The 71119-nt window shown below is 48.4% G+C and overlaps 1 protein-coding gene and 1 pseudogene across 1 annotated transcript; one reads left to right on the top strand and one right to left on the bottom strand.

Annotated features, from left to right (window-relative positions):
• Nucleotides 1–7460: 7460 nt before the first annotated feature.
• Nucleotides 7461–32438, bottom strand: Gpr157 (G protein-coupled receptor 157). The gene is made up of 4 exons (XM_004657389.2): nucleotides 32056–32438; nucleotides 13026–13239; nucleotides 8952–9152; nucleotides 7461–8522 (listed from the first exon to the last, which is right to left on the bottom strand). The coding sequence occupies exons 1-4, from the start codon at nucleotides 32436–32438 to the stop codon at nucleotides 8316–8318; spliced, it is 1005 nt and encodes a 334-aa protein (XP_004657446.1). The 3' UTR covers nucleotides 7461–8315.
• Nucleotides 29108–29340, top strand: LOC123460775 (annotated as a pseudogene).
• Nucleotides 32439–71119: the final 38681 nt, after the last annotated feature.

Genomic DNA, 71119 nt, shown 5'->3' on the forward strand with positions numbered 1-71119 from the left:
TATGTCAGTTCCAGAGACATGGCCAGTTTGCTGTTTTTTTTCTTCTTACCAACAGCAGAGTTTGACCTCGCCTATCAAAGAGTACAGTGAGCAAGAACAGAGTGTTCTTAGGAATCAGACTGGAAGCATGAGAATCGGGTGTCACCAGCTGGTTGGGGATTTCCCTGAAGTCTATTGATTACACATTATTCTGGGCAGACACCTCTTTGTTTTAAAACTTCATTGCTGTCTTGCCGGGTGTGGTGGCGCACGCCTTTGCCCCTAGCACTTGGGAGGCAGAGGTAGGAGGATCACCCTGAGTTTGAGGCCAGACTGAAACTACATAGTGAATTCCAGGTGAGCCTGGGCTAGAGTGAAACCCTACCTCGAAAAACAAACAAACAAACAAAAACAAAACTTCATTACTCTCTTGCTAGATGTGGTGGCTCATGCCTCTAATCCTAGCACTTAAGAGGTTGTGGTAGGAAGATCACAGTGAGTTCAAGACCAGCCTGAGGCTAACTCCAGTTCAGCCTGGGCTAGAGTAATAGGTTGAGACCCTACCTTGAAAAACCAAAAAAAAAAAAACAAATAATAAATAAAAATTCATTACTCCTTAAGCCATGGTTTTAAAATGGAAGACCTAGATCATCTTAACTTTTTTGCTGTTATTGGGAATTGAACCTGGGGACTTGGGCATGCCAGACAAGTGCTCTACTACTAGACTAACACCCCCACACCTACACCTTTCTGAGACAGTATCTCATTATACAGCCCAGGCTGGCCCACAATTCCCAAGACTCTGCTTTAGCCGCCTGAGTACTGGGATTGCAGGTGCATGCCTTTAATCCCAGACGTCAGGAGGCAGACGTAGGAGGATCACTGTCAGTTCAAGGCCACCCTGAGACTACATAGTGGTCAGCCTGGACTAAAGTGAAATGCTACCTAAAAAAATTTGTTTTGTTTATTTTTATTTATTTATTTGAGAGCAACACACAGAGAGAGAAAGAGGCAGAGAGAGAGAGAGAGAGAGGAGAGAGAGGGTACGCTAGGGCCTCTAGCCATTGCAAATGAACTCTCAACACATGAGCCACCTTGTGCATCTGGCTTACATGGGTTCTGGGGAATCAAACCTGGGTCCATGGGCTTTTTAGGCAAGCGTCTTAATTTCTAATCCATCTCGCCAGCCTCCAGGACTATCATTTTTTTTTTTTAATTTAGATCTGGGCTGGGTGTGGTGACACATGCCTTTTTTGTTGTTTATTTTTATTTATTTATTTGAGAGTGACAGAGAGAGAAAGGGGCAGAAAGAGAGAGCGAGCGAGAATGGGCGCGCCAAGGCTTCCAGCCACTGCAAACAAACTCCAGACGCGAGCGCCTCCTTGTGCATCTGGCTAACATGGGTCCTGGGGAATCAAGCCTCGAACTGAACCAGGGTCCTTAGGCTTCACAGGCAAGCACTTAACCGCTAAGCCATCTCTCCAGCCCCAGGACTGTCTTTTAAGGGGTTAGAGAGATTGCTTAGTGATTACAGGTGCTTGCTTGCAGCTTGCCAACCTGGGTTCAATTCCCCAGTTTGCAGTGACAAGACAGACACCTCACTTTGTCCTCTGGCCTCCTTATGCTCACCAAGGCACACATCCCATACACAACACACAAATCAATGAACAAGTTAAAAAAAGAAACAAAAAACATGGTGGTGGAAAGAAACAAATTCTTCACTGACACCCAGCTCCAGCCACACAGGTCTGTGCCCAGCCAGGGCAGACTCACCCCCAGGTTCTCCCTGTAGCTCCTCCGGGTGGCTAACTTCACATTGGGTTCAGACACTCCCACCCTCTCAACCGTCATGCCCTCTGGGGATGCTGCAGGGAGGGCTGGGAAGAGGCATGCTTGTTCCCCACGGAGCAGTGAGTGGCTCTCTCTGGTATCTTTTTTTTTTTTTTTTTTTTTTTTTTTTGGTTTTTCGAGGTAGGGTCTCACTCTGATCCAGGCTGACCTGGAATTAACTCTGTAGTCTCAGGGTGGCCTTGAACTCACGGCGATCCTCCTACCTCTGCCTCCCGAGTGCTGGGATTAAAGGCGTGCACTACCACGCCCGGCCTCTCTGGTATCTTATCTGTATAAAACCAGACCTGAGCAAGAAAACACAATTGCCTTCCATCCCCACCGAGTAATCTCAAAAGATCTCAAAAAAGGAGACCATCAGAAGCAGCGCACAGTAGTGCAAGCCAGCAATCCGATCACTAGGGCCACTGAGACGGGAGGATCAGCTCAAGGTTATTCTCAGCCACATCATTTGTTGGAGGCCAACCTGGACTACTTGAGACCCCGGTCTCAAAAACACAAAGCCAGGCGTAGTGGCACATACCTCTAATCCCAGGACCCAGGAGGCAGAGGAAGGAGGATCATTGTGAGTTTGAGGCCAGCCTGAGACTCCATAGTGAATTTCAGGTCAGCCTGGGCTACAGTGAGACCCCCCCTACCTCAAACAACAACAACAACAACAAAACCCAAAAACCAATAATAATAATAAAACAAACTAAATCAAAAACTAAAAACAGGCTGGAGAGATTGCTTAGTGGTTAAAGCACTTGCCTGCAATGCCAAAGACCTAGGTTCAATTCCCCAGGACCCATGTAAGCCAGATGTATTCAGTGTTTTATTACTTTGAAGTTTGCATCTGCAGCCACCTGGAGGCGATGTCACTGGGTGGACCTTAAGGTGTGATGGTGGGTTTGAGATTTCAATCTAAAGGTATGCAAAGTGTGCCTAGCTGGAGTTCCTGAAGTGTGCTGTGCTCTGCTGTGTGGCTTCTGGCTTTTCTCTCTCTGGTCCTATGCAAGCAGGCCAGCTTCTTCTGCCATTATGGAACTTCCCCTGGATCTGTAAGCTTCAATAAATCCCTTCCTCCATAACTGTGCCTGGTCTGGAAGTTCATCTTAGCGAACCTGAAGCTGTCTGCTACACCTCCCAAAAAAAGATTGAAGAAAAGAACATTGAAGCCCTCCAGACATAAAATGGCCTGGATATCCATGACCTCACAGTGCCTGACACTACCTACACAAGACCATCATAAGAGGAGGAAAAGGTCATGACATCAAAATAAAAGAGAGACTGATTGAGATGGGGAGGGATGTGATAGAGAATGGAATTTCAAAAGGGAAAGTGGGGGGAGGGAGGGTATTACCATGGGATCTTTTTTATAATCATGGAAGATGTTAATAAAAATTGAGAAAAGAATAAAAAAAAATACTACTGAGTTCACCATGAAAAAAAAAAACAAAATAAAATAAAATGGAGATTTTTAAAATTAAAAAGGAAAGAACACAAAGAGGGTATGGCTCAATGGTAGAGTACTTGCCTAGCATGTGATGCCCTGTGTCTTGATAGCAAAGATCTCCTATTATTTATTGGAGAGAGAGAGCATGGGCTCCAGAGCCTCCAGCCACCTTCAAACTCCAGATGCATGTGCCACATTGTACATCTGGCTTACATGGGTACTGGGGAATTGAACCTGGGTTCAACTTCTGAGCCATCTTTCCAGCCCCCAGAGATATATTTATATTAATATATATTTATAAGTTAATTTGCGCTTGCGTGGTCACTATTCACCTCTAATAATCATTTGCCATACTGCAAATTTATCTACAGTCCCCATTCTACTTCCGCAGAAACTAGTATACAAGTTTATGAATTATGCTGGTGTAGTGGGTAACTGCACTATGTATAGCAAAGTTGTGTACTGTTTAGTCCATCTTTGTCAGTTAATTGCAGTAAACCTTGGAGATTTCCCTTGCCTTTGGAGCCCACACACTGGTGCAATGGGCCCAGGAAAACTGTGACAATGACTCATGCAGGGCAGGTTGGCGGTTTGGCTACAAAGAATTTCCCTCCTGCCAGTTTAGCCCCAAGGGCTTAGAAATTGGACTTGATGGTCCTCATTGTGGAATGGGCCCACGTATCTGCATTCTAAGCCCTCCTACCCCGTTGCAGTGAGGTTCACATTGCTGGTAGAAATCACCCAACCAAGAGCAGCTTGTGGGGAAATGAGGTTTATTTTGGCTTACAGGCCCAAGGGGAAGCTCCACAATGGCAGGGGAAAACGATGGCATGAGCAGAGGGTGGACATCAGCCCCTGGCCCACATAAGTGGACAACAGCAACAGGAGAGTGTGCCAAACACTGACAAGGGGACACTGGCTACAATACCCATAAACCCACTCAACAATACACTGGCTCCAAGAGGCATTAATTGCCAAATCTCCATCAGGTGAGAACCCAGCATTCAGAACACTTAAATTCATGAGGAACACCTGAATCAAACCACCACATTCCACCAATTCCCTTTTTAATATAATTAAATTTTAGCAGTTCTGTTCCTCTAGAGAACTCTTGCTAATACACAACCCCCTTCGCCCAGTCTTATTTATTTTATTTATTTTTTGGTTTTTCGAGGTAGGGTCACACTCTAGCCCAGGCTGATCTGGAATTCGCTATGTAATCTCAGGGTGGCCTCGAACTCTCAGCAATCCTGCCTCTGCTTCCTGAGTCCTGGGATTAAAGGCATGCACCACCACACCCGGCTTCCCACAGTCTTTATCAGACAAACTCAGAAGTTGGCTGTGCTGACCAGGAGTCCACTTCTGGCAACTATGACATACTAACAGAAAAGGGTGGTGGGCGTGTCGCTCTAGGTCTCAGGCACACTGAAGGTTCTGGAGCTGCCCCTGCCACCACAGACCCGCTTGTCCGATCTACCTCATCCACCCCTCCCCACTCAGTGCAGAGTCAGTTTATTGAACACACAAAAGAAAAATAATTCATTTATTCAAATTTAAAACAGTGAGACTTTGGTGTCCACCCAGCCAGGGTTTGCATCACACATCTCCATGTGCAAAAGCCCGCACTGGGTGATGATACCACAACTGGAAGTTCAGAATAACAGACTTTCTTGTTGTGGCTATATGACAAGTTCTGTTTGCACCCTGAGCTTGGGCCACATAATGATAGTCTTTATTAAAACAAAAAGCAAGATGGGGCTGGAGAGATGGCTCAGCAAGTAAGAGCACTGACCACTTAAATATGAGGGTGTGAAACAAGCTTAGTTCAATTCCCCAGCATCCACATAAGTCTGGGTATGGCTATGCATGCGTGTCTGCAACCCATGTTACAGGGGCTGCAGGCTAAAAGAATCACTGGGGCTTGTGAAAACAGCAGCTCTGGGCTCAGAGACTCCGTCTCAAGGAAACACATGGGTGAATAAGAGGGCACCGGATGGTCTCCTCTGGTGTCTGTGCACACACATGTGCATATACCCCACATTACACACTACACATTCTCTACAAACGCGTAACAGGCACATGTCAAATCAAAACAAAGAACAAATAAACCAACCAAAAAAAAAAATAAATAAATAAATCCTCAGAGCTGGGCTTGGTGGCACAGGCCTGTAATCCCCACACTGGGGAGGCTGGGGAAGGAGGACTGCAAGTTCAAGGCTTGCTTGGTCAACCAGAAAAAAAACATATGTGCCTCAAAATTGAAAACAAAAAAATGTGTGTAAGGGCTGGGGAGAAGACTGGGGGTGTAGCTGGAGCACCCGCCTAGCATACACATTGCCCTGGGTCCACCCTCCTCCCCCCAAAACCCCTCAGAAGCACAAAGAGGCAGGAAGTACCTGGAAAACATGATTAGGAGACCCGACTTCAGAAAGTGCATAGGAAGGGAGATGGGGACACTGTGAGGGCTCAAGCACCCAAAGAGGCTGAGGTCACATGTGGGTGACTGAGGGACCCAGGCAGATAAACACTAATGACACCATCAGAAGAGAAGCCCACTAAGGGCCTAGGAAAGTGTAAAAGGAACCGGGGAACCCTCTGGGCTCTGCGGATTCGGCCTCCCTTCAGTCCTGAACTCTACAGACCTACAAGACCCACTTTGGTCACTGGCACCAAGGGAGAGGTGCGGTTGTTGTGTGTGACAGCTAAGGCACAGGTTCAAACCACAGGGTCGCCACCACTCCCCAGCCGTGACAAAGGTGAAGGAAGCAGATGGGGAGAACCAAGGGGTAACTTCGGGAGGTTTTGTTTTGTTTTTAAGTGCTGGGGATTAAAGGCACGCACCACCATGCCCTACATGTGAAGGTTATTAAAAGTAGAGCCTGGACTGATTGAGAGGGAGAGGGGAGATGATGGAGGATGGAGTTTCAAAGGGGAAAGTGCGGGGAGGGAGGGTATTACCATGGGATTGTTTTATAATCATGGAAGATGTTAATAAAACAAAAAATATTGAAGAAAAAAAAAGTAGAGCCTGGCCAGTGGCACCAATCAAGAAGAGTGCAAGTTCAAGGCCTTCTTGGTCAACCAAATATATCCCTAGTGTGGGGGTGGTCAGTGCCCTCCACTCCCTCGGCAGACACGGCCAGCCAGGCCTTAGCCCCTGACTGCAGGGCTGTGTGCTGGTGGCCAGGACAAGGTTTATTCTAACATCTCCTCTGCAGCAGACATCCCTGAAAGTCTCCTCCACTCTAGAAGTTAGAAGGCCATTACCAGCTACACACCCAGAAATTTGTTGCTATCTCTAGTCAAGACCCCTTCCATAGCCCAATCCTGTGAAAAGACTGCCCAGTGCTAAGCATTATCCCTAGGCAGCCCCAGTCTTTCTTTGAATCCCAAGGAAGGTCCACCTTACGCTGCTTTTCCTAAAGAAATGTGCTCCAAGGAAACCGCAGGAAACATTGTGGATGTGGTCCTCCAAATGACACACCCTAAAAGCCAGGTGTGGAGGTGCACACCTTTAATCTCAGCACATAGAGGCAGTAGTAGGAGGATCACCGTGAGTTCGAGGCCACCCTGAGATTACATAGTGAATTCCAGGTCAGCCTGGGCTAGAGTGAGACCCTAAGCAAAAAAATAAAAATAAAAAATAAAAATAAATAAATAAATGACTATTCCTTTCTTGCTGGAGAACAAAACATCATGGCTTATCTTCCATCTGGAGCCACCTTCTGAGGCTCTGAAAATCACATCGGTTTTGAAGAGTGCTGATGGAGCACAAGGGAAGCCTCCTACTGGGTAAAGCTGCACTTTCCCTCCACTATCTGTAGGCTTCCTCTTCTTGGCCTCTGTGACTTAATAGAGAAATTGCTTTCTGAAATGAGGAAAGTGTTGGTAGATAAGCCCCTCAGTAGAGATGCTTATTTAAACCCCTTTTCTGGACTGGCATAGGGACACAGGCCTATAATCCCAGCTTCCTGGGAGGCTGAGGTAGGAGTATTTCAAGTTCAAGGTTTGTCTGCCTAGATGACTTAGTGAAACTCTGTCTCTAAATAAAAAACAAGGCCCACCTGCCTCAGATCAAGTGTTGAGATTACAGATGGAAAGTACCCACAGTAACTAACACCAAGTAAACCCTATGCAAACAGTTTCACACTACATTGTTTTAGGAAATACTGTTAAAAAAAAAAAAAAAAAGGTCTGTGTATGTACATATGCCATCCCAATTTAACCCTGTATTCTTCATTCTAAGAACAGGGGCTTTCAGGGAAACGCTAGGTTATAGAGTGTGTTGTCCTAGGGACTCGCATGGCCTCCTGCCCCATAGCTAGAGGAAGGGACTCAGGCATTATGTGGCTGACTAATGGGGTGGGACTCTGGATCGTGGCCTGTGCTGAAATTCACATGCTATTGACACTGAGCGCTGGTGACCCAGAGAGAGAATCCAGAAGGTACCCATGGGCCTGACTGGCAGTACTGGGCTGTGGAACCTGTGACATGGTTGAAGGAAACTGCCTTCTTTGTTGACCAGTAATACTGTCCAAGGGGAACTGGACTCTCCAGGGAATCCTAGCGCTCTGACAAACCTGCTCCATGATGTCTGGGCAGGAGACGCAACTCTGGGTCCCCCCCCCCACAAATTATATTTAGTCATGTGGGGATGGGTGCAAACATGTGGGTCCCTCTAACTGTAAACAGAGCTGGGTGACTTCAGGACACTGAGCCACTGCCCTAGAGGTCCCAGGATGGTGATCCTGCATGGCTGGCTTTCCTCAGTCTCACGCTGTGTTCACATCCACAAACCCCAACGGCTCGGTAGACGAGGAACCGACCTGTGACAAACCCCAGCGTGCCCGGCCACGTGCGATGACCCGGCCTTCTGCCTGGAGGTCTAGGAGGTAGAAGCTGAACTGGCAGCTGATCCCACACTGGGTTTCAGAGCTTCATAAGGGGGGTGCCCAGTGCAACAGACATGCCCCCCACTCCCCGCAGTGGGGCACAAAGAACTGCCTGTCCCAGGAAGGCAGCTCCTATGCATAGAACTAGGAGGGACAGATGCTCAGGTGCTGTGAGCTTCCTCCGAGGTGTGTCTGGGTCCCTGAGACTCTCCTGTCTTGCGGGGAGCAGTACCCCCAGGGGGGCTCTGGGCAGAGGGCTGAGGACAGCAACGGCAGCAGCAGAGTGACAGGAGCCGCGAGCGGATGGCGTGGGTGCAGAGGACGAACATGATGCAGTTGGCACCTCCCTGGAAGGTGTTCCCAATGCCCTGTGGGAGGAAAGAAGGAGCATGAGCCAACACAGGGCTGGGGGCATCTCAGAAACATAATCCCAGGAGGCGATGGCTGTGGACCCTGAAACTTCTCCTGCCCCCTCCTTGCCTTTAAGCTATCCTGGGAGGCGCCCAGCCACACTGCTATCTGCGCTGTTCTGGACGGACCTGCATCCAGGCCTTGGAAGGACCTAGCCTCAGCCAGCCCTGCTGGGGCCCCTGTAGGCTACTGAAAAGACCTGGACACTGAGTCACACCCGATCCCTCTTGGCAAAGTCCCTCCCCACCACCATTCTGGGGCAGGAAGGAGGGGCAATGGAGCCTCCAGACCTCCTGCAGACTCGCAGTGGCTGGCACACCGGGTCCTGAGACATGCCATTCTGCAGGAGCGGGGGCTTGGGGCAGGGCCAATGAGGGCTGACTCACATGCAGAATGACCAGCACTGGCGCCCGCACTGCCGGGGAGCCGCAGAGGGTCAGGGCGAAGCGCACGGTGCTCCAGACCCGCAGGCAGATGAAGATGAGAGGGATGAGGACCAGCTTCTTGTCCGCCACGGAGGACGAGGAGGAGCGCCACGGCAGCTGGCGGTCCTCGCAGATGGGCCGGTATTCCGAGAGCGCCTCGTGCTGAGAGGACAGGAAGGGCAGACCTGAGCCTGACACCCCACCCACACCTTCCAAGGGACCCACCCAGCCAAGGAAAGCAAAAGGGAGGCATGAGCATGGAACAGGACCCTGGAGTCAGATCAAATCAAGGTCTTTTCCCTGAACCCCCAACTCCTGGATGCCCTGCCCACTCCACAATTCCATAGGAGTGATTCAAAGATGTCATAAACTCATTGCCATGGAACAACTGATTTTGATCTTATGGGCCACTGCATACTTGCCCATCTCTGCTGATGAACATCCCATGCTTCCCAGTCACCCATGGGCATTATTTAAAAAAAATATTTAATTTATTTATTTGAGACAGAGAAAGACAGGGAGAGAGGAAGAGGCAAAGAGGAAGAGAGAATGGGCACACCAGGGCCTCCAGCCACTGCAAACCAACTCCAGATGCATGCGCCCCATGTGCATCTGGTTTACATGGGTCCTGGGGAATCAAACCAGGGTCCTTAGGCTTCTCAGGCAAATGCCTTAACCGCTAAGCCCATGTCCCCAGCCCCATGGGCATTATTTTTAAGTCCTCTCTTCCCCACAGTCCACACTCACTCTGTAGGCAAGTTATACAGACCCCAACTTCAGAACAGACCCAGAGTCTGGTCACTTCTGCCCACGATGATGGCAGATTTGGGTCCAGGTACTGGCACCACTTGCTTACTCTATCCTAGCCACATGATCCTCTCCCTAGGACCTCTGCACTAGCTGCTCCTTAGGTCTGAAAAGCCATCTTTGTTTGTCTCACCTCTTCAAGTCTTTACTTCCGGGATGATGGCTCCACAGTTAAAGGCATTTGTTTGCAAAGCCTACTTGCAAATCCTTCCAGTCTGGATTTGATGCCCTAGGACACATGTAAGGCCAGATGCACAAAGGGTCACATGCATCTGGCATTCACTTGCAGTGACAGAAGTATATCCATTCGCATCCTCCCTCCCTCCCTCTCTGCAAACAAATAAATAAAAGTACCATTGTCACTTTGCCCCTATATTCAGCCATTGATTTTAGCTTTCTACAGCTCTTCTCATCACCTTTACACTGAGGTTGTTTGTGCTTATTTCTCATTATTGCCACCATGGCCCTCCTGCTCCTTAATGGGTCATAGATCTGCCCTGTTGCTATATTTTTATCTTTTTCTCAAGTGAGCCAGACATAGTGGCAAATGCCTGTAATCCCAGCACTTGGGAGGTGGAAGCAGGATGATCAGAAGTTCAAGGCCTTTCTTAGCTATGTAAGACCTAGCAATTCTGTACAGTAATGGCTGTAATCCCAATTCTTGGGAGATGGAAGCTCCAGGATTAAGTTCAAGGCCATCTTTGGCTACCTAAAGGGTTTGGGATGTCTGGACATGGCGGAGCATACCTTTAATGCCAGCACTTAGGAGGCAGAGGTAGGAGGATCATTGTGAGTTCGAGGTTAGCCTGGAACTACAGAGTGAGTTCCAGGTCAGTGTGGTCTACATATTGAGACCCTACTTTGAAAAAAACAACAACAAAACAAACAAAAAAATAGACAGATAGACAGACAAATAAACAAGACAGTTTGAGGCACACTCCAGCCCAGGCTGGCCTCAAAATCATGGTGATCCTCCTACTTCTGCCCATGCCTGGCTGTGACTCACCCTTTTAATCCCAGCATTCAGAAGGCTGAGGTAGGAAGATCACTATGAGTTAGAGGCCAGCTTAGGCTAGAGTGAGACACTGCCTCAAAAACAAAATACAGGGCTGGAGAGATGGCTTAGCGGTTAAGCGCTTGCCTGTGAAGCCTAAGGACCCCGGTTCGAGGCTTGGTTCCCAGGTCCCACGTTAGCCAGATGCACAAGGGGGCGCACGCATCTGGAGTTCGTTTGCAGAGGCTGGAAGCCCTGGCGCGCCCATTCTCTCTCCTTCTATCTGTCTTTCTCTCTGTGTCTGTCGTTCTCAAATAAATAAATAATTAATTAAAACAAAAAACAAACAAACAAACAAAAAAAACAAAATACAGGCCGGGCCTGGTGGCGCACGCCTTTAATCCCAGCCCTCGGGAGGCAGAGGTAGGAGGATCACCATGAGTTCGAGGCCACCCTGAGACTACATAGTGAATTCCAGGTCAGCCTGAGCCAGAGTGAGATCCTACCTCGAAAAACCAAAAAAAAAAAAAAAAAAAAAAATACAGGCTGGAGAAATGGCTTCGAGGCTAAGGCACTTGCCTGTGAAGCCCAAGGACCCATGTTCTCCAGATCCTATGTAAGCAAGATGCACAAGGTGATACAAGTGTGCAAGGTCGCACATGCACACAAGATGGCACACATGTCTGGAGTTCGACTGCAGTGGCTGGAGGCCCTGGCACAGTTTCCCTGCCTCACTCTCTCTCATAAAAAAAAAAAAAAAAGGATAGGCTGGGTGTGGTGGCACATGCCTTTATTTCCAGTACTTGGGAGGCAGAGGTAGGAGAATCTCTGTGAGTTCAAGGCTACCCTCACACTATATTATATCATGAATTCTAGGTCAGCCTGAGCTAGAGTGAGACCCTACCTCAAAAAAAAAAAAAAATTACAAAAAAAGACATCAAAAACTTAAAAAAAAATTGAGGCCAGCCTGTGCTATATGAAACCCTATCTCAAACACAAGAAAACAAAACAAAAAGTGACAAGGGGGCTGGAGAGATGGCTTAGTGGTTAAGTGCTTGCCTGTGAAGCCTAAGAACCTGGTTCGAGGCTCGATTCCCCAGGACCCACGTTAGCCAGATGCACAAGGGGGCGCACACATTTGGAGTTCGTTTGCAGTGGCTGGAGGCTCTGGCGCGCCCATTCTCTCTCTCTCTGTCTCTGCCTCTTTCTCTCTCTCTTTCTGTCACTCTCAAATAAATAAAGAAAAAAAAAGAACAAAAAAGTTTTAAAAAAAAGTGACAAGGAGCCCAGGTTAAAGTCCTCAGCAACCATGTGAAGCCAGAGGCACATGCATCTGGAGTTTATTCGTAGTTGAGTGCTCATTCTCCCTCCCTCTCCTCTCCTTGCAAATAATAATAAATAAACATTATTTTACAAGACAGGGGGATGGAAGGATGGTTTAGTGGTTAAGGTGCTTGCCTGCAAAGCCAAAGGACCTAGGTTCAGTTCCCAAGGATCTGCCAGATGCACAAGGTGGCACATGCATCTGGAGTTCATGTGCAGTGGCTGGAAGCCCTGGTGTGCCCTCCCTCTCTCCTTCTCAAATGAATAAATATTTTTTACATTTTTTTTTAAAAAGACTGGTAATCTTGCCAGTACACTGAAGCTTCAAGCTAGAGTCTAAATTGACAACATTTCCTTGTAAACTATTGATTTTCAACCACTTGACAGTTTACCTTTTACCATAATTACTTGGGCTTCTGCCTCTCTGGAGAAGGGCAGCATCCCAGTCTGTGTCGCCATCATCTGGTCAGCCCTGTCTATGAACTTATGGATGCTTGAAAAGCCCATCACTTATGATACAATTCTAACCACCAAGGCTAACTAGGTGACTTACTTGTGCCACTGGTAACAAAATCCACTGGTCCTCCCTTCGCTGGACACAGCATCCCGACAGATCTAAACTCCTAAATTACTACCGCGGACTGACCACACGGGGGAAGCAGAGGGCCGTGGTCAGAACGCCAGCTTTGCGTTTCCGCAGCTCTGTCCTCAGGATGTCTGTCTAGTGCTAGCGTGTGGCCAGCCTTTCAGTCAACCTCTGCTTCCTCGTCTATACCAGGGTCAGCTCCTGGCACCCTGACACGGTGTGGACCTAGCCAGCAAATCCTCAAGCATATATTCCCTCTGCCTTGTTTGTTCTCGTCCCCAGAGATGCAGCCTGGCCCCTGAGGACCGGTGCATTGGGCACCTACCGCTCTGTTGATGTGCCTCCTGACCAGGAGGTACAACAGGGGCAGCAAGATATAAGCCAGCATCTCCCAGAGCTTCCCGGTCAGCAGCATCCACAGGACGTGGTCCTCAGCCTCCAGATCAATCCAGCACCAGCCCACAGACACATCCGAGGCGTCATAGCCGATCTTCTTCAGGGCAACGGCTGCCACCGTGATAGCCAGTGGGACACCCCAGCTGAAGAATGACAAGAAAGAGGAGGTGCTGAAGTCAGACCGCAGCACCCTGCAGCATCAGCGTGGGCAAAAATAACTGGGGCGCTGTGGTTAAGAGCACTTCCTGTGAAAGAAGCATGAAGACCCAAGAGACCACTGGAATTTGTTCCCAGGACCCACATGAACAGCTGGGCATGGCCATGAACAACTGTAACCCCAGTGCCATGGCAACAGAAACCTGAAAATTGCTGGGACACGCAGAAAACAAAATCAACAAAAAAACCAGCAAGCCCCAGGATCAGTAAGAGACTCTAACTCCAATAAGAATGGGCAGAAGAGGGCTGGAGAAATGGCTTAGCGGTTAAGCGCTTGCCTGTGAAGCCTAAGGACCCCGGTTCGAGGCTCGGTTCCCCAGGTCCCACGTTAGCCAGATGCACAAGGGGCCGCACGCGTCTGGAGTTCGTTTGCAGAGGCTGGAAGCCCTGGCGCGCCCATTCTCTCTCTCCCTCTCTGTCTTTCTCTCTGTGTCTGTCACTCTCAAAAAAAAAAAAAAAAAAAAAAAAAAAAAAAAAAGATATTGGCTCTGGAAAACATGAAGGGGCAAGTCCTGCACAGGAAGCTTGGCTTTAATATAGAGTCTAGAGCTCCTCACAGACTGGCACTGGGAAGGTGTGGCTGGGGAAAGCCAGCTTCCACATGCCCAGCTTTTCCCTGCACCCCAGGGGTGTGAGCACCAGCCTACCGACGTGTCTGGGCTGGTGCACGTACTCAGTCAGCACCCAGCCCGGGGTGTGAGTGGCTCGAAGCTGTGGGGATGGGGAAGAATTCCAGGGCCTAGAAAGGAGATCATGGCGTGTGCACACACAAATCCCCTCGGCCCTGAGTCTCTCACTTATGGGAGAAGGTTGTCTGTCAAGAGTCAAAGGGACTCTCTAGCATAAGTTCAGGACAGGCTATAAGAGTGCTGTTTTACTCAGCTTTCTAGAACACATTTCCCCCCCGGGGCAGAACAACTGGGATTAGACCTGAGTCTCAAGTCTCTTTCCCAAAAATTCCCGAAAAGCTCTCTGTGGCTTCTTAAAGATGTGTATGTGGGACAGTTGGAGAATCTGACTTTAATGCAATGGGCTGGATCCAAGTCATGGGTCTGCGCTGGCGTGGGCAAGTTATTAGCCTCAGCATGTCAGCCAGCATCTTCACAGAGCAGGGATGACGGAGGTGCCGCCTGGGCACAATTACATGGGCATACGTGCAGTGCACAGGACTGGGCAGCCCCACGCACATGTCAGTTGCTATCAAGACTGGCTAGAGCTGGATGTGGTGGCTCACTGAAGGTGTATACTGGAGCATTGAGAGGTGGAGGCCAGCCTGGGCTATGCATCAAGATCTTATCTCAAAACAAGACAGCTGGGCTTGGTGGTGTAAATCCAGCACTTAGGAGGATTGCTGTGAGTTCAAGGCCGTCCTGAGGTTACATAGGGAATTCCAGGTCAGCCTGGACTAGAGAGAGACCCTACCTCAAAAAGCCAAAAAATGTGGTCGCGCATGCCTGTAATCCCAGCACTCGGGTGGCAGAGGTAGGAGAATCACTGTGAGTTCAGGGCCACCCTGAGAATACTGAGTGAATTCCAGGTCAGCCTGGGCTAGAGTGAGACCCTACCTCAAAAAAAAAAAAATAAAAAAATAAAAATAAAAAAAAAAGAAAAAGGAAAAGAAAAGGAAAGGAAAGGAGCCAGGGTGGTAGCTCATACCTACACTACACTATACTCCTAGCACTGAGGAGGCTGAGGTAGTTTGAAGTCAGCCTGGGCTATATAGCTAGTTCCAAGTCAGTCTGGACTAGTGAGACCTTGCCTCAAAAGACAAAAAAAACAAGGGGGCTGGAGAGATGGCTTAGCGGTTAAGCACTTGCCTGTGACGCCTAAGGACCCCGGTTCAAGGTTCGATTCTTCAGGACCCACGTTAGCCAGATGCGCAAGGGGTGCATGCATGTGGAGTTCGTTTGTGGTGGCTAGAGGCCCTGATGCATCCATTCTCTCTCTCTCTCTCTCTGTCACTCTTAAATAAATAAATAAAAATAAACAAAAAAGTAAAACAGCCAAAGAAACAAGGACAGGGGCACAGGAGATCCCCACCCTCTGTGAGGAGCGACTGATCGTGGTTGCAGGAAGAAGAAGGGAGTCGTATGGTCACGTTCTTCAGCGCTGCGGCCGCTGGTAAACTGCCCCTGCTCAGTAAAGAACCTCACCCATGCTCATCCCAGCAGCTCAAACTTAACACAGCGCATCACTGAGAAAAGGAAGACGTGAAAGTGGAAAGGCGGCTCAGTGGTTAAGGCACTTGCCCATAACGCCTAGCGAACAGAGTTTGATTCCCCAGTACCCAGGTAAACCAGATGCACAAAGGAGTGCGTGCATCTGGAGTCGGTTTGCCACTGCCGTAGGCCCTGGTGCACCCATTCGTTCTCCTCTTCCCCTCCCTCTGGCAGGCCCAGCAGTGCACACGTTTAATCTCAGCACTCAGGCGGCAGAGGTAAGAGAGTCACTGTAAGTTCAAGCCAGCCTGAGATGACATAGGGAATTGCAGATCGAGACCTTACCTCAAACAAACAAAACAGTAGAGGTGTGGCGCCGCAGTTGAGGCACTTGCCTGCAAAGCCTGACAGCCCAGGTTGTTTGATTCCTCAGTACCCAAGTAAAGCCAGATGCACAGAGTACTGCATGCGTCTGCAGTCTGTTTGTAACAGCAGGAGGCTTTTGGCCCACCCACACTCTCTCATTTAACATTTAAGTTTAAAAGAGAAAGTTCAGATTCAGCTTGGGCTACATAGAAAGATTCTGCCTCGCAGCTCACCAATACTGCCATTCTCTGCACCTGCTCTTTTCTTCGTTCCCTGCTTCCAATCTCCTCACCTCTCCTCTTGCCTCAGACCACCCTGTTCTTAGATCCCATAAACACCTCAAAACCCTATCCGTGGGGAGGTAGATCTGAGGCTTGGGTTTTCCACTTGACCACCCCGTAATTCTTTTACAACCCTTCTCATTAGCTGGGTGTGGTAGTGTACACCTGTAATCTCAGCACTTTGGAGTCTGAGCTACCTAGTGAGTTCCAGGCTAGCCTGGACTTTGTTTCAAAAAAACAACAAAAAAAAAAGTCAGATGTGGTGGCTCACACCTTTAGTCCTAGCACTTGAGAGGCAGAGGTAGGAAGAAAGCTCTGGGTTTCAGGCCAGCCAGGGACTACATAGTCCAGGTCAGCCTCCGCCTGGGCTATAGTGAGACCTCAAAAAAATAAAAATAAAAAATAAATAAAAATCAACACTTGGGAGTGGCAGCAGAAGGATCAGGAGTTTAAGATAGCTTTGACAGCATAGCAAGTTTGAGGCTAGTCTGGGCTGCAGGAGATGCTGTCTCAAAAAAAAAAAAATGTATGCAGTAAGGTGTACAAAATAGCCTTCATTTGGTAACTCTGTTAATCTCTGATTGTCAACCTGCCCTGATTTAAAATCACCATGGAAACAAGTCTTTGGTTTTGCCTGTGAGGGATTTTTCTTACTAGTTTAGTTGAGGAGGGGACCCTAACTAACTGCAGGCAGCACCTTCCTCGAGTTCCTGGTCTATATAAAAAGGAGAAAGGGGGGCCAGAGAGATGGCTCAGTGGTTAAGGCGCTTGCCTGTGAAGCCTAAGGACCCAGTACCCATGTACTAGAAGGTACTAGAGGGCCTGGCACATCCATTTTCTCTATCTGTGCCTCTCTCTCCTCCTTCTCTCTTTTAATTATTAAAAAAATTAAAGACAAAAAAGGAAAAAGTAGCCCAGGCAGCTCAGTCAGTGGAGCATGAGACTCTTAAAAAAGGAGAAAGCTGGGGCTGGAGAGATGGCTTAGTGGTTAAGTGCTTGCCTGTGAAGCCTAAGGACCCCAGTTCAAGGCTCGATTCCCCAGGACCCACGTTAGCCAGATGCACAAGGGGGTGCTTGCATCTGGAGTTTGTTTACAGTGGCTGGAGGCCCTGGCGCGCCCATTTTCTCTCCCTCTGTCTCTTTCCCTGTCTGTCGCTCTCAAATAAATAAGTAAACATAAACAAAAAATATTTTTAAATAAGGAGAAAGCTGAGCCTAGCATGGTGGCGCACACCTTTAATCCCAGCACTCAGGAGGCAGAGGTAGGAGGATCACTGTGAGTTCGAGGCCACCCTGAGACCACACAGTGCATTCCAGGTCAGCCTGGGCTAGAGTGAAACCCTAAAAAAGAAGGAAAAAGTTTGCTGAGCTTGCAGCATTCAGCTCTCTTTGCTTCTTTCCTGCTGATGTGACCATGTGACACAGGCTCTCAGCGCTTGTCATACTTTCCTCATCATAATAGTCTTTACCCCTGGAACTGTAAGCCAAAATTAACCCTTTCCTTCTTTAAGCAAGAAAGTAACTGATACACTATTAGTGTCAACCTGTTTTGCCATAAAAAAGGGTTGTGATTTTGAAGCTTAAGATATCAAGGATGGGCTGGAGAGATGGCTTAGCGGTTAAGTGCTTGCCTGTGAAGCCTAAGGATCCCGGTTCGAGGCTCGGTTCCCCAGGTCCCACGTTAGCCAGATGCACAAGGGGGCGCACGCGTCTGGAGTTCGTTTGCAGAGGCTGGAAGCCCTGGCGCGCCCATTCTCTCTCTCTCCCTCTCTCTGTCTTTCTGTGTCTGTCGCTCTCAAATAAATAAAAAAATAAAAAATAAAAGATATCAAAGATAGGGACTGGAGAGATGGCTTAGCGGTTAAGCGCTTGCCTGTGAAGCCTAAGGATGCCCGTTCTAGGCTCAATTCCTCAAGACCCACATTGGCCAGATGCATAAGGTGGCACATGCATCTGGAGTTCGTTTGCAGTGGCTGGAGGCCCTGGCGTGCCCATTCTCTTTCTCTCTTTCTCCCTCTCTCTATTTCTCTCTGTCGTTCTCAAATAAAATAAAAATAAACACACAAAAAAAGTATCAAGGGTCACAGGGCAATATAAATTGTCCGAACTGCGGTGGGGTTCAAGGCTCTAACTTCTAGCCTAGAATGGCGTATGGCACAGGCAGGAGCAAAGGAAGGGCCCAGAGTGAGTGAATGAATGAATAAATGAATGAGCTTTGAGCAGAGTGACTGAAATAACCTTTCTCAAGTCATTTCTTTCTTTTTTTTTTTAATTTTATTTATTTATTTGAGAGCGACAGACACAGAGAGAAAGACAGATAGAGGGAGAGAGAGAGAATGGGCGCGCCAGGGCTTCCAGCCTCTGCAAACGAACTCCAGACGCGTGCGCCCCCTTGTGCATCTGGCTAACGTGGGACCTGGGGAACCGAGCCTCAAACCGGGGTCCTTAGGCTTCACAGGCAAGCGCTTAACCGCTAAGCCATCTCTCCAGCCCCTCAAGTCATTTCTTATGTGCACTACTGAAGCATTATGAAGGAGGTATAAGTCTTTTTGTTATTGTTCTGACAGGAACTCAATATGACCCCCATCAACTCATGTGTTTTGATTGTTGGTCCCCAACTGGTGGCAAGTTGGGAGGTGGGGCCTTGCTAGAGATGTGTCACTGGGAGTTAGGCCCCCAGCTTGCCAGTGACCTGGAGGGTTTATTAGTCCCCCACTTGTTAGTGCTAGCTAGGTTCTCTCTCTTGCTGCTGTCCTCCACCTGCACTGGCAAGAAGTGACATCCAGCCGGGCGTGGTGGCGCACACCTTTAATCCCAGCACTTGGGAGGCAGAGGTAGGAGGATCGCCGTGAGTTCGAGGCCACCCTGAGACTCCGTAGTGAATTCCAGGTCAGCCTGGGCCAGAGTGAGAGCCTACCTCAAAAAACAAACAAACAAAAACAAGAAGTGATGTCCAGCCTATGCTGTACGACCATCCTTTCTCTGTCATCTTGAAGTTTCTCCTCAAAACTGTAAGTCCAAATAAACCTTTTAGTCTGGTGTGGTGGCTCACGCCTTTTAATACCAGCACTTGGGAGGCAGAGGTAGGAGGATCACTGTGAGTTCAAGACCAGCCTCAGACCACATAGTGAATTCCATGTCACCCTGGACTAGAGTGAGACCCTACCTCGAAAATTCAAAATAAAATCAATTGACCAATAAACCTTTTCCTCCCTTCAGTTGAGTGTGGTCGGGTGCGATGCCCCAGCAATGAGACAGTAACACTCAGGCTGTCTTCAAACTCATCATCTTCCTACCTCAGCCTCCTGAGTGCTACGATGACGGGCATGCACCACCATCACTGACAGTAAAAGGCTTTTGGAACACTCAACCTCCGATCGTAAGGGTCACAGTGTGCGTTCCTCTCCACTTTACAGCTGACAGGTCTCCTCTAAGGACATCTGGGAAGAACAGTACAGGGACAGTCACTCAGAAGGACGCTGGATTTAAAGAGTCTCAGGGAACGGGTGGATTCACAGAGACTGGAAGAATTAGGAGGTCCCAGGGTCCTGGCAGTGGGCAGGTTAATTCTCCTTTTGGCTTCCTCTGCATTCTGATAGGCCTTACAGAAAGCCGGGGCTGCCCAGTGACAGACCACACAGTAACCTTTGCTTGGGAGTTCTAAAACTATCAGTGACACACACATCCCTATCATAACAGATACATCCTTTAAAAACTTTTGCTTTTTTGTTTTTTTGGTTGTTTTTTGTTTTTCCAGATGAGGTCTCACTCTAGCCCAGGCTGACCTGGAATTCACTATGGAATCTCAGGCTGACTTCATGGGGATTCTCCTACCTCTGCCTACCAAATGCTAGGATTAAAGGTGATACCACACCCAGTTTTTTGCTTTTGCTAGTTTCAAAAATATCTTATTTATTTATTTATTTAGTTGGTTAACAAGGGGAGGAGAGGCAGATAAAGAGAGAGAGAGAGAAAGATAGAATGGGCACACCAGGGCCTCTAGGCACTGCAAACAAACTCCAGATGCATGCATCACTTCCTGCATCTGGTTTATGTGGGTACTAGGCAATCCAACCTGGGTCCTTAGGCTTCACAGGCAAGTGCCTTAACCACTAAGCCATCTCCCCAGGCCCTTGCTTTTGCTATTTTTTGCTGAACCCTAGTATCTATAGCCAACATATTTAGTCAGGAAACTAGAGCAATCCCACCTCACAAAGCTGGTTCCTAACTTTCATTTTCCCTAAGATGAATGTAAAATCCTTAGATCAGGTGTGGTGGTGCATGCCTTTAATCCCAGCACTCGGTAGGCAGAGGTAGGAGGATCACCATGAGTTCAAGGCCATCCTGAGAATACATAGCGAATTCCAGGTCAACCTGACCCAGAGTGAAACCCTGTCTCAAAAAAAAAAAAAAAAGAAAGAAAGAAAGAAAGATTAATTCCAGGTCAGCCTGGACAAGAGTGAGACCCTACCTTGAAAAACAAAAACAAACAGAACAAAAAAGAAAGAAAGAAAGTGAAATGCTAGGTTGGTGGCACAGGCCTATAATCCCACCACTTGGAAGCTGAAGCAGGAGGATTGCCAAGAGTTTGAGCAAATTATTGAGACAAGGTGTCACTGAGCCCAGCTTGTCTTGAATTTACAGCGTTCCTCCTATCTCAGCCTCAGTGCTAGGATCAAGGTCTATTATTTTTATTTTATTTTATTTTATTTGAGACCGAGAGGGAGAGGGACAGAGAGAGAGGAAGAGAGGGGCATGCCATGGCCTTAGCCACTGCAAATGAATTTCAGACACATGTGCCACCTTATGCATTTGGCTTATATGGGACTTGGAGAATCAAACCTGGGTCCTTAGGATTCACAGGCAAGTACCCACCTTAACTGCTAAGCCATATCTCCAGTCTAGGTCTATTATTATTATTATTTATGAGAGGGAGAAGATGGGCGCCCCAGGGCCTCCAGCCATTGGAAACTAAACTCTAGATGCATGGACCATCTTGTGCATCTGGCTTATGTGGGTACTGGGGAATGAACCTGGGTCCTTTGGCTTTGCAGGCAAGTGCCTTAATCATTAAGCCATCTCTCCAGCCCCCAGGTCTATTATTTTTAAAATAAAGTTTCACCACAAGCCAGGCACAGTGGTGCATGCCTTTAATCTCAGTGCTTGGGAGACAGAGGTAGGAGGATCACCTTGAGTTTGAGGCCACCCTGACATTACATAGAGAATTCCAGGTCAGCCTGGACTAGACTGAGACCCTACTTGGAAAAACAAACAAAAAAGTTGCATCACAATTTAGTTACACCCCTTCATTTGCATATTGCCTTTGCAGCTTGCCAGCCAGACTGGGCAGTTTCAAGTGGAACTACAAAGCCAGGGAAAGCTAAAACTACTTCCTATCTGATTTGGTGCTGGGAAAAGTTAACTGACCCTCTGACTACACTCAACCCAGCATTCAACTAAGCCTTGATCCATAGTGTTTGTCAAGGTCCGTGGTGTAACAGTGACCCTTGACCTGTCCTCACATGTTTAAAAGTTTAAAAAAGGGGTGGGGGGGGGCTGGGAGATAGCTCAGGGGTAAAAGGTGCTTGCTTTTTTTTTTTTTTTCTCGAGGTAGGGTCTCACTCTAGCCCAGGCTGACCTGGAATTCACTATGTAGCCTCAGGGTGGCCTGGAATTCACCGCGATTCTCCTACCTCTGGGATTAAAGGCACAGCATGATCCTGGGGGCAGGCAAGCCAACCTCATTCTGGAATTCCTTGTCATTTATCGAATGACCAAAGGCAGTGGTTCCACTGAAGGCAGGACCACTGAGGTTCCCAGGGCTATCTATCTGTCACATGGTTCCTGATCTACGTCAGCTAGGGGCGCAGGCAGTGAGGTAGCTGCCTCCCCAATCCCCTCACCTCACACACACTTCACAGAGTTCTGCTGAAAAGCTGCCCATTGGTTTTCAAAGGCCAACTGAACTCTCTGCCCCCACCAGCACCCCACAAAGGGCCCAGGCTTTAAGGAGTCCTCCACGCACCATTTGGAAGACCAGCTGCTCCCACAACTGGATTCCTACACCTCTCCCTCACCCCAAATGTTCCCTTCACGTAGATGTTTGGAGGTTGGCACCTGCTGGGAGGCACACAAAGGGGTCTTCTTTCTCTCCCCCCTCTGTGGGCCAAATGGCACTTTCTGGTTTTATGGACCCAGCGGCTATGGGTGGCTATGGAAAAAGCCTAAAGTGTTAACATAATTGGAAAGGGACTTTGAGAACAAAGCTTCAGGCAACAATGTGCCCGTTTAGAAACGCTTTGGGAGGGAGTAGGGTCCGGGGAAGCTCAGCTTCAGGGAGCCAGGCCGGGGAGAGACTGGGACAATGGCCATTCATTGTCCAGTTTATGGGGCAGAGCTAGGATGTGGGAGTTCAGGGAGTCACCATGAGGTCACTTGGTGGTTCAGCAGGGAGAGGAATGCCCTTTGAAATACATATCACACCTGTTGCCACAGTCCACTCAGCAGACTCTCCTGGCCACCTGGGTCCTGACCACCTGGCTCTGGAAGGATGGACAGAGTCGAACTGTCCTCAGCAGAAGGGTCAAGGGCAGCCTCTGCTCTCAGGCCTCTGATGCTGCTGCTGAGACCTTAGCACACAAGATAATCTCGGAAAATTTGTAGGATGGGGTAAATGATGAACAAAAATTAGACCAATTCTGTTCCCTTTGCGAGGGCACAGGTACCATGGACTGCATTCAAGTGGCTGCTGTATCCATCTCCTCTCAGGGGCTGCCTGCTTAAGGGGTGTCTTGATTCAATTTTGCTGCTATAACCAATCACACAGACTGGGTAAGTCATTGGCAATAGAGATTTATTTGGCTCATAGTCTAGAGGCTGGGAAGGGCAAGCTAATGGTGCAGGAAACTGGAAAGGGTCATCTCTCTCACAGTGGAAGAAAAACTGGAAACAAAGACTAAGGATAGGGTTGGAGAGATGGCCCAGTGGTTAAAAGCACTTGCTTACAAAGCCTAAGTTTGCCGGGTGTGGTGGCGCACGCCTTTAATCCCAGCACTTGGGAGGCAGAGGTAGGAGGATCGCCGTGAGTTCAAGGCCACCCTGAGACTACAGAGTTAATTCCAGGTCAGCCTGGACCAGAGTGAGACCCTACCTCGAAAAACAAAAAAACAAAACAAAACAAAGCCTAAGTTCAATTCCCCAGTATCCACATGAGGCCAGATACACAAAGTGGTGCACGTATTTAGAGTTCATCTGCAGCACACCCATATTCTCTCTCTCTTTCTCATAAATATTTAAAAAACAACAAGAAGCCAGGTGTGGTGGTCCATGCCTTTAATCCCAGCACCTGGGAGGCAGAGGTAGGATAGGAGGATCGCTGTGAGTTCGAAGCCACCCGAGACTACATGGTGAATTCCAGGTCAGCCTGGGCTAGAGCAAAACCCCACTACCAAAAAACCAAAACAAACAAACAAACAAAAGGTCTAAGGATGGGGACCAAACTTATCCTTGTCAGGGTCCATTCTTTCCCGGCTTTAATCAGCTCATACAGCACCCGCCCCGCACCCGGAGCCCCCCCCCCAGTCTAAGACTGCTGCAATGACAAACTACCATGAGACAGGCAGGGGAGGGAAGCGCCTGTAATCTTAGCACTTAGTGCTTAGGAGGCTGAGGCAAGGGGACCAATATGAGTTCAAAGTAGGCCTGGCTATAGAGTGAGACCTTATCAACAACAAAACACCAGGAGTGGGGCTGGAGAGATGGCTTAGCGGTTAAGCGCTCGCCTGTGAAGCCTAAGGACCCCGGTTCGAGGCTCAGTTCCCCAGGTCCCACGTTAGCCAGATGCACAAGGAGGCGCACGCGTCTGGAGTTCGTTTGCAGAGGCTGGAAGCCCTGGCGCGCCCATTCTCTCTCTCTCCCTCTATCTGTCTTTCTCTCTGTGTCTGTCACTCTCAAATAAATAAATAAAATATTTAAAAAACAAAACAAAACAAAACAAAAAACACCAGGAGTAAAACAGTTCCCTCTCACCTATAATCCCAGCACCTGGAGGTAGAAGCAGGAGGATCAGGAATTCAAAGTCAGTCTTAGCTACATACATACATACATAGTGAGTTCAAGACTAGCCTGAGTTACTTGAGATGCTGCCTCAAAAAAGGGGCTGGAGAGATGGCTTAGCAGTTGAAGCGCTTGCCTACAAAGCCAAAGGACCCAGGTTCAATTCCCCAGGACCCAAGCAAGCCCAGTGCACAAGGGGGCGCATGCATTGGAGTTCGTTTGCAGTGGCTGGAGGCCCTGGCTCATCCATTCTTTCCCTCTCTCTGCCTCTTTCTCTGTATCAAATAAAATGCTAATAAAAGTTTTTAAAAATAAAAAATAATATATTTTTTAAAAAATCAACCAACAAAACACACATGCAAAAAACTTCAGCCTGAGTCTTAGAGAGGAGTCTGAAACCCAGCTCTGCCCAGGTCTTCTCAATTCATTCTCTTCAGAAAACTTAGACCCAATGATCCCTACTTTTTTAGAAGTTGGGGGGGGGATGAGGCAGGATCTCACTCTATAGTTCAGGCTGGCCTCGAATTCACAGCAATCCTCTGGCCTCGGCTTCCAAAGTGCTGGGATTACGGGTGTACACCTCTACATCGGGCTAGGCCCTCCCTTCTCAAGGCTTACAGTTCCCTTTGCAGTGGGACTTCCCACCCCAAGCTCAGGAGGGTTTTTAAGGTCAACTAGGAAGGCCACACATGTTCTTCCTCCATAAACCCAAGCCCGCTCCAGAGGTGGGTGAGGGGCAGAAGGCAATGCGGCCAGAATACACGCACACCGACTCTCACCCCAGTGGAACAGCTCAGAGACCGCCAGAGGAGGCCAGCTCATCCAGAGCCTCACCTCGCCCCCCCCCCCCATGATGAGCCCCTCCATCCACTTCATAGGCCTGCCTGGCAGCACAGGGGAGGAGGGTGGTTGGCTGGCCACTGTTGACTGGGTAACCCTTGCCCTGGAGGGCAGCTGGGGCAAGCAGGCCACTTCTGGAGAGGGTGAGGATGGCTTCAGGTTCGTCTTAGCTGACATTCAGGAAGGAAGAGAACTATCTCATCCACTTCAGCTCCAGTATCTGCGTCAGGTGGGGACTGTGAGCGGATGGCCACAGAGGCAAATCCCCATGGAAGTTGCAGTATCGATTACAAAAGGAAAAACAAGTCACTCCACGGTGGAGCAGCCGGGCAGGCATTACCTCAACCAAGTGATCCCAGTGGGCACTAGCAACAGAGACCAAATCAGAGTTGACACCATTAAACCAATCATGCTGCCGGAGTGCAGAATCTGAAACCACTGTGAGGAAGCACCAGACAAACCGAAATCCAGGGGCATTCTGGAAAGTTCTGTGCTCTTCAAAAGGTCAGTGCTATAGGCCAGGTGGGGTAACTCCAATGTGTAAATCGTAGCACGTGGGAGGTGGAAGCAGGAAGGTTACCATGAATTTGGTGCCACCTTGGGCTAGTGCTATGACAAGTCCCAGACCATCCCAGGCTACAAAGTAGTACTTTGCCTTGAAAGAAAAATGGGGAGGGGGGCGTAGGGAAATGGTTCAACAATTAAGGGCACTTGCTTACAAAGTCTGCTGAGTGAGATTCAATTCTCCAATACCCATGAAAGCTGTCACACAAAGTGGCTCATTCATCTGATGTCTGTTTGCAGTGGCAAGAGACCCTGGCGTATGCACACACTCATACGCACCAAATAAATAAATAAAAACGGAGGGGGGGGGAAGCAGGGGCTAGAGATGTAAATCAGTTGGTAGCACGCTCGCCTAACATGCATACCAATACCATATAAAAACTCAGCCTGGGGCTGGAGTGATGGCTTAGCGGTTAAGTGCTTGCCTGTGAAGCCTAAGAACCCTGGTTCGAGGCTCGATTCCCCAGGACCCACGTTAGCCAGATGCACAAGGGGGCGCACGCATCTGGAATTCGACTGCAGTGGCTGGAGGCCCTGGCGCGCCCATTCTCTCTCTCTATTTCTCTCTCTCTGCCTCTTTCTCTGTCTGTCACTCTCAAATAAGTAAATAAAAATAAACCAAAAAAAAAAATTAAAAGAAAAAACTCAGCCTGGGCCAGGTATGGTGGTGCACGGCCCTAATCCCAGCACTCGGGAGGCAGAAGTAGTTTGAGGCCAGCCTGAGAATACAGAGCGAATTCTAGGTCAGTCTAGGCCAGAGTGAGACCTTACCTCAAAAAAACCACCCCGCACCCAACACAAATAAAATAAAAACAGATGTGGTGGCGCACGCCTTTAATTCTAGCACTTGGGAGGCAGAGGTAGGAGGAATGCCCCAAGTTGGAGGCCACCTGAGACTACAGAGTGAATTCCAGGTCAGCCAGGACTAGAGTGAGACTCTACCTTGGAAAAAACAAACAAACAAACAAACAAACCCTGAGCCTGGTGGCAGCAGCTCATACTTGGGTTTTTCTTGTTGTTGTTTGAGGTAGGGTCTTGCTCTAAGGTCAGGCTGACCTGGAAGTCACTATGTAGTCTCAGGCTGGCTCCAACCCACGTGGATCCTCCCACCCCGGCCTTTCGTGTGCTGGGATTAAAGGCATACACCCCTCTGCCTGGCCTAGCACATACTTGTAATCCTAGCACTGGGGAGGTACAGATAGGAGGATCCGGAGTTCAAGGTTATCCCCAGCTATACAGTGAGTTGGTGGTTATCCTGAATTACATGAGATCCTGTCTCAAAACAAAAACAAACAGGTCAATGTCATAAACTAAGAAAGATGGCAAGGTGGAAGAACTGCAGAGGATAAGGGAAAGGAAAAGTAGATCAACATATACATCAATTTTCCTTTGCCCTCGGGTACATTATTAGATCATGGGCAAGAATCTCAAGGAAGTCCACCAATCAGGGAACAGGATCACTGGGGCTGATGTCCAGCTTTGGGTAGGTGCGTGAGGGTCTGTAGAACCACAGGCCCTGAAGCATTTAGGGTTGAGAAGGCATTGTGTGTCCTAGGGAAAAATAACTGAGCCAGGTGTGGTGGCACAAGCCTTAAATCCCATCCCTTAGAAGGCTAAGGTAGGAGGATCACCCTGAGTTTGAGGTCAATCTGGGCTACAGAGTGAGTTCCAGGTCACCTTGGGCTAGAGGCAGACCCTTCCTCAAAAACAAAAACAAAAATGTTAAAGTCTGGGAAGTCTGGAAAGCCAAAAAAAAAAAAAAAGATGAATTATCATTAAAATTATTATTACCTGCATGTGGTACTGGCTACCAAAACTAGGGCCTTGTGCATGCTAGGCAAATAGTCTACCACTGAGTTACACTCCCAGCTTCATTACTGAAATTACATCTTAATTTAAAAAAAATATTTCGGGCCGGGCATGGTGGCACACGCCTTTAATCCCAGCACTTGGGAGGCAGAGGTAGGAGGATCGCCGTGAGTTCGAGGCCGCCCTGAGACTACAGAGTTAATTCTAGGTCAGCCTGTGCTAAAGTGAAACCCTACCTCGAAAAACTGAAAAAAAAAAAAAAAAATTTCGGGCTGGAGAGATGGCTTTGCAGTTAAGGCGTTTGCCTGTAAAGCCAGGATTCCGGTTCGATTCTCCAGGACCCACGTAAGCCAGATGCACAAAGGGGTGCATGCATCTGGAGTTCGTTTGCAGTGGCTGGAGGCCCTGGCATGCCCATTCTTTCTCTCTCTCAAGTAAATCAATAAAATATATTTTAAAATATATATTTAAAAATTCATTAATCATGGAAAATGTTAATAAAAATTTAAAAAAAAAACTTATAAAAAAATTCACTTATTTATTTGAGAGAAAGAAAGAGGGAGGGAGAGAGAGAGAGAATATGGGCATGCCAATCTCTAGCCACTGCAAACGAACTCCACGTACATACGCCACCTTGTGCATTTGGCTTACATGGGTACTGGGTGAATTAAAGCCATGAATCGAACCAGGATCCTTAGGCTTCACAGGCAAGTGCCTTAACCACTAAGCCATCTTGCCATCTCTCCAGCCCACATCTTAATTTTTAAAAAGTGTCAAGGCCAAGAGACAAGACAGAACAATAAAGGGCACAGACCTTGGAGTAGGTCAGAACCAGGTTCTGCCTCGAGCCTCCCACTTACTAGCTATATGGTCCTAGGCCGCCTCTCTGCTGTGAATGAAGAGGATCACCTTGTTCAGCTGGTTAGGGCATGGCGATTTACAAGCTAATGAATGGGACAGAGCATTGCAAAACATCAGGAGTCAGATGCAAAAAGTGGTACATGTGTCTGGCATTTGTTTGCAGCCAATACACAACCCCCCCACAAATAAATAAAATTATTTTTCAATTTTTTTGTTTATTTTTATTTATTTATTTGACAGTGACAGAGATAGAAAGAGGCAGACAGAGAAAGAGAGAATGGGCATGCCAGGGCCTCAGCCACTGCAAATGAACTCCAGATGCATGTGCCCCCTTGTGCATCTGGCTAACGTAGGGCCTGGGGAATCGAGCCTTGAATCAGGGTCCTTAGGCTTCACAGGCAAGCGCTTAATCATTAAGCCATCTCTCCAGCCCTATTTTTTTTTTTTTTCGAGGTAGGGTCTCACTCTAGCTCAGGCTAACCTGGAATTCACTATATAGTCTCAGGGTGGCCTTGAACTCATAGCGATCCTCCTACCTCTGCCTCCTGAGTGCTGGGATTAAAGGCATGTGCCACCACACCTGACAAAAATATTTTTAAAATTAAAAAATATTGGGGCTGGAGAGAGATTTCTCAGTGGTTAAAGTGCTTGCCTATAAAACCTAAGGACCTGGGTTTGACTCCCCAGTACCCACGCAAAGCCAGATGCATAAGGTAGTACATACATCTGGAGTTCATTTGCAGTAGCTAGGGGCCCTGGCACACCCATTCTATCTACCGTTCCCTCTCAAATAAATAAATACAATATTTTTAAACAATTGAGCTGGGCCTTTCCGGCGGTGATGTGCTCCCTGGGAGAACATGCCTCTCACCAGGGATCTCCTTCACCCATCCAGAAGCGGAGGAGACACACGAAGAAATGCCTGGAGCAGAGCCCCAGTGCCTACTTCACAGGATGCTATAAAATCACCACGGTCTTTAGCCACATGTAAATGGGAGTTTCGTGTGTCGGCTGCTCTACTGTCCTCTGCCAGCCTACAGGAGGAAAAGCAAGGCTTGCAGAAGGATGTTCGTTCAGCAGAAAGCAGCACTAATAACAGCCTGATCAAGAAGAGTGGGAACCGGGCTGGAGAGATGGCTTAGTGGTGTAGCGCTTGCCTGTGAAGCCTAAGGACCCCGGTTCGAGGCTCAGTTCCCCAGGTCCCACGTTAGCCAGATGCACAAGGGGGGACGCGTCTGGAGTTCGTTTGCAGAGGCTGGAAGCCCTGGCACACCCATTCTCTCTCTCTCCCTCTATCTGTCTTTCTCTCTGTGTCTGTGGCTCTCAAATAAATAAATAAATAATTTAAGAAAAAAAAAGAAGAGTGGGAACCACGAGGTGTTTTCTTTGGCGCATATCATGTTGGTTTTTTTTTTTTTTTTTTTTGGTAAGAAAAATCACAAGAATATATAGAAGTTTTTGGTGAATAGAAAAAAAAAACAAAAAACAAAGAGTGGGAAAATGATCCCAATAAGCAAGTTTTGGATTAAAAAAAAAAATGAGCCATGCATGATGGTGTACGCCTTTAACTCCAGCACTTGGGAGGCAGAGGTAGGAGGATCACCGTGAGTTTGAGGCCACCCTGAGACTACATAGTGAATTCCAGGTCAGCCTGGACTAGAGCAAGACTCTATCTAGAAAAAAAAAAAAAAAGTTAAATTAGAAAACATCCTTAGCTGGAGAGATGGCTGAGTGTTTTAAGGCACTCACTTGCAAGAGCTGATGGTCCAGGTTCAAATCCCCAGTTCCCACATAAAGCCAGATGCACAAAGTGGCACATGTATCTGGAATTTGTTTGTAGTGGCAGGAGGCCCTGGCACACCCATATTTAATCACTCTGTGTGTGTGCCTGTCTGTCTCAAATAAATAAATAATTTTTTCTTCGAGGTAAGGTCTCACTCTAGCCCAGGCTGACCTGGATTTCACTCTGTAGTCTCAGGGTGGCCTCACATTTACAGCAATCCTCCTACCCCTGCCTTCCAAGTGCTGGGATTAAAGGCGTGAGCCACCATGCCTGGTCTAATTAATTTTTTTTTTAATCCCCAAGATTGTTTTTAATATTCTGAAATGACCAAAAAGTGGATGATCAGGTAGTCTATCCCCAGAGACAAGATTTCTAACATCAATAGATCCTTTAGCAACAATAAACTAATATTCCAAAGACATACATTGGAGAGTCCTTAGCAACACAGTCTGGGAGGATCTAGGTTAGTAAATGAACCTGTTGGACTGGTTTTACCAATTCTCTCAAATTTGGCCTCCTCTAGAAGGAAGCCTTTCTCAGACATCACAGAAAACCCTGCTAGAGGGTCCCTGGTGGGACAGGAACAGAAAGAACTCCCAACTCAGGCTGGCTGTACCTTCTGTGGAAGCGGCACCAGGTAAAGAAAGGTCCAGCCATGGGCTCCTGTTCAGGTACCCATCAATCCTGTGTCCACACTGCTCACCTCAAGCTGCCACCAAGAACTGCCGGCCCAGAGGCCAAGTGACATGCTGGAGGGGAGAGAGGACCCCGCTCCCAATGGGTCCCTGCAGCATCTGAGCCACTGTGTGAGTGACGTGGTGCAAAGGTTTCACCTTGCCCAGTTGAGAAGCCGGTGTCTTAGGTTCGTGGGACCCACTGGTCTCCATGCAGCAGCTATGAGGGCACAGGGTCAAGTGACTCTTCTCAGCTTGTTGTCTTAGCGTGTGACATCCAGGTGACCTGTCTCTACCAAAGTGCTGACTATCTTCCCAGTCCCTGGAAAGCACTCAAGTTTTTTAATAGAAAGGACCTATAATTAGGGCAGTCTGGTGCTCTGATCAGGAGGAAGGAAAAGAGGAAACAAGTCTTAGGATTCCAGCCTTCTGCTCTGCACAGGACATTGAGAATTTCAATTTTTTTTTTTGTTTTTGGTTTTTTTTCGGGGTAAGGTCTCACTCTAGTCCAGGCTGACCTGGAATTAACTCTGTCATCTCAGGGTAGCCTCGAAGTCACGGCGATCCTCCTACCTCTGGCTCCCGAGTGCTGGGATTAAAGGTGTGCGCCACCACGCCCGGCGAGAATTTCAGATTTTGAAATGAGGTGGGATAGAGCGGGCCTCCGGTGAGCACAGCTTACTTGCTGCTGACATGCTTGAAGGCAGGGCAACGTTGCCCTAACTCTCACAGACTCCAGACAGCTCACAGCTCTTTGCCACTGACCTTAGTCTTGGAATTCTTGAATTCTATAAAGTGAAGATCCCTTGGAAGAAAAATGCAGGAGACTGGGTCTGAAGTCTAGAAACGACCAGTCAAAATTGACCACAGTCCTTTGCAAATTTTACAGCTGGGATACAGCGCCCTAGGAGTGGCTGAATGCGCCACACCCAGGGGTATAGGATAGGGGAGTAGTGAGCCCTGCAACAGGGGCAGTCATTTAACTCATCTCTCAGCCTCTGCATGGTTGCCTCTCTGCAGAGACGGGCAGAACACGGGGACACGGGACAAAGGGCACACAGGGTCATTCCCAGTTCCAAGTGGTAAGGCCCATCTCTCAACGAGCAAGTTTTACCCCATACTTTGCTGGGATGCTAAGACTGGGGCAGGCACAGTGGGTTATCCTCTGCGGAGATGCTCAGACAGAATCCAGGCACATTCTGCCATGAGGTTGGGGCTGGCCAGGGACACGACTGCCCACTGAGTGTCACACCAAGACGCAGGGGGCAGGAGTACCACCGAGCCGCAGGCAGAGTCAGGAGAGGGTGAGGTGGGGCTGAGGCCCTAAGTCAACCCTGTGCTTCCTACTTACCTGACGACGTGGAAGGCCCAGAGCAGGCGGTCGGCGAAGGGCCCACGAATGGCGCGCACGATGCTGAGATACAGGTAGAGGGCGATGGCCACGGTCCAGAAGAAGGAGCTGGTGTTGGCAAAGGTAGACAGCGCGCCCTGAAGCACGCAGTCCCAAGAAGAGCCCGAAAAGTCCTGCAGCACCCCGTAGAAGTACGAGGCAGCCGACAGTAGGTCGGCCAGCGATAGGAAGAGCAGCAGGCGCCGAGCCCGGCTACGCAGATCGGGCCACAGGGCGTGCGTGGCCACCAAGAGGCCCGAGCCCAGCGCGGACAACGCGCACGACAGCAGCACCACGGCGCGCTCCGACGGCAGCAGCTCGGTGGGCGGCGCGGTAGGCAGCATGGCCGGCTGGAGGCCAAGAGCAGATGGCCAGGAGCGCCAGGGCTCGGGGGCACAGGAGGTCGTGACCGGGCTGCGCCAGCGGCAGCCGCCGTCTGAGCACCGGGACGCCCGCCGATCGCGTCCAGGACTCCGCCAGCCCGCGTCCCCGGGCCCTCCCAGCCCATGGGATAGGCGGTCCTGAAGCCTCACGCTCCGCCCCCGAGATCTGCACGTCCCGCCCGGTTAGCCCTAAGGCCAGTCCTCAAGCTCCGCCCCTGAGCTCTCCAGGCCTCTCCCTCGTAGCCCCAGGGCTGGGATCCTACGCCCTGCCTCTGGGCTCCACACGCCCCACCCCCTGAATTCTCTCTGCCCGCCCCCAAGCTCTCCATGTTCCGCCCCTGAGCTCTTCATGTCACTCTCCTGAGATCCTAACGCCCGGCTCTAGTATCTTGGGGGTCGGGCCCCAGCATCTTGTCCCAGAGCTATCCGCGCTGCGCCCCCAAGGCCCGAGGGTTTGGCACCGGTGGGCCACCCCCGAGCCCCATCCCCACGGCCCCAGCGCGCTCTTCGCGCGCCCCTCCCGGGTCCCGCCCCCGAGCGCTCCAAGCCCCACCCCGCAGCCCCTGCGCCCTCTCCCTGCGCTTCGCCCCCGAGCCCCGCCCGCCGCCTCCAGCACACTCACCACGCCCAAGAGCCTTCCAAGCTCCTGGAAGTCTTTACCCCGGCAATGTCCAGCCCAGATGCACATGCAGCGTCACGCCCACGCTCTCCGCCACGCCCCTGCGTCCCCTCCACCCCCTTGCTCTTGCGTGGCCTGGGTGTCCTGTCCTGTCATTTGCCTCTTTCCAGATGGGCAGGACATCCCGTCCTCTGGGGAAAAGGAGTGGCATTTTTAGGGCTAATGTTACTTTCCTTCTTCTCAGCCAGCTTGTGTGTGAGTTGGAGCGGGGGGGGGGGGGGGGGGGGGGGGAGGGAGGGGGGCGGGAGGTGGAGGGAAGGAGGGAGGAAGTTGCTGAAGATGTTCTTTCCCCTGGTGACAAAAACAAGTGATCCACATTCCTCCAACCAGTACTTACAGATTGGTGGTGCTGACTGGGGAGGTTTCCAACTTTTCTTACAATGACCACACTGTTTTCTGTTGTTGTTTATTTATTTATTTGAAAAGGGAAAGAAGCAGAGAGAGAGAGAGAGAGAGAGAGAGAGAGAGAGAGAGAGAGAGAGAAAGAGAGAGAATGGGCAGCCAGAGCCTTCAGCCACTGCAAACGTACTCCAGATGCATGTGCCCCCTTGTTCATCTGTCTTACGTGGGTCCTGGGGAATCCAGCTGCGATCCATTGGCTTTGCAAGCAAAGGCCTTAATGGCTAAGCCATTTCTCCAGCCCTGTTTTTCTTTTTGGGTGCTGGGGATGAAATCCCATGTGTCATGCGTGCCAGAATGTGATCTACATGAGATGCACTCCCAGCTCCCAGTTTTCCCCTCAGTCATTTCCTTTCCCTTTGTTGTTGCTGTGGGTTGTTTGCTTCAGACAAGGTCTCACTATGTAGCCTGAACTGGCCTCTTGATCCTTCTGCTTCAGCCTCCCAAGTGTTGGTGTTACTGGGATTGAGCGCAACAGAGCCTCTCAACCCAGGGGCTCTGAGTTCTTGTCATATGACTCACAAAGAATTGACAAGTGCAGACTCCACAGAAAGACAAGTTGAGCAAGATGTATTTTAGAAAAGAAGGCATATATCATAAGGACTCGTCTCACTACCTTAGAGATACTTGCTCAACCACGTTTATTGCCACTCTATTCACAATAGCTAGGAAATGGAACCAGCCCAGATGTCCCTCAACTGATGAGTGGATAATGAAGATGTGCCACATTTACACAACGGAGTTCTACTCAGTAGTAAAGAAACATGAAATTTGCAGGAAAATGGATGAATCTGGAAAGGATTATACTTAGTGAGGTAACCCAGGCCCAGAAAGCCAAATGTCGCATGTTCTCTCTCATATGAGGATCCTAGCTACAGATGATTGGACTTTTATGTGAGTAGGAATCAAACTCAGTAGCAGAGGCCAGTAAGCTATAAAGGGGATATAAAGGGAATAAAAAGGGAGGGAGAGGGGACTTAATAGTATGGTATTGTATATATGTAAGTAGAAGAACAGATTAATGGGGGGTGAAAAGGCCTAAGTGAGGTCAGGGGAAGAGATTGAGTAAAGGAAAGGTGGGGGGAGGGCTAATCAAAATCTAAGAGGATATAAATAAGTCATATGGAAACCTACTTTTCTGGACAATGGAACACTCAGAAGCCATAGATTGTTACTAGAAAAATTTCAGTGTCAGGAATGGGATACCTTCCTGTGAGCTATTGGCCAGGGAGGTCCCTGATACCCCCCAAAATTACAGGCCATTGCAGAGGCTCTTGGTTTTCCACCAGGAATAGATAATAAGACCCTATTTCTGAAGACTCCACATAATTGGGCTGCAAGGTCACTGAGAAATCCTGCTATAGATGAACTGAAAACCACCTCCATGTAGACCAGCTGACAGAAAGCTGGAAAAATCTACGCTGCATGCAGTTCAAAGGGAGAGAGAAAAATCACCAGTGGAGATACTCAACACTGGACACTGCAAGCCTTAAATTTGGCCAGCCAGGCCAAATGACCCAATGGGTGCAATAGTGGCATGCCTGTTATGGGGGAAACCAACTGCTCTCTAATTGGACTGGAGGCCCACTCCATGGGAAAGAATATATCCCTGATACTGAAAACTTAGAACACGGGTAGTCATGAGCCCTAAAGGTATAATGTCTGCTGCTGTCTGGCTAAATGTATATAGTATGCTCACCAAACTTCCCAGTAAGTACTTCTCTTAATGTTCATACCCATATATTAATGCTATTCTTACTTTTGGTTAAAGAACCTTCTCTTTTCAGATGGCAGAGACCTTGGATGACTCAGAAGGCATCATGGTGCTGAGATGAAGTGACAGGGGAGTGCTCAGCATTACAATAACTCTATCACACCTTCCAAGGCTCAGGGTCCGTTGCGGAAGAGATGGTGGAAAGAATGTCAGAGCCAAAGGAAGGGTAAGACTACTTACAACGTGCTCCTCCAGACACAAAATGGCCTGGATATCCATGACCTCACAGTGCCTGACACTACCTACACAAGACCATCATAATAGGAGGAAAAAATGATGGCATCAAAAATAAGAGAGGCGCCGGGCGTGGTGGCGCACGCCTTTAATCCCAGCACTCGGGAGGCAGAGGTAGGAGGATCGCCAAGAGTTCGAGGCCACCCTGAGATTACATAGTAAATTCCAGGTCAGCCTGAGCCAGAGTGAGACCCTACCTCGAAAAACCAAAAAAAAAAAAAAAAAAAAAAAAAAAATAAGAGAGGCTAATCATGGAAAATGTTAATAAAAGTTGAGAAAAAAAATAAATAAGAGAGGCTGAGCTGGGTGTGGTGGCAGACGCCTTTAATCCCAGCACTTGGGAGGCAGAGGTAGGAGGATTGCCGTGAGTTCAAGGCTGCCCTGAGACTACCGAGTGAGTTCCAGGTCAACCTGGACTAGAGTGAGAACCAAAAAAACAATAAATAAATAAAAGAGAGAGGCTAATTGAGAGGGGGAGGGGATATGATAGAGAATGGAGTTTCAAAGGGGAGAGTGGAGGGATGGAGGGAATTACCATGGGATATGGTCTACAGTTATGGAAGTTGTCAATAAAAAAAATTAAAAATAAATAAGTAGTTTTAAAGAAAAGATGTATTTTAGGAAAGAAAGCAGACAGCTCCCAACTTGGGAGCAGTCTGGAGGGGGTAATCCACATGGTGACTTGGATTGTTGTTGTTGTTTTTTTTATAACCTCAGGTATATAAACTAGGCATGAAACTGGGATGAGCTTTATTGTTGAAGTTTAAATGTACGTGGAGGACCATGCCTGGCTTGGTTTTGTTTTTTCTTAAGAATTGCTTTTAGCATGGATTTTTTTTCCCCCTGTATGAAAGAACAAATGGTGCTTGGGCATGGTGGCACATGCCTTTAATCCCAGCACTCGGGACACAGAGGTAGGTGGATCACCTTGAGTTTGAGGACAGCCTGAGACTACATAGTGAATTCCAGGTCAGCCTGAGCTACAGTGAGACCCTACCTCAAAAACCTGGTGTGGTAGTGCACACCGTTAATCCCAGCATTCAGGAGACTGGGGTAGTAGGATTTCTGTAAATTCTCGGCCAGCAAGGGCTACAGGATGAGTTCCGCTGGAATGAGACCTATACTAAAAAAAAAAAAAAAAAAAAAAAAGCTAGCCAGATGTTGTGACTAAAGTCAGAGAGTAAGACCTTACATTAAGAAAAAAATATATATATCAGGGATGGCTTAGCGGTTAAAGAGTTTGCCTATGAAGCCAAAGGACCCAGGTTCAATTCCCAAGGACCCACATAAGCCAGATGCACAAGGTGGTGCATGTGTCTGGGGTTCATTTGCAGTGGCTGAAGACCCTGGTGCACCCGTTCTCTTTCCCTCTTTCTCTGAAATAAAAATAAATAAATAGATTTTTAAAAAATTCTCAGCACTTTCCATGAAGTTTGCTATACAGAGAGCCAAAGAGCAGCTGCATTCTTTGTAAGACAACTTTGGGTTGTTCAGAAGTCCGTGACCTCCTCCTGGGGGTCCCCTACCACAGACTCTGGCAAAGAGTTGTGTCATTGAAACGTCTCAGCTTTTTACTGGTGCGGATAATTTTAAGCTTGCTATTTTTGCAAGCAACCCCTAGGTCTTGGCACGTGGCTCGGCAGGAGACTGCCATGGACTCTTCCAAGATCATGTGGAGGTGGAGAAGAGGTGGTGAAAGACTGGAGAGGTCTCTGGCAACCTACTATGTCCCTAGAGCAAATTTATTTGTGTGTCTGTTTTTTCTGTCTGTCTTGAGACTGGGTCTTGCTATGTAGCTCAGCCTGGCTTCCAACTCCTAGTCCTCCTGCCTCAGTTTCCAGAGTGCTAGAATTACAGGTGTGTCTGGCTTGGCAGACCAAGCCTGATGGCATCTTTTCTGCTCTGTGGCTGTGAAAACACCTTGCCTGCCCCACAGAAGCGCTTTGCTCTTCCACAGTTGCTTTGGGTCAGGAGGTTGCTTGATTTTCTCACAAAAGCACACTAAGCACTCTCATACTTCCCATTACCAGGTGAGATGTGCTGTGACGTAGCCTCACTTTGCTGAGATCAAAGCTTGAAGCGCTGTTTGCATGCTCCAGGCTTGCAGATGTTCAAGTCAGGTGAGGATGCTGATTCCTGGACTGCAGCGCAATGCTAAGCCACGAATGTAACCTCCACCTGAGGGAGCCAGGTACTTGTGACCCTTGGTGCCTCAACAGAATTCCTGGGGCTCTGCTACTCCAACCCAGGGACTGTGATCCTTGAAGGAGGGTGGTTGACTAAGATCTGCAAGCCAAGAGACGTTCCAGGCTTCCAGCTGCCTCCCCAATTTGAGCTCCTTAGGGAGCTAGGGTCCTGTCCCTGTGGTAGACCAGCTTCCCATCTTTCAGTCCTCACTCCCTCCTCCTCATCATGGGGAGCTGGTAAGACACGCGGAGGAGTTCATCTGACCCTGAAGTGTGTCTCCAGGGAGCATGCCAAGCCAGCTGTCAGATGTCTACTGCTCCATGTCCAGTGTCCTGAGGGCCCATGTGCACTGTCTTGTCACATCATCAGTCTTCCTACATCCCAGTTGTCTGATTTGAAAACTGGAGGCCCAAATTCAGAAAAACCCATCCCTGTAGCCTGCAGCCCCTGAAGGAGGGGGGTTCCTTTTGCTTCCCATCTCACCACCCCCCTCACAAAAAGTGCTGAAGATTCTGCTCCTCTGAGAACTAGCCAGGGGTGACATCTTGGTGCTTCTCAATTGGAGGAGCCTTAAATGATTTTCTGAGCTCAATTCCAATGTAAGGAATAAGCCACATATGTGCTTTTTGAGCCTGTTTTGTTTTGTGAGGTGGGATCTCACTGTAGCCCAGGCTGACCTGGAATTCACTATGTAGTCTCAGGGTGGCCTCGAATTCATGGCGGTCCTCCTATACCTGCCTCACAAGTGCTGGGATTAAAGGCATGCACCACCACGTGCGGCTCATGTGGTTTTTGAAACTGGAACATAAGAGGGACTTTCCCCTGATCTTGGGAGAACTGGAGCCACATCTCCCATTTCCCTTTTTGAAGGTAAGCGTGACACAGGCCCTGCATCCTATGTGACTCTAATCAACATCAGAGGTAGTTCCTCCCACCCCAAGTACTTTGCCTGAGGAAGAGGAACCAGGTCTCACAGGGCCCTCTTTTGTACCCCACTCAGCACCCCCAGAAGGGATTGTGCTACTTAGTCGTGTGCATGTGACCACTGGGCCCCATGGATGATAGAGCAAGACAAGGCTGGCCACTGTATTTCTGTAGTCGGGGACCCGGATACTGGGGGAGCACCATCCAGTATATTGCAGTTACCTTCTGGTGGCTGGGTCAAAACCCAAGTCCAGGAGTAGTTTACGGGAGGAAAGGATTAACTTCAGCTTACAGTTTTGAGGAAAAGCTTCATTGTGGTAGAGAAAGCATGGCGGAACAGGCAGGTGGCTCACATCTTCACATCAGCAGCAGGATAGGACCAGAGAGAATGAGCTAGCAGCCGACTAAGGGGAGCTGGGCTGTGATAACTCCACACCCCACCCCCAGCAACACACCTTCTCCAGCAACGCTATACCTTCCAAAGGCTCTGCCACCTGGGGAATCAAGTATGAAGCTTAATCACAAACACGTGATGCTATTGGGGACATTTTACATTCAAACCACCGCACAGTGGCTGATGGGGGATGTTCAAACTCTCCGCCATAACCTGGCACCTTCTTTCTCCCCTCCCTAAACTCAAGGCTGTTGTTTCTACTTTGCTTCCAATCAGTCTTCCTGCTGCACATAGGCTCTGGTGTTCCTGGGCCCACTCATTGCCACCATTCCTGGGGTGGCCATTGCCCCAGGGCCCCTCAATGTGGGGGTCAAGCATTGGTGGCCAAATTAAAGACTAGCTAAGCCATCAAAGGAGAAGGTTACTTTCCTCTATTCAGGATCCCAGTTTGCACGTACAACTGGCTTAAATAAAATTCACCACTGGCAGGACAGAGGTTTGAGGGTGCAGAGACTGGGATGTAGCCCTGTACCTCTGTCCTGGCTACATTTGCCAGGCAGGGTTCTAAGTTCTATCCCACTTCCACCAGTATCCTGGTTACAAATGCTAATCAAGATACTAACATGAGGGATTTTATACGCTGTATCTAATGTCTCATGTCAGTGGATCTTAAATGCAAATTCCCCTGGTTGGCCTTGAACTAGATAGGTAGCTCTTTTTTTTTCTTCAAGGTAGGGGCTCACTCCAATAGGTAGCTCTTGACATGGATACATGAACCCAGGCTGGCAGGCTTTGGAAGCATGTGTCTTTGACTGCTGAGCCATGTTCCCAGCCCACTTAAGAATTCTTAAGCAGCACTGAGTACAGGGGCAAGCTCCATTGTGCAACCATCACCACTATCTATTTCCAAATCATTTTCATCACTCTCAACAGAAACTCTATACTCCTTAAGCAATGACTCTCCACTGCTCACTCCCCTCATCTACTTTCTGTCCCTGTATTATTTTGTCCTTTTCTAGCTGGTTTATTTATTAGCATAATGTCTAAAAGCTATGCCATATGTTGGAATTTCATGCCTTTTTGTGTCTAAACAATATTGTATTGTATGACTAGATCACATTTGCTGTTGCTGTTGTTTGTTTTTAAAGGTTAGCAGCTGGGCGTGGTGGCGCACACCTTTAATCCAGCACCTGGGAGGCAGAGGTAAGAGGACCGCCATGAGTTCGAGGCCACCTTGAGACTACCCAGTAAATTCCAGGTCAGCCTGGACTAGAGTGAGATCCTACCTCACAAAACAAAACAAAAAAGTTTTAGAGTGGCCGGGCATAGTGGCACATGCACTTGGAAGGCAGAGGTAGAAGGATCACCGTGATTCTGAGGCTATCCTGAGACTACATAGTGAGTTCCAGGTCAGCGTGGGCTAGAGTGAGACTCCCACCTTGAAAAACAAAACAAAAACAGAAAAAGTATAGAGAGACTTTTATTTTTATTTATTTATTTTTGAGATAGGGTCTCACTCTAGTCCAGGCTGAGCTGGAATTCACTATGTAGTCTCAGGGTGACCTTGAACTCACAGCGATCTGATCCCCTACCTCTGCTTCTCAAGTGCTGGGATTAAAGGTGTGTGCCACCTTGCCCAGCTACAAAGACTTCATTCATTTATTTGATTTGGGGTTTTCTTTCTTTCTTCCTTCCTTTCCTCCCTCCTTCCCTCCTTTCTTTCTCCCTTTCTTTCTATCTTTCTTTTTAGTATTTTATTTATTTGCAAGCAGAGAGATAAAGATAGATAGAGAGAGACAGACAGAGAGAGAATATAGACATACCAGGCTGCCTTTCTAAGGCTCTGGTCTGTGGTCCAACAACCTGCAGGATGATCCAGTGTATCTTGTTTTTTTTTTTTTTAAAGAGGCATGTGAAATCTTTTTTTTTTTTAATTATTTATTTATTTATTTGAGAGCAACAGACACAGAGAGAAAGACAGATAGAGGGAGAGAGAGAGAATGGGCGCGCCAGGGCTTCCAGCCTCTGCAAACGAACTCCAGACGCGTGCGCCCCCTTGTGCATCTGGTTAACGTGGGACCTGGGGAACCGAGCCTCGAACCGGGGTCCTTAGGCTTCACAGGCAAGAGCTTAACCGCTAAGCCATCTCTCCAGCCCTTGTTTTTTTTTTTTTAATATATATTTTATTTATTATTTATTTAAGAGAGAAAGAAAGAGGCAGAGAGAGAGAGAAAAAATGGGTGCACCAGGACCTCTAGCCACTGCAAACAAACTCTAGACGCACGTGCCACCTTATGCATTTAACTTTACATGGATAGTGGGGAATCGAACCTGGGTCCTTTGGTTTTGCAGGCAAGCACCTTAACTGTTAAGCCAGCTCTCCAGTCCCACATCTTGGTTTTCACCTGCTTCTCACTGGGATAAGGCATCTCTTGTCGGTAGCAAAGTAGGTCACACAGCTTAGGAGGTTTGGGGTTTTTATTTTAGCAATACCTGGGGCTCTTAGGCAACAGACACCATAAGCTGAGTACAGTCCCGGCTGCTGAGGAAGCCGAGGAAGGAGGAGAACTTGATGAGGGTGGGGATGTAGACGGGAGATCCACCTGAAAAGGAAACAAAACCAGGGCTGGAGAGATGGCTAGGTGGTTCAAGTGCTTGCCTGCAAAGCTGAATGACCTGGTTTGATTCCCCAGTATCCACATGAAACCTACATGCAGAAAGTGGCGCATGCATCTGGAGTTCATTTGCAACAGCTAGAGGCTGTCTATCTCCCCTTGCAAATAGATAATAAATTTAATATATTTAATCATAAATAAATTTAAATAACAAAATAAAACCAAAAAACTCGCAATTTTTTTCTTATTTTATTAAAGCTTTTTTTTTTAAGGGGTCTCACTCCAGCCCAAGAATTCACTATGTACTCTCAGGCTGCCCTCAAACTCATAGCAATTCTTTTACCACTGCCTCCTAAGTGCTAGGATTAAAGGTGTGTGCCACCAAACCTAGCCTTTTTTTAAAAAAAGATATGTATTTTATTTTGGAGAGTGAGGGAGAGAGAGAGAGAGAGAGAGAATGTGTTTACTAGGGCATCCAACACTGCAAATGAACTCCAGATGCATGAGCCAACTTATGCATCTGGCTTGCATTGGTACTGGGGAATTGAACCTGGGTCCTTGGGCTTTGCAGGCAAGTTCCTTAACCACTAAGAAAATCTCTCCAGCCCTTATTCTATTTTTAAAAAATATTAGCCAGGCATGGTGGCACATGCCTTTAGTTCTAGCACTCGGGAGGCAGAGGATCACTACGAGTTTGAGGCCACCCAGGGACTACATAGTGAATTCTAGGTCAGCCTGAGCTAGAGTGAAACTCTACCTCGAAAAGCCAAAAAAATTAATAAATACATACATATATGTATATGTATATATATATGTGTGTGTGTGTATATATATATATATATGGACTGGAGAGATAGCTAAGTGGTTAAAGCACTTGCCTGCAAAGCCTAATGACCTGGATTCAGTTCCTCAGTATCCATATCATGCCAGATGTACAAAGTAGAGCATGCATCTGGTGTTTGTTTGCAGTGGCTAGAGGCCTTGGCGTGCCCATTCTCTCTCTCTTCACTCTGCATGCATATATATATATATATATATATATATATATATATATATATATATATATGTGGTTTTATTTATATTTGTATTTATTTATTTGACAGAGAAAGAGGGAGAGAGAAAATGAGCATGCCAGGGATTCCAACCACTGCAAAAGAACTCCAGACGCTTGCGCCCCCTTGTGCATCTGGTTAACATGGGTCCTGGGGAATTAAACCTGGGTCCTTTGGCTTTGGAGGCAAATGCCTTAACCACTAAGCAATCCCTCCAGCCCTAAAAATATATTTTAAAAAACATTATTTGAAGCTGGCCATGGTGGCGCACTCCTTTAATCCCAGCACTCGGGAGGCAGAGGTAGGAGGATCGCCATGAGTTTGAGGTCATCCTGAGACTGCACAGTGAATTCCAGGTCAGCCTGGGCTAGAGTGAGACCCTACCTTGAAAAACCAATATATATGTATACATAATTTAATTTCTTGTCCTGGAGAGAGGGGGGGGGAATATGGGCGTGTCAGGACCTATAGCCACTGCAAAAGAACTCCAGATGCATGCTCCACTTTGTGCATTTGGCTTTATGTGGGTACTGGGGAAATGAACCAGGGTTGTTAGGCTTTGCAAGCAAGTGCTTAACTGCTGAGCCATCTCTCCAGTCCTCATTTTATTGTTAAAATAGTTTATTTATTTATTGGAGAGGGAGAAGGAGAGTAAGTATGGGTGTGTCAGAGCCTCCCTTGGGCCAGAGTCAGCTTCTGTGTCATTGGGATGAACATCCAAACCACGCACAGTTGACGGGAGGAAGCGTTGATTGCAGTTACAATTCCAGGGCCCTGGTATCAATGGTGGGAGAAGCTGCTTACTTCCTGAGGTAGTCTGAGTAAATGCTCCCCCTCCCCGCCATAGGTTTAGGAGTTCATTAAAACTTCTTGGTTCTGCAGCCACCTGACTGAAGGAGGGGTCACTGGGCAGATCTTAAGGGCCCAGCCCTATGGTGTGATGGTCTATGGTGTGATGGTGGATTTGACATTCCAATCTAAGGATATGCAAAGTGTCTTAGTTCTTCCTGGAGTTTCTGAAGTGTGCTGTGTGATTTGGCTTGTGGCTTTTCTGTCTCTGCTTGGACCTGTGAAGGCAGGCCAGCTTCTTCTGCCATTATGGAACTTCCCCTGGATCTGTAAGCTTCGATAAATATCCCTTCCCCCATAACTGTGCCTGGTCTGGAAGATCATCTCAGCAAACCTGAAGCTGTCTGCTATACTTCTATAGATCCAAGTAGAGAGAAAAACTGCAGTGAGCAAAACACCAACACCAGCGCACACACCTCTCACCAGAGCACAAACTCCTCTCCCCACCTTTGGGCAGAAATCAGAAATGCCCCCAAGCATACCTTTGGGCTGGACACCAGGATCCGCCCTCAGTGACATGCCCTCCAGCCAAGTGACTGGGGATCTGAGTTACAAGCTTAATACAACACCCGTGTCTATGGGGGACATACATTCACATTCGAACCACCACACTCTGCAAATGAACTCCAGACACGTGCTATTTTGTGTCTGGCTTTATATGGGTACTGGAGAATTGGACCTGGCCTGCCAGACTTTGCAAGCAAGCTCCTTGAACCACTGAACCATCTCTCCATTCTGTTTTTCATTTAAAAGAATTATTTATAGCCAAGCATAGTGGCACATGCCTTTAATCCCAGCACTCAGGAGACAGAGGTAGGTGGATCTCTGTGAATTTGAGGGTAGCCTGAGACTGCATAGTGAAGTCCAGGTCAGCTTGGACTACAGTGAGGCCCTACCTTGGAAAACAACAAGAAGAAATTGTGTGTGTGTCTCTGTCTCTCTCTCTCTCTCTCTCTCTCTCTCTCTCTCTCTCTGTGTGTGTGTGTGTGTGTGTGTGTGTGTGTGTGTGTCAGGGCCTCTTGAAGCTGCAAATGAACACCAAATGTTAATGAGACTTTTGTGTTTGGCTTACATGGGTGGCTTGGTAATTGAACCCTGGCTGGGATTCTTTGCAAGCAATTACCTTTAGCCACTGAGCCATCTTTCCAGCCTTTCATCTTTTTAATTTTTTTTTATTTTTTGGTTTTTCGAGGTAGGGTCTCGCTCTAGTCCAGGCTGACCTGGAACTCACTATGTAGTCTCAGGGTGGCCTCGAACTCACAGCAATCCACCTACCTCTGCCTCCCAAGTGCTGGGATTAAAGGCGTGTGCCACCACACCTGGCAGCTTTTCATCTTTTTTTAAAAAACTTTTATTGTTTTTGTTTATTTTTTATTTATTTATTTGGGAACGACAGACATAGAGAGAGAGAGAGAGAGAGAGAGGCAGAGAGAGAATGGGCAGGGCCTCCAGCCACTGCAAAGGAACTCCAGACGCGTGCGCCCCCTTGTGCATCTGGCTAACGTGGGACCTGGGGAACCGAGCCTCGAACCGGGGCCCTTAGGCTTCACACGCAAGTGCTTAACCGCTAAGCCACCTCTGTAGCCCCCTTTCATCTTTTTTTTTTTTTTTTTTCGAGGTAGGGTCTCACTCTGGCCCAGACTGACCTGGAATTCACTATGGAGTCTCAGGGTAGCCTTGAATTTATGGCGCTCGTCCTACCTCTGCCTCCCGAGTGCTGGGATTAAAGGCGTGCACCGCCATGCCCGGCCCCTTTTTGACTTTTTTATTTTGAGATAAGGTCTTAGTAAATTGCCTAGGCTTGCGATTCTTCTGCCTCAGCTTCCCAAGTAGCTGGGATGACAGGACTGCGCCACCTCACTTGGCTTCTCATGAACTTTGCACCTTGATTAGGAGGTTTGGCTTTGCCAGACTGGCACACAGTTCTGTGGTAAAAAGGTTAAGAACCTGCTCTGTCTGGCCTTGTCGGCATGCTGGTAATCCTTTTTGTGAGGCAGAGGCAGGAGCCTGGACTACATAATGAGAACCTGGACAGCCTGCGGTGAGGCCTGACTTCGCCTCCATGCTAGTCTTAGGACACCGCAGAGGTTGCTGAGGACCTACTCCAGGTAATTCTTTGGCCACTTTCTCGTGATAACCACGAGGTGGCGCTGCTTCCCCCATGTCAGAGGCCATCTATCACTGCCCTTCCCCACTGCAGTGCTGTGGTTTCTTCCCATCTTTGCCTTGGGAAGTGGGAGCTGGGCATCAGAATCTTCTGGGAGCATTTTCCCCCCTTGTTTTTAAAAAGTATTTTATTTTTATTTGTTTGAGAGAGGGAAAGACGGAGAGAGAGAGAGAAAGAGAGAGAGAGAGAGAGGGGGGGGGTGGGGAGGGAGGGAGAGAATGGGCGCTCCAGGGCCTCCAGCCACTGCAAACGAACTCCAGACGCGTGCACATTGGCTAACGTGGGTTCTGGGGAATCAAGCCTCGAACCAGGGTCCTTAGGCTTCACAGGCAAGCGCTTAACTGCTAAGCCATCTCTCCAGCCCTTTTCTTCTTTTTTTTTTAAAAAAATATTTTTATTTATTTGTAAGCACTGAGAGAGAAAAAGAAGAGAGTCAGAGAGGATAGGTGTGCCAGGGCCTCCAGCTGCTGCAAATCAACTCCAGATGCATGTGCCACTTTGTACATCTGGCTTTATGTGGGAACTGGGGAATTGAACTTGTATCATTAGGCTTTGCAAGCAAGCGTTTTAACTGTGAAGCCATCTCTCCAGCCCCCTTTCCTTCTTTTTTTGTTTTGTTAAAAAAATCTTTGTGGAAGATGGAAAATTTCAAGCATGTTCAAAAGTATAAGAACTCCAAGGGAACCCTAAGCCAATCTACACCCTGCCCGGGGAGCTCTCCAAGGGCAAAGGTGTCTGTCTCCACAGAAGAGTGTCTTAGTGTTCAGTAACCTCCCAGAGCCAGCAGCAGCCCCTGTCCTGAGCGTGGCCCTGCCTCCCAGCATGGGTCCCAGGTCACCCTGGTTCTCATGCCTACACGTGGCTCTGTCTGAGCCAAGGCCTCTGAATGCACTCATTTCCTCTTGCTGTGCCCCTCAGGAATGGGGGAGCAGCTGACTTGCATTCTCCACAGTCTCTCTTCTGGTGACATCCGAAAGCCAGTGTGAAGTAACCCCTGTGAGCCTCATGCCCTTGAGCAACCCCCATGGCTGTCTCATCACGGGCCTTTTCCTGGGGATGGAGACGGCCCCACAGCCGCGCCTCAGACAGGGGGACACATCGCGGAGATGTTACACTGGACTGTGAAGTGTCCAGGAAGATGTTGTGTGGACACTGGATGTCCTTGGCCTGCCTGGTCCTCTAATATCCACATGTTGAGATCCTGCTGCCAACCTCAGAATGCGACTGTGTTTGGATGCAGGGTTCTTTCAAAAGGTGATTGAAGTCAGTAAGAGCGGACCCGAGTCCTTTTGAGAGAGAACAGAGAATGAATGGTTTCATGTCGTCCTTGCTGGCCTCAAACTCTCTGTGTTGCCAAGGATGACCTTGAGCTCCCAATCCACTGGCTTCCACCATGCTGGGATTACAGGTGTGTACCACCATGCCCAGCCCAAAGTGGACCTTTGTAAACACAGCTCTCCAGGACATACACCCACACTGCCATCTGTGTTGTTAGGGAACAGCAAAGAGGAACCAGCAGGCCAAGGACAATCAAGGCACAGTGATGCCACTGAGTCATCAGAAAGCCTGTTTGTGCTACTTTAACAAAGCACTTCATGCTGTGTAGGGGGCTTATGAGTAGCAATGGGTTTCCTCCTCTTTCTTTCTTTTAAAATATATTTATTTGAGAGAGGGAAAGAGGGAGTGGGAGAGAGAATGATGCTCCAGGGCATCCAGCCACCACAAACTAACTCCAGATGCGTGCGCCTCCTTGTGCATCTGGTTTACGTGGGTCCTGGGGAATCGAACCCGGGTCCTTTGGCTTTGCAGGCAAATGCCTTAGCCACTAAGCTATCTCTCCAGCCCCTTCTTTCTTATCTTGAGAGACAGGGACTTATGTCTCTCCTGCTGGCCTTGAACTCACTATGTAACTGAGAATGACCTTGAACTGCCTGGCATTACAGGTGTACCACTATGACGGGAAGAAATGTGTTTATGGTGATGGAAGGTGGGAATCTAAGATCAAAGGGCCAGGCGTCTGGGGAAGGCCTTTTGAGACAAGGGTTTGGGTATGTAGACCAAACTGGCTTTGAACTTGAGGTGATCCCCTTGCCTCTGCCTCTTGGGTATTGGGATTATAGGCATGTGCCACCACACTTGAACCTTAGGGTGGCCTTGTTGCTGTCATCATCTGGTTGTAAAGTCGGGAGAGAACAAAGAGCTGAACTACATCATTAACCACTCTTTTTGTTTGTTTGTTTGTTTGTTTGTTTTTTCAAGATAGAGTCTCACTCTAGCTCAGGCTGACCTGGAATTCTCTCTGTAGTCTCAGGGTGGCCTCTAACTCTTGGCGATCCTCCTACCTCTGCCTCCCGAGTGCTGGGATTAAACACGTGCGCCACCATGCCTGGTGCTAACCATTCTTTTTTAAAAATATATTTTATTTGAGGGGGCTGGAGGGATGGCTTAGCAGTTAAGGTGTTTGTCTGCAAAGCCAAAGGAGCCAGGTTTGATTCTCCAGGACTCACGTAATCCAGATGCACAAAGGGGCACATGTGTCTGAAGTTCGTTTGCAGTGGCTGGAGCCCTGGCATGCCCATTTTCTCTCTCTCTCCCTCTCTTTCTGTAGCCACTTAACCATTCTTTGTTTAAAAATGTATGTATTTGAGTGCATACACATGCAAGGGTCTCTTGCTACTACAAATACATATCCATCTGGCTTTATAGGGAATTGAACCTGGGCCAACAGGTTTTCCAAACAATGAGCCATCTTCCCAGCCCCATCATTAACTACTCTTAAGGTTTCATAATCTCTTACTGGGCCCCACCTTCCAATGCTGCTGCATTAGAAAATAAGTTTCCAAGGCTGAAGGGATGGCTTAGAGTTAAGGCATTTGCCTGCAAAGCCAAAAGACCAGGTTCAATTCCCCAGGACCCATGTTAGCCAAATGCACAAGGTGGCACATGCGTCTGGAGTTTGTTTGCAGTGGCTGGAGGCCCTGGTGTGTCCATTCTCTCTCTCTCTCTCTCAAATGAATAAGTAAAAAAAATTTTTTTAAAGAAAGAAAATAAGTTTCCAGCACATGCTTTTGGGGAAACACGTTCAAGCTAGAGTAACCTCTCATCAGCGTGGCTTGTCTGAGCTGAGTGGTACAGAAGCTTTTTGACTAGGACACAGCTACTGCTTCATTTCCTCTCATCTCCTCTCTCCTCACCAGATTCCATAACGCAGGAATGAATGAGTTTGCAGAGTAACTAATTCAGAGGCCGATAGGATCATCTGTGACTTCATTTGCTTTTGAAAATGAGATCAAGACATGACATAGAGCCTTTTTATTAGTTTGGTTTTTTTTTTTTTGAGTCAGGGTCACTCTATATAGCCCATAGTGGCATCAAACATGGGAACTTTCTTAATGCTGGACTGATAGGCTTGCCCAAGACTCTGTTTTACAGTGAGGGAACACGAAGGGCTCTGGAGAGGGAGAAATGTCCAGTCTGAGCAGCTGCTGCAAAAATTCTATGGGCTGGAGAGATGACTCTGTGGTTAAAGGCACTTGCTTGCAAAGCCTGCCAGCCTGGCTCAGTTTCTTAGCACCCACATAAATCCATGTTTTCTGGTGTTCGTTTACAGTGGCAGGAGACCCAAACATGTATGTACGTGCATGCACACACAACAAAAATATAAGTATTTATTTATTTATTTTGGTTTTCAAGGTAGGATTTCACTGTAGCCCAAGCTGACCTGGAACTCACTATGTAGTCTCAAGGTGGCCTTGAACTCATGGCGATCCCCCTACCTCTGCCTCCCAAATGCTGGGATTAAAGGCATGTACCACCATGCCTAGCTAAATTTATTTTTAATTGTATTTATTTGAAAGAGAGAGAAAAAGAGGCAGATAGAAAGAGTGAGAGAGAGAGAGAGAGAGAATAGACACGCCAAGGCCTCTAGCCACTGCAAATGAACTCTAGATGCATATGCTACCTTGTGCATCTGGCTTATGTGGGTACTGGGGAATCAAACCTAGGTTCTTAGGCTTCGCAGGCAAGCACCTCGACCACGAAGCCATCTCTCCAGCCCAAATATTTATAAAACAAAATACTTTGGGACCACGATGCACTTCTCAGCTATCTCATAGTTCACTGAGACCTCGGTTTCAGCAGAGGCAGGGGTTTGTCCGAGTGGACCCAGGGGCCCTCAGCCTTGAGGGTTGGCAGGCACAAGGAGGTCACCCACAGTGAGCGTCTATTTCTCCTGCTCCACACAGGCAGGCTTACCTGTGAGCTATGAGTTTCAGGTAACAGAATGGACTCTAGGGCACCCAAGCAAAAGCTCTTTGCGGGGAGACAAGGAGTGGCTCCTTGCAGAGAAGGAAGGCCAAGGCAAGGACAGTGGCTAGGGAGCTTGGGGACCCTGAGGCAGAGCAGCAGGATCTTATTTTTTTTTTATTTTGTTTTTTTGAGGTAGGGTCTCATTCTAGCCCAGGCTGACCTGGAATTCACTATGGAGTCTCAGGGTGGCCTCGAACTCACGGCAATCCTACCCCTGCCTCCCGAGTGCTGGGATTAAAGGCGTGTGCCACCACGCCCGGCCGGGATCCTACTTTTAAGGCTCATCACGGGGCCTCTTTTGTCACACCTGGGATTACATTCCATCAGGGTCACAGCTGGAAATCTTGGCGGGGGATGTACTCCTCCAAACAGCCCACAGGTGCTTCTCAGAGAGGAGCAACTACTGGGTGTTCCAGGGCCTCATGGGCGTCTCGGGCGGGACCTGGCCCCTGTGCCAAAGTCCGAAGGCAGGTGATTTTTGCACTGGCATTTCCAGACTCCTCCCCACAACACTAACTTCAACCACCAGCCTGAACAGCCTCAGGAAGGGAGTGGCAAAGGCCATTTCTTTCTTTTCTAAAAAGAGCCAGAGCCAGGTGTGGTGGCATGAGCCTTTAATTCCAGCACCCAGGAGGCAGAGGTAGGAGGATCGCCATGAGTTCAAAGCAACCCTGAGACTACACAGTGAATTCCAGGTCAGCTTTGAGCTAGAGCGAGACACTACCTCAGAAAACAAACAAAAAAAAAAAAAAAAAAAAGAGAGAGAAAAGAAAAATCCAGGTGTGGTGGCACACACCTTTACGCCCAAGATTTGGGAGGAGGCAGAGGTAGGAAGGAGGAGCGCTGTGAGTTCGAGGCCACCCCTGAGATTATACATAGTGAATTCCAGGTCAGCCAGGGCTAGAGTGAAACCCTACCTCAAAAAAAATAGAAAAAAAGAAACGTAATGTCTGGAGAGATGGTTTACTGGTTAAGGCATTTGCCTGCAGAGTCAAAGGCCCCTGGTTCAATTCCCAGGACCCACATAAACCAGATGCACAAGGTTGTGCATGCATCTGGAGTTCCTTTGCAGGGGATGGAGGCCCTGGTATGCTCAATCTCTTTTTCTCTCTTAAATAAATAAAAATTTAAAAAGAGAAAGAAATGCCTTTAATCCTAGCACTTGGGAGGCAGAAGTAGGAGGACCACCCTGAGCTCAAGGTCACTGAGACTATTCCAGGTCAGCCTGGACTAGAGTGAAACCCTACCTTGAAAAAAAAAATTGAAAAGGAAATGTCTAATAGCTACAGTTTATACATTGTTTTACCTGTTTGTAAGCACATGCTTGGTAAAGAGAAAATAAGTTGTTTTAAATAGTCCAGGAAATCACAAGCTATTTCTGTCAGTTCCCATCTCTACCTAAGTTTCTGTTCTGGAAAATGGTATGCATGATCTGGAGAGGAGTGTGCCTAGAACTCTTTGTGAGATTTCCCCTCTCACACAACCAATTCAGGGAGCAAGGGTAGGGCCCTAATTACTGATCTGTCCCAGGCAGATATCTCACCTAAGGGAAGGGCATTCTTCAAGGGCCTGGGCGGGGGGGGGGGGGGGGGGGGGGGGGGGGGGCGCGTCAAGATGCACTCAAATATAAACGTGTGTGTACACATGCACGCACACTCACTTTTGTTTTTCTAAGCATTTTATTTAGAATAATCTTAGCTTCACAGAACAAAGGCTGGTACAGAGCATCTCGTATACCCCTCACCCACCTTCCTCCAGTGTTAGCGTAAACCCCGTCAAAATTAAATTGATACTGGGGGAGATGGGAATGAAGCTCAATAGTTCAGAACAGGCTTAGCATGAGTAAGGCCCTGGATTCAACCCCTAGCACCCCCCAAAAAACAACAAACACAAAACCCATAAAATATTGGTACAAACCACATTATATATTAAATATATATATTTACATACACATGTATATATACACAATCAAGCACCTTTAATTTTTTTTTTTTAATCTTTTTTAAAGACAGAGAAAGAGGCAGACAGGAAGACTTTGAGTACGGGCACGCCAGGTCTCCTGCCGCTGAAAACAAACTCCGGATCAATGTGCTTCTTTGTCTATCTGGTTTTATGTAGGTACTAGGGAATTGAACCCAGGCTGTCAGGCTTTGCAAGCAAGCACCTTTAACTGCTGAGCCATCTCCCTAGCCTTCAAATACATTTAATTTAATTAATTAATCTTTTTTTTTTTTTTGGTTTTTTGAGGTAGGGTCTTGCTCTAGCCCAGGCTGACCTGGAATTCACTATGTAGTCTCAGGGTGGCCTCAAACCCATGGTGATCCTCCTATCTCTGCCTCCCAAGTGCTGGGATTAAAGGCGTGCGCCACCATGCCTGGCTTATTTAATTTTTTTTTCAAGGTAGGGTTTCACTCTAGCCCAGGCTAACCTGGAACTGACTATATAGTCTCAGGATAGCCTCAAATTCATGGCGATCCTCCTACCTCTGCCTCCCAAGTTTTGGGATTAAAGGCATGTGCCACCACACCTGGCTCAAATACATTTAAAAAAACATATTTTATTTATTTATTTGAGAGAGAGAGAGAGAGAGAATGGGCAAGCCTGGGCCTCCAGCCACTGCAAACGAACTCCAGATGAGTTCACCACCTTGTTTATCTGGCTTACGTGGGTCCTGGAGAGTTGAACTGGGATCCTTTGGCTTTGCAGGCAAATGCCTTAACAGCTAAACCATCTCTCCAGTCCCTCAAATACATTTTTAAGCCTCACTTGGTCTAGAAGCCATCAGCAATCCCCCTTACCAAACATAAGATTTGCATCAAAGCTGGGTGTAGTGACACATGCCTTTAATCCCAGCACTAGGGAAGCAGAGGTAGGAGGATCACTGTGAGTTCGAGGCCACCCTGTGACTACATAGTAAATTCCAGGTCAGCTTGGAATAGAGTGAAACCCTACCTTGAAAAACCACACACATACACAAAAAAGATCTGCATCAAATCCTGCCTTAGTGGCTCATGCCTATAATCCCAGCTACTTGGGAGGCTGAGACAGGAAGATCAAAAGTACAAAGCTAGCCTGGGTTATATAGTGAGAGCATCTCAAAATGCAAGGATGGTTAATGGTGTGGCTCAATGGTAGAGTAGCTTGCCTTAGTTTCAAACCCCAGCGGCCTTCCCTAGCCTTAGGTACACTGGGATTACAGAAGCCCAACACAGCTCTTACATGTGCTCTGAAGATCTAAACTCAGATACTTAGCTTTTCAATGAGCACTTTATTCACTGAGCCATCTTCCCTGGCCCCTCGACTATGAATTTCTTGTGTGTGTTGGGGATGGGGCCCAAAGCCTTATACACAGTAAGCATCTTTTCTGCCACTTTTCTGCTACACCTCTGCCCACCAGCCACAAGGCTGTTTCTCTCTGTCCAACTTCCAGTTACTGACGACAATCTGTCCATACATTCCCCAAAGGATACCGCTCTGCTACAGATCTCAGGTGGCCTCAACTCTCTCTCTCTCTCTTTGTGTGTGTGTGTGTGTGTGTGTGTGTAAAGCGGAAAGCAGTCCCTCGGTGCCAATCCATTCTGTTCTCCTATTTTTTAGAATCTTTAGCAAGATAAAGTTAAATATATATATCCAAGTACATTTCTTCTTCTCTGAGATAAAAAGACAACACAGCATATCCCAGCTGCTCTAAAGTCTGCAGAAGTAAATTAAATTACCCAAAAGACATCTGTTTTAGCTAAAGCTTCCATCTCTGATTTCTTATTTATTATCCAGGCACTTCTGCAGGTGAATTCTCTCTGAGAAGGACATTTTGCTGGGTGTGGTGGTTCATTCCTATCATCACAGCATTTAAGAGGCCAAGGGAGGGGCTGACTGTTGTGGGTTTGAGGCCAGCCTGGGCTAGAGTGTGACCCTGCCTCAAACAAATAAAAATACTTAAAATTTTTTTTTTTATTTTCCAGGGTAGGGTCTCACTCTAGCCCAGGCTGACCTGGAATTCACTATGTAGTCTCAGGGTGGCCTCAAACTCATGATGATCCTCCTACCTCTGCCTCCCGAGTGCTGGGATTAAAGGCATACACCACCACGCCTGGCTGACATTTTTTTTCTTCTTATACTGGCTTTAAGTAAAAACCAAGCTAGAAATGAAAAGTAATTTCTTGTAGATGCTTTCACTTGAACTCACGTAAATAGACCCGTTGGATCAGAAGCCGAGTGTGGGCCCTTTAATTTACAGTCCAGGGTCCTGCATCAGTTGTTGGAGGGGGTGGGCTGACATTCTTGACTTCTGCTGAAAACTGGGAAAATGTAAAGACTGCATTGGGAGGCCCTCTCAAGTGTCTCTCCAGTCAAACCTCCTTGAGTCTGGCCTGTCATCGAGGCCAGCATTCCAGGCATTTCAAGGCCCCACTTCAGCCCACACCCAGCTCCCCAGGGCTGAGGAGCTAAGGGAGTTTGTGGCTGAGTGGGCACAGGGCATGGCCAGCCCACTGTACCTCATACAAAGGGGTCCTCTCTGAAGGCCAGCCCTCTGGGAACTGGTTCATTTAAGGAGAGGGGACCATTCCTATGGGATGGGGCTTGCTGAAGAGAGTCTGGCTGCATACCTCCCACTCTGGTATTAACAGAAAGGGTGGGGGCTGGAGAGCTGGCTTAGTGGTTAAGGTGCTTGCCTGCAAAGCCAAAGGATCCAGGTTCGATCCCCTAGGACCCATGTAAGTCAGATGCACAAGGTGATACGTGCATCTGGAGTACATTTGCAGAGGCTGGAGGACCTGGCGCACCCATTTTTCTTTTTTTCTCTCAAATAAATAAATAACTAAAAATAAAATATTTAAAAAAAGAGAGAAAAGGAGCTGAGTGCGACGGTACATGCCTTTAATTCCAGCTCTTGGGAGGCTGAGGCAAGAGGACTGATGCAAGTTTGAGGCCAGACTGGTCCACACAACAAGTTGCAAGTCAGCCAGAGCTACACAGTGAGATCTTGTCTCAAAAAATGAGAGGGAGGCTGAGTCTTTAATCCTAGCACTTGGGAGGCTGAGGTAGAAGGATTGCTATAAGTTCAAGGCCAGCCTGGGGATACACAGTGAGTTCCAGGACAGCCTGTGAGAGTGAAACCCTGCCTTAAGAAAGAAGGAAGGGGCTGGAGAGATGGCTTAGCGGTTAAGTGCTTGCCTGTGAAGCCTAAGGACCCCGGTTCGAGGCTCGGTTCCCCAGGTCCCACATTAGCCAGATGCACAAGGGGGCGCACGCGTCTGGAGTTTGTTTGCAGAGGCTGGAAGCCCTAGGGCGCCCATTCTCTCTCTCCCCCTCTATCTGTCCTTCTCTCTGTGTCTGTCACTCTCAAGTAAATAAATAAATAAATAATTTATAAAAAAAAAAAGAAAGAAGGAAGGAAGGAAGGAAAAGAAAGAAAGGAAGAAAGAAGACACTGGTCCAAGGTTAGATGCCATTCTGCAAAAAAAGACCCTTAAAGGCTCTTCTGACTTTGGCAGAAGCTTCAACATTGGAACAGGCTCATCCCCACGCAGCTCCTGGAAGCAGCGGGACAGGTGAGGTAGGTGGTCAAGGCAGAGGCGTTCCTGCAGTGGCTGGAAGGGGGACAGGATGGGGACCATGCCAAGGCTGGGGTCACGGGATGTGCTGCCCATGGACCCTGGAGCCATAGACACTGACATCACCTCTCAAGCTTGGAGCACCACACTAGAGGACAGTGCACACCAATGGAGGACAGGCAGGACCAGAGGCTGGCCCAAGACCCTGGGAAGCACCGTTGACTACATCTTCCCTCTGCAGGCATGGGTCCAGCTCCTGTTGTCATAGCAACCCAGGCAGCCCACAGTTCACTGGCTTCCAAGTTGGTGTCTGTAGGTGGAGCCGGGTAAGACTCACAGAACCGATCTCTCTTCTCAGCCCAATTCTCTTGGTGGAAACTTTTCCATCAGCCGCTGGAGCAGAAAAGCTCAGCAGCGTCTCAAGGGCTATATCCTGGGCTTGGCTTTGGCTGAAAAAGAAAATCCTCATGCCTGCGTGGTGGCGCGTGCCTTTAATCCCAGCACTCGGGAGGCAGAGGTAGGAGGATGGCCGGGAGTTTGAGGCCACCCTGAGACTCCATAGTGAATTCCAGGTTAGCCTGGACTAGAGTGAGATCCTACCTCGAAAAACCAAAAAAAAAAAAAAAAAAAAAAAAAAAACGAAGAAGAAGAAGAAAAAGAATATTCTCCCCTGGGTGCTCCCCCCCCCTCACACTGTAGCCCAGGCTGGCCTAGAATTCACTATGTAATCCAAGCTGGACTTGAACTCATGATCATCCTGAGTACGGGGCTTACAGCCTAAGCCACCATGCCCAGCTGATGTGGGCACTTTCTGAGATGTATCTGAAATATCTATTTTATGGGAGGAGCCCATGTGAGCTCATGTTCAGTCACTCAGCAAAGCTGGTCTCTGGAGCCCTGGGCGCTTCTCCAAGGACACGAGCCGGCAGTTAGTGTGTGCCGGGACCTGCATCCTTAGCCGGCTTTTCTCTTCAGCCTCCCTGTAAGATGGGGTAATCGCGGCGCCCTCTTGCTCACCACGGAACCCACTCAGGATGCTCAGCACCAGGCTTCATGGTGAGCGAGCGCTCCATAGATGCTGCTAGCATTCACCCTCCATGCAAACCTGTCCCGGTCAGAAGCAGCCCCACCCCGCCTCTGTGATCTCTTCCCCTCAGCAACCGGCTTCGGCTGAGACACTGGAGCCCGCTTCCCCCGGCAGCCCTTACCACACCGGCATGGAGAGGCGGAGCAGCTCCCGACGTCCCGGTGCCTCCAGCTGGTCCCGGCATCTCTCGCCTCTTCTCCCCTCTTGGCGGCCCAACAACGCGCAGCACTTCTAGGGCAGTATACTTGCTGATTGCTTCACGCACTAGTACTCACAACAACCAGCTAAGACACTGCCAAAGAAACACTCACAGCGGGCCTGTCCCCTGCCCAGGACCTGTGGATGGGCGGGAAGATGGTGGAGGAAGGAGAGGCTGGGAGGACAGAAGCTGCGGGGAGAAAGCCGAGGAGTGCCACAGACCCCCAAGAGGCTTCCCACCCCTTGTGGACAAGGAGGGAAAAAGTCAGCGCTGCAGTTAGGGGAAAATAAACAAACAAGCATCATTTAAAAGTCACAATACACTACCTACACATCATAAGAGGAGGAAAAGATGATGGCTTCAAAATAAAAGACTGATTGAGAGGGGGAGGGGATATGATGGAGAGTGGAGTTTCAAAGAGGAAAGTGGGGGGGGGGGGAGGGAATTACCATGGGATTTTCTTTCTTTTTTTTCTGGTTTTTCGAGGTGGGGTCTCATTCTAGCTCAGGTTGCCCTGGAAATCACTCTGTAGTCTCAGGGTGGCCTCGAACTCATGGCAATCCTCCTACCTCTGCTTCCTGAGTGCTGGGATTAAAGGCATGCCTGGCCCATGGGATATTTTTTATAATCATGGAAGTTGTTAATTAAAAATAACTTGAAAAGCAAAAAAAAAAAAAAAAAAGATAATAAAATAAAAACAGACTACGTTAAAGAAGAAAAAATAAAATAAAATAAAAATATAAAAAAAAAAGGGCTGGAGAGATGGCTTAGCGGTTAAGCGCTTGCCTATGAAGCCTAAGGATCCTGGTTCGAGGCTCAATTCCCCAGGTCCCACGTTAGCCAGATGCACAAGAGGGCGCAAACGGAGTTTGTTTGCAGTGGCTGGAGGCCCTGGCACGCCCATTCTCTCTCTTCTCTCCCTATCTGCCTCTCTCTCTCTCTGTCACTATCAAATAAAAAAATAAAAATAAAAAGACAAAAAAAAATGAAAAAAAAAAAAAAACCAACTCCAGATGCATGCGCCACCTTGTGCATCTGGCTTACGGGAGTCCTGGGGAAATTGAACCAAGGTCCTTTGGCTTTGCAGGCAAGTGCCTTAATGGCTACGCCATCTCTCCGGCGCTGCAAGCTGTTTTAAGATCCAGGGCTCGGCTGCAGCTCAGTGGTCGAGGCCTTGCCCTGGGTTTCATCTCTAGCAGTGAAGCGAAGAGGAACTAGTGACGGCCTGCTGAGGCTGAGGACAACCACTGGGCCGGCCCTCGTCCCGTCCCGTGTGAGTGTGGGAGTTGGTTAGGCACCCTTGTCCAGTGAGGGGTGCCTCCCGGTGAGTTCCTGGCAAGGCGATGCAGATAGAAGCAGTCTGATGCACCAGCATGCTCTCCGCTAGCCCCTGGGACCCCCACACACATGCAACAGGCTGCTGGACAAAGGCGATCCTGTCTTGGCTACTATGCGTGTCGGAGGGGGGAGACAGGAGCCAGCGCTCACCTCGGTCCTTCTTCCCCACAGGCAGCCCAGCCCAGGCAAGGCTTTTAGCTTGAGAGAAATATGGCCATGACAGTCCAGACTGTATCCAAAGTGAACTTCCTGCAGAGCATGTTACATCTTGGAACAGTAGCTCCCAGCTTTATCATCTCAAAGCAAGGAGAAAAGGCAAGTGAGTGTGTGTGTGTGTGGGGGTGGGGATTGTGTAAGCCTAGGGTGGGGCCAATGCCGTACTCTGCAGGAATAGCGTCCTCCACAGAGTGAGCAAGAACTCAAACCAAGGTCCTCTTCCCTGGGCTCCCAGCCAAGACTGGACTGGGTGGAAAGCTGGGCATGGTGGCCCATATCTGCAACCTCACCATTCAGGAGGACTGTGTGGGAGGACCACAGTTCCAGGGCTATGGAATGAGATACTCTCAAATCAAAAACAATGAACAAGGTCGGGCGTGGTGGCACAGGCCTTTAATCCCAGCACTCAGGAGGCAGAGGTAGGAGGATCGCTGTGAGTATGAGGCCAGCCTGTGACTATGTAGTGAATTCTAGGACAGCCTGGGTTGACGTGAGACCCTATGCTTTGAATCCCAGCAGGCTGAGGTAGAAGGATTGGTGTGAATTCAAGATCAACCTGGGGCAACGGAGTAATTTCCAGGTCAGCCTGGGATACAGTGAAACCCTACCTCGAAAATAAATAGAAACAATGAACAAAAAGAAGTCAGAGTTGGATGTGGAGGCACACACTTTTAATCCCAGCACTCAGGCGGCAGAGGTAGGATTGCTATGAGTTTGAGGACAGTTTGGCCTACAACTTGAGTTCCAGGTCAGCCTGGGTTAGTGTTAGACCCTACCTTGAAAAAATGCAAAATAAAAACAAAACACCACCACCAGCAAAAGAAGTTAAGCAGACAAGTAACAGCCACGAGTGATGTGCCCAGGCAAGACCTGCATCGAGTTAGAGGGCCTGTGGCCTCATGGTGGGATAGGGTGAGGGGGAGCGGTGGTTAGGGAAGGTAACAGGTCACATGTCACAGGGCAAAGTGGGGCTTGAGAGGAAGGACCTGCACACCGCACATAGGGCAGTGAGCACAAGAGGCTCAAGGTGCCAAGATACCACAGCAGCAAAGTGACAAAAAGGGGGGAAGTCCAGGCGTGGTGGTACACGCTTTTCATCCCAGCAGAGGTAGGAGGATCATGAGTTCGAGGCCACCTTGAGACTACATAGTGAATTCCAGGTCAGCCTGGGCTAGAGTGAGAGCCTTTCTCAAAAGTAAGAAAGAAACAAACAAAAAAGATGCAGCAGGGTGAGGCTGGAAGGAGAACTACCTCTCCTTGAGGAGTGGTGGGCAGTTACAGCATGCTGGGCCAGGGGATGAGCCCGACTGTTCACAGAGCCCTGCTGGCAGCAGAAACCTAAAGCCTTTGTCCCGGTCATTCATCCCATGTTCTGTCCCTGTCCCCTATGCTGGGCCCTCACCGCCATCCAACCTGAAGCACTGGGCTCAGAGGGTATGCAGTCATGACCTCAGTCTGCACGCCAGGCTCCCCTACTGTAACAGCAAACATGGGCAGATGCTCACTGTGTGATTATACCCCAAGAATCTGACCAAGACCGAAATATTGTGAATTAAAGGCCAGCCTTGGGCTATATAGTGAGTCCCCATCTCAAAATAAATAAAGGCTAGAGAGAGATATTAGTGGTTAACACACTTCACTGTGAAGCCTAAGGACCCACGTTCAACTCTCCAGGTCCCATGTAAGCCAGATGCACAAAGTGACGCAAGCACAAGCTCTCACATGCACCACTAGGTGGCGCAAGCATCTGGAGTTCTGTTGCATTGGCTGGAGACCCTGGCGTGCCAATTCTCTCTCCCTCTCTCTCTCATGGAAAAAAAAATAATAAAATATGGGCTAGCAATATTGCTCAGTGGTTAAAGGCACTTGCTTGCAAAACCTGATGGTCCAGGTTCAAATTCCGAGTACCTACATAAAACCAGATGCACAAAGTGGCATGTGTGTCTCTGCAGTGGCAAGAGGTCCTGGTGTGCCCATTCTCATTCTTTCTTTCCTTCCCTCTCACTTCTGGCAAATAAATAATAAACAAAATATTAAAAAATAAATAGGCCAGGTATGGTGGCACACCCCTTTAATCTCAGCACTTGGGAGGCAGAGGTAAATGGACAGATTGTCAGGAGTTCGAGGCCAGCCTGAGACTACGTAGTGAATTCCAGGTCAGCCTGGGCTAGAGCGAGACCCTATCTAAAAAAGCCAATAAATAAATGAAGGCTGGAGAGATGGATCAGTGGTTAAGGCACTTGCCTGCAAAGCCTAATGATGTGGGTTTCATTCCCTAGCACCCACGTAAAGCCAGATGCACAAAGTGGTGCACACATCTGGAGTTTGTTTGCAGTGGCTAGAGGCTTTGGTGGACCCATTCTCATTGTCTTTCTCTTTCCTTGCAAATAAATATGCAAAATATTTTTAAAATAGATAAATCAAATAAAATAAAGGTGGGCATGGTGGTTCACATCTATCACCTCAGTACCTGGGATCTTGAGGCAGGAGGATCCCCATAAACTGGAGGCCAGCTTGAGCCACATAATGTTAGGACAGTCTAGGCTACATAGTGAGACCCTTTCTCAAAAAAAAAGGGGGGGGGGAGGTGGGGAAATGGCTCAGTGGTTACAGTGCATTCCTCACAAGTGTGAGGACCTGAGTCTGGATCCCTGGCACCCATGTAGAAGATGGGCATGGTGGCATGCACCTGTAATTCCAGCACTAGGAAGGTGGAGACAGGAGAATCCTTTGGGCTTACTGACCAGCTAGTTTAGCAGAGCAGGTGAGCTTTAAGTTCAGCGTGGGACCTTGTCTTAAAATAAGGTAAGTGTAGCCTGGTGAGGTGGTGAACAACTTTAATCCCAGTACTGGGAGGCAGAGAGGTAGGAGAATCGCTGTGAATTTGAGGCCACTCTGAGAGTCCATAGTGAATTCCAGGTCAGCCTGGGCCAGAGTGAGACCCTACCTCAAAAAAAAAAAAAAAAAAAAAAAGAATGGGCTGGAGAGAAGGCCTTTGCCTGCAAAGCCAAAGGACCCTGGTTTGACTCTTCAGGACCCATGTAAGTCAGATGCACAAGGGGGCACATGCACCTGGAGTTTGTTTGCAGTGGCCTGAGGACCTGGCATGCCCATTCTCTCTCTCTTTCTCTCTCAAATAAATAAATAGAGGGAATTACCATGGGATATATTTTATAATTATGGAAAATGTTAATAAAAATTAAAAAAAATAAATAAAATATATTTTAAAATAATGAATGAGGGCTGGGCATGGTGGCGCACACCTCTAATCGCAGCACTTGGGAGGCAGAGGTACGAGGATCACCGCCAGACTGGGACTACAGAGTGGATTCCAGGTCAGCCTGGGCTTGAGTGAGAACCTACCTCGAAAAACCAAAAACAAAGAAAGAATCAGAAGAAAAAAAGGTAAGCACGATTGAAGAAGACACCTGATATTGACACCTCTGGCCCTACACACAGGCACATACACGTGCATAAGCACCCACACATATGGAACATATATACATACACGTATGCACACCACCCCAAATCCCAAAAATCAAACCACACCAATAACAACAAAACGAAAAGACTCACGTGTGGGAGGGGCCTCCCATGGCAGTCAGCTGGCCCTGAAAGGCACAGCCCAGTTGGCAGTCTTCATGAGAAACCCAAAACTCTTGCAACTTGTGCATTCCTGTGATCTCGGGGCTCCTGCGTGAGAACAGAGAGCCAGCGTTAATGTCCTTTAATGGGGGGAAAGGGCAGCCCGGCCGAGGTGGGGCCACAGCGGATGGCCTGGGGAAGAAAAGGCACGTTCATGAGAGAAACTGGGTAAGGCCGGCCTGTGACCTTCTCATTGAAGTTTCGAAATTCAATCGTTCATCTGAACACAAGTGTTCATGAATGCCTGACTTGGAAGGAAGATAACACTAAGGACAGAGGAGTTAGGGCTGCACCGGGTCCCCTGCCAGGCTCTGAAAGGATCCGGAGGCTTAACTCTAGCTGCAGATCCTCTACGGCTTCCCCGTGATGAGGTGAACTTGAAGGCATCATTCTGCCCTCACAGGGATTTCATCAGAAGGCTTGGCCTGGGAGCAGGAAGGGGGTGGTGACTGAGAGGACATTAGTGACCCAGGCCACACCCTCCCTCAAGCAAACAAACAACCAGGACAATATCACATAAATGGGCCGTGGGCACTAAGGAAATTAGCATGAAGGGTTCTCAAAAATAAATAAATAAATAAATAAATAAATAAATAAATAAAAACAAGCCGGGGAATGGTGGCTCACGCCTTTAATCCCAGCACTTGGGAGGCAGAGGTAGGAGGATCATTGCGAGTTCGAGGCTACCCTGAGACCACATAGTGAAATCTAGGTCAGTCTGGGCTAGAGTGAAACCCTACCTCAGAAACCCCACAAAAATAGGAACAAAATTATGTGTGTGTGTGTGTGTGTGTCTTTACATATCTGTGTGTGTAGGTCCCAAGACCAGAAAGGAGATCATGAGAGAGGAGGAAGATCTAAGATAGAACTTAAGGGAGGTAGTAAATAGGGAAAAGGAATCCACACGACAAGAAAGCAGAATAGAGGACTAACTGGGGGAAGAAAGGGAACCAGCCACAGAGCATGCGGGGGAAGAGAATAAACGAGTAAAGTAGAACAACATGTATGTATAAAGATGCTGCTATGAAACCCATTCCTTTATTTTATTTTATTGTTTTTTTGAGGTAGGGTCTCACTCTGGCTCAGGCTGACCTGGAATTCACTATGTAGTCTCAGGGTGGCCTTGAACTCTCGGCTATCCTCCTACCTCTGCCTCCCGAGTGCTGGGATTAAAGCCGCGCGCCACCACACCCGGCTCTTGTTGTTTTTTGAAGTAGCCCAGACTTCACCCCAGGCTGACCTGGAGTTCACTATGTAGTCTCAGGCTGACTTGGAATTTACTCTGTAGCCAAGGTTGACCTTGAACTCACAGTGATCCTCCTATGTCAGCTCCCCAGTACTAGGATTATTGGCATGAGTTACTGTGCCTGTCTCAAAACTGATTGCTTTGCATGCCAACCTAAAAAATTAACTAAAAATAAATAAATAACAAGGGGTCTGGGATATAGCTTAGTGGTATACACACACACACACACTTAAGAAGCAAAGATTATTGTAGTAGCCTATTAGAAATTTGAATGGAGATAGAGGGCTGGAGAGATAGCTCAGTAGTTAAAAGCACTTGCTTGCAAAGCCTGACAGCCTGGGTTCGATTCCCCAGTACCCATGTATAGCCAGATGCACAAAGTGATGTGGGCATCTGGAGTTCATTTACAGTGGCAGGAGGCCTTGGCATGCTCCTACACTCTATCTCTAGGCATCTTTCTTTCTCTCCTTTTTTTGTTTGAAGTTTTCTCACGCTGACCTGGAATCACTATGTAGTCTCAGGGTAGCCTCCAACTCACAGCAATCCTCCTACCTCTGCCTCCTGAGTACTGGGATTAAAGATGTGTGCCACTATGCCCAGATCATCTCCCTTTCAAATAAATAAATAAAAATTTTTAAAAAAAATAAATTTTGGGGGCTGGAGAGATGGCTTAGTGGCTAAGGTGTCTGCCTGCAAAGCCAAAGGATTCCAGTTTGATTCTCCAGGACCTATGTAAGCCAGATGCACAAGGGGCACACGCGTCTGGAGTTCGTTTGCAGTGCTGGAGGCCCTGGCACACCCATTCTCTCTCCCTCTCCCTCTTTCTCTCTCTCTCAAATAAATAAATAAAATATATTTAGAAAGAAAGAAAGAAGAAAAGAAAGAAAGAAGGAAATCTGGAGGCCGGATGTGGTGGGGCATGGGTTTAATCCCAGCACTTGGGAGGCAAAGGTAGGAGAATTGCCATCAGTTTGAGGCTACCCTGTGACTATATAGTGACTTCTAGGTCAGTCTAGGCTAGAGCAAGACCTACCTTGAAAAGAAAGAAAGAAATTTGGGCTGGAAAGATGGCTTAGTGGTTAGGGCATTTTCTTGTAAAGCCAAAGGACCCAGGATCACTTCTCCAGGACCTATGTAAGCCAAATGCTCAAGGGGCACATGTGTCGAATTCATTTGCAGTGGCTAGAGGCCCTGACATGCCCATTCTCTCTCTGTCTCTCTCCTCTCTCTCTCTCTGCAAACAAAAATATAAAAATTTTAAAAAAGAAGAAGAAATTTGAGCTGGGCCTGGTGGCACATGCCTTTCATCCCAGCACTTGGGAGGCAGAGGTAGAGGATCGCCATGAGTTTGAGGCCACCCTGAGCCTACATAGTGAATTCCAGGTTAGCCTGGACTAGAGGAAACCCTACCTCAAAGAACAAACAAACAAACAAACAAAAAACCCCTCAAAAACCAACCAAACAACAATAACAAAAACAATACCTGCTCTTAATGTTTCATGTCACCAAGAGGTCCTTCCCCCTCGCAATGCATCTTGGTGTCTTGTTGAGAAGAAGATGGTAAACAAAATTCCAATGATGTCAAACAGACAAAAGCCCATCCTGGTTTCAGAAGGGGCATCCTGAGCTTGTTCTCTGCTGAAAGAGACTTACCCGGGTTCCTTCCTTCCCTGTCCTCGGAACCATGATCTGCAGACTCTCAGGGCCCAGATTTGGTTTCAGTAGGTCATATGTAGTTGATTCACAGTGAGCTCAAAATGCAAGGAGGATCCAGCCCAATTAGTGGCTGCCACACACACTGAAGAGTTGGAGGAAGCCTAGCACTTTCCCAAGAGAACCCAAGAGGGCCACTTCCAAAAGGCTAGGTCCTGTTGGGCTGGAAAGATGGCTTAGTGGTTAAAGGTTCTTGCTTGTAAAACCTGACAGCTTGGTAGGTGGGCATGGTGGTGCATGCCTTTAATTGCCAAGAGTTCGAGGCCAGCCTGAGACAACATAGTGAATTCCAGGTCAGCCTGGGCTGGAATGAGACCCTATCTCAAAATAAAAAAAATAAATAAATAAAAAAAGCAAGCAAGCAAACAAATAAAAAAACCTGACAGCTTGGGTTCAATTCTCCAGTACCCATGTAAAGCCAGATGCACAAAGTGCAAAGTGGTACATGCATCTAGAGTTCAGTTGCAGTGGCCTGGGGCACCCATTCTCTCTCTCTGCCTTTGTCTCTGCTTCTCTCTCTCTTAAATAAATATTTTAAAATATTTTTTAAAAACAAAACAAAACAAAAAAAAACCAAAAAAACAAGGGGCTAGAGAGATGGCTCAGCAGTTAAGGCACTTGCCTGTGAAGCCTAAGGACCCAAGTTCAATTCTCCAGAATTCGCGAAAGCCAGATGCACATGATGGTGCATGCGTCTGGAGTTCGTTTCCAGTGAGTGACTGGATGCCCTGGCACAACCATTCTCTCTCTCTAATAAATAAATAAAAATAATTTTTTTATAAAAAACTTTATTTATTATTTGAGAGAGAGAGAGAGAGACAGAAGAAGAGAGAAAAAGGCAGATAGAGAATGGCACTCAGGGCCTCCAGCCACTGCAAATGAACTCCAGATGCATGTGCCCTCTGTGCATCTGGCTTACGTGGGTTTTGGAGAGTTGAACCTGGGTCCTTTGGCTTTGCAGGCAAATGCCTTAATGGCTAAGCCATCCCTCCAGCCCTAAATAAATAAATAAATAAATAAAACTTTAAATAAAAGAAAAGCCAGGTCCTGGCTCTGAGCAGAGGCTGCCCCACCCAACTCCACATTGCCCAGCCCAGTAATAATTCCACAGGTTCTTCTCTTGCTCTTACAAAATCCCCTGGGGTTTTTGGACCTGCCTCTGCTATTTGCCACGGAGCATCCGGGTTGCTTGTGAAATCACCTCTCAGAACCAAGAGCCTGATATTCAGATATGACTTGCTAAATCTAAGATCCCTTTTCTGCACACAAATTCTATCAATGACTCTCCTAGCAGACCCATGATTTGCCCCCAACCCTACCCCACCGATCCCAAAGTCACTTTTCTCACACTGTAAATGTTCCCTGAGGGTTCCAGTACATTCCTAGCACAGTAGAGAAAAGCAAAGGGTGGTTACCTGCTCTGTGGGCCAAGGGAGGCCCTGCACAGCTGGAGACTGGCAGCCTGGCCAGCTGGCTCCACCTGTCTGACCTGCTCAGCTAAATGCCTCCTTGAGCCTGGAACAGTTGCTAGGGGCTGGGCTCGCTGCCAGCACCTAGGTCCTCCAGAGGTGTGCACTCACCTGTCCACTCCAGCCTGGTTCCCATGCCATGACCTGCCCCCCAGGGAAGCAGACCCTGGAACACCACCTATGAGTCACCTGGGTGCTAAACCTAAGCTGGTGAAGAGAAAAGAACAGAACAAAGAGAAAAGAAGGGAGGGGGAGGAAGGAAAATCCCCGGCCTGACCTCCATGGCCAGCAGGGCATCAGTGCCTCCTCTGAGAGAGGCCAGGTGGGGCCTGGATAGGGCAAGGCTGTTCTCAGCCAAGGTCTAGGCTAAATCCTAAGGCTGCTCTTTCTCTGTAGGGAGTCTTTTGAGAAAGGAGCTTCACTGCCAGTCAACAGGCAGGCTGTGTCTACCCCGACACTGGAATCCACAAGGGTCAGAGCTCTCCAAGGCCGGGGGGGGGGGGGGCGCTGGTGGTGGTGGTGGTGGAGACATCCCATACAGCAGAGGGTTAATTCTGGCTTTGCCAAATGCCCTCCTTCCACCCCCAAACTTTGCTCTGAGCATACATGAGCCTCTTCATCTTTCTTTTGCTTTTGTTTTTCGAGGTAGAGTCTCATTCTAGCCCAGGCTGACCTGGAATCCACTATGTAGTTTCAGGCTGGCCTAGAACTCACAGTGCTCCTCCTACCTCTGCCTCCCGAGTGCCGAGATTGAAGGCGTACAACCCCATGCCTGGCTTATTCACCCTTCTTATCCCTACCCTTCAACACAGATCCTTGGGCCCTTGGGTGCTGCTGGCTTATAAGAAGAGGACCTGGGGGCTGACAAGATGGCTTCTTAAGAGTTCAATTCACCAGCCACCCACTTAAAAGCCAGACCCACGTTCATTTGCAGCAGCAAAAGATCCTGGTGCACCAATGTGCACACGCATACCCACAAATAACAATACTTTTTTTTTTGAGGTACGGTTTCACCTCACTCTGTAGCCCCAGGCTGGCCTTGAACTCTGGGTGATCCTCCTACTTCAGCCTCCCAAGGAGTGCTGGGATTAAAGGCAAGTGCCACCATAGCTGGTGGGTGTGGCTGAGGGCCTAGGGGCACTGGGTTTGGCTGCTTTCCTATCGCCCAGGATCAAGAGCCCTGAGCAAGCAGATTTCTCTTCCCTTTCACCCTCTGGCCCCTGTGCCCAGCAAGCCCAAGCCAACAGGAGGCTCTGAGCACCCGGTTCTGTCTGGGTGGAAGGTCACAGACTTGATGCCTGTGACGAAGCCAGCTGGGCTTCTCTTGAGTTCTGACCACTGCTCAAGTTCAATCATGTGCTTCTGAGCTGGCCAATGTGGTCTGTAGGAGCCACAGCAGAATAGAAATGGGAGGAGGGCCCAGTGAGGAACTGCACATAAGAGGGTTTCCCAGGGCAGCGTGGGTAGTGAGCTATAAGGCCCATATGATGGAAGCAGATCTCATTTTATTTATTTGTATGGGGAGAGAAGAGAGGGAGAAGAAGAGGGAGTGAAAGAGAGAGAGAACAAACATGGGCATGCCAGGGCCTCTTTCCACTGCAAATGAACTCCAGAAGCATGTGCAACTTTGTGCATCTGGCTTTATGTGGGTCCTGAGGAATTGAACCTGGGCCATCAGGCTTTGCAAACAAGTACCTTTAACTGCTGAGCCCTCTCTTCAGCCTGGCCCTTTTTCTTTCAAGGTAAGGTCCCACTCTAGCCCAGGCTGACCTGCAATTCACTATGTAGTCTCAGGGAAGCCTCTAACTCACAGTGATCTATCTGCCTACCTCAGCCTTCCAAGTGCAGGGATTAAGGGCATGTACCACTGCTCCAGGCCCCCCCCCTTTTTTTTTAAATAAGCTCTCACTCTATCCCAGGCTGACCTGGAACTCACGGTGATCTTCCTACCTCAGCCTCCTGGGTGCAGAGATGAAAGCTGTGTGTCACCATGTTCTTCAGATCCTGTTTTCCTACGGTAGCAGTAAGATAGGGGAAGAAAAGGTAAGAATGAAGCAGTGGGATTGGGGAGAAGAGTCAGCTGTTAAAGGTACTTGCTTACAAAGCCTGCTGGTGCGGGTTCAATTCCCCAACACCCAGCTGGCTGCAAAGTGAAACACGTGTCCAGAGCTTGTTTGCAGCAGCAAGAGGTCCTGGCACGCCCATATACGTACACACAGTGCAAACAGATAAATAATTTTTTAAAAAGAAACTGAATCTGACCCGCATATTGGTTCCACTTACAAAAAAAAAAAAGGACTGAAGAGATGGAGGTTAAAGGCAGTTGCTTGCAAAGGCTGTAGGCCTGGGTTTGATTCCCCAGCGTACCTAGATGCACAAAGAGGTGCACGCATCTGGAGTTCATTCTGGCGCACCAATACTTCTGTCTCTCCTTGCAAATAAATGCATAAGATGAATTAAAAGAAAGAAAGAAAGAAAAGAAAGTGTTGGAAGTAGCCTGGACTCCTTCCCACGCCAGGTCACTGAAGGCAAGCTGACTGCTGCTGGGTGTGACCAAGAAGGTCTTTATCCTCAGACCTCAGGGTGTGTCTGTCTTCCAAGCAACACATGGATTCGTAAGGCCCCATCTCAGACAGAAGTTTGTTCTGATGTCCCAAGAGAATCAGCAAACACACAGGATATCACTCAGAGAGCCCAATGGCCAGCCATGAGGAGAAGCCTGGGTGGCGACCTGGTGGTCCATCTGGGGACATGACCCCTCTTTGCTCATAAATAGCTAGGCTTCTACATTCATTCCGCCCCCGCCAGAGGCCGAAAGAAAATCCCTCAAACACTAGCCAACTTCAGGCTGCCCTGGCTCTTAGCTCATCCACCAGTCCCTGGGTCAAGGCCCAAAGCAGTAAGAGAGAAATGCTTAGTGATTGCAGAAAACTCTGCTACAGAGGTGTTCAGCAGGGCTCAACACAGCCCTCAACACTTTAAGGAAGTGTTTATCAAGCTATACTAAAAAAGAAGTGGAGGATTTCTGGCTCCAACTTAGCTAAAAGAGAATCTTCTGAATTTACATACCAAGTCCCATGATAAGTCATCTGGGATCCCCCCAAGTAGAAAGGCCGCTCGTGGTTACAGCTGGTGAGTCAATGAAACACCACCAAGCCGATGAGGTCAGCTTCTTGGGAAAGGACACAGGAAATGGCAGAGGGAGCCCCACATCGCACAATGAGCAGCGATCCCAGAAGATCCACTTCTAAAGCCTTCAACCCACTGGTGTCCAGTGGAGGACAAATTGTCTCCCGAGGGACTTTGGCAATGTCTGCAGGCATGTTTGGCTGTTGTACTGGGTGGGGACCAGGAATGCCACTCAACATTCCACAGCACACGGAACAGTCCCCACAAAGAACCCTGTGATCAAGAAACTGCTCTCAGGCTGGAGAGATGGCTTAGCAGTCAAGGAACTTGCCTGCAAAGCCTAATGACCTGAGTTTGATTCCCCAGTGCCATATAAAGCCAGATGCACAAGGTAGCGCATGCATCTGGAGTTTGCTTACAGTGGCTGGAGGACCTGGCATGCCCATTCTGTCTGTCTCTCCTCTCTCTATCTCTCTGTTTGCTCTCACCAGACATGGTAGCACCTGCCTTTAATCCTAACACTTGAGCAGCTGGGATAGGAAGATCTCAGTAAATTCAAGGCTAGCCTGGGGCAACAGGGTGAGAGAAAGAAGGAAGGAAGGGAGGGAGGGAAGGAGGGAGGGGGAAGGGAGGGGAAGGAAGGCAGGCAGAAACTGCTCTTGTATCCTGAAAATCCTCTTTTCTGTGGTCACACTCACATGACCGTCAGCCCAGAGGGTCTTGGGTGGTAACAGCTCACCCTACAGCAAGGAGCTCAGTGCCTTTGGAGTGGAACAGACCCCAGCCTCACCCTCTATCACCCATGGTTCTCATCACCATCATATGGTGACCTCCACAGCTGGCAGGTGCTCCCACAGGTGACAAGGAGCTCTCTCAGCCTGTCCTGTCTGAATACAAGACACACCCATTCCATCCACCTTTCTGCACTTCTGGTCTGCGGATGCCACCCCTGGCAGGGAGGAGCCATGTCCCCACCTTCACCGCAATGGCAGGCAGTGCATTTAGAAGAAAGCAGACAGCTGACTGAGTCCCCAAGCTGGACCTCTCCCCAAAACATGGCAGGGGATAACGGGGACTGATGCTCACAGTGTTTGGATCACAGCAGCTTACAGAACCAAAGTGCAGAGCTGAGCAGACAGCAGCCAGCAGCTTGTCTGAGGCAGTTGGGGCAGGCTAAGGTCCTGAGCATCTGTGGCAGGCCTTCTTCATGGGTGCCTGGGGTACAAAAGTCCTAGTAAGACTGAGGTTTGCAGATAGATGTAAGAAGCACATCGCTCTCCCTAGAGTTCTTGGGCCACCAAGAGAGAGAAAACCAGACTCAAGAAACAGAAGGGTGGGAAGTGGGAAGGACACACATTCAAGGTAGTCGTGGTCTTTGGGGACCTAGGATGGGGATGGGGAACAGAAATGGGCCCATCCCTTTCACTTCAGTTACATCTAAATGTCTAATTTTTTTTTTTTTT

Source organism: Jaculus jaculus, chromosome 5, assembly GCF_020740685.1.
Source record: "Jaculus jaculus isolate mJacJac1 chromosome 5, mJacJac1.mat.Y.cur, whole genome shotgun sequence".
In the NCBI taxonomy this organism is placed as follows: Eukaryota; Metazoa; Chordata; class Mammalia; order Rodentia; family Dipodidae; genus Jaculus; species Jaculus jaculus.

What these genes read in the sequence shown, in the direction of transcription:
- Gpr157 (XM_004657389.2), bottom strand. Translation starts at nt 32,438, where the DNA reads ATGCTGCCTACCGCGCCGCCCACCGAGCTGCTGCCGTCGGAGCGCGCC. An exon ending in TGGGCCTTCCACGTCGTCAG is followed by an intron (nt 13,240 to 32,055) that starts GTAAGTAGGAAG and finishes GTCATTCTTCAG; the next exon opens with CTGGGGTGTCCCACTGGCTA. An exon ending in GGAGGCACATCAACAGAGCG is followed by an intron (nt 9,153 to 13,025) that starts GTAGGTGCCCAA and finishes CTGTCCTCTCAG; the next exon opens with CACGAGGCGCTCTCGGAATA.